This window comes from Dendropsophus ebraccatus, chromosome 8, assembly GCF_027789765.1.
Source record: "Dendropsophus ebraccatus isolate aDenEbr1 chromosome 8, aDenEbr1.pat, whole genome shotgun sequence".
In the NCBI taxonomy this organism is placed as follows: Eukaryota; Metazoa; Chordata; class Amphibia; order Anura; family Hylidae; genus Dendropsophus; species Dendropsophus ebraccatus.
In genome coordinates, this window is record NC_091461.1 from 15053244 (window position 1) to 15125332 (window position 72089).

General features: G+C 45.0%; 2 protein-coding genes across 2 annotated transcripts; one reads left to right on the top strand and one right to left on the bottom strand.

The window, feature by feature from the left end:
* Positions 1-3328: 3328 nt before the first annotated feature.
* On the top strand, positions 3329-13092 carry LOC138799973 (single-stranded DNA cytosine deaminase-like). The gene is made up of 4 exons (XM_069981779.1): positions 3329-3468; positions 11771-12192; positions 12654-12769; positions 13039-13092. The coding sequence occupies exons 1-4, from the start codon at positions 3329-3331 to the stop codon at positions 13090-13092; spliced, it is 732 nt and encodes a 243-aa protein (XP_069837880.1).
* A 16187-nt stretch (positions 13093-29279) lies between these two features.
* Positions 29280-42768, bottom strand: LOC138799091 (solute carrier family 2, facilitated glucose transporter member 3-like). Its single transcript, XM_069979860.1, has 10 exons — positions 42599-42768; positions 37097-37195; positions 35146-35306; positions 34565-34805; positions 34088-34250; positions 32387-32574; positions 32187-32291; positions 31630-31731; positions 31024-31227; positions 29280-30395 (listed from the first exon to the last, which is right to left on the bottom strand). The coding sequence occupies exons 1-10, from the start codon at positions 42611-42613 to the stop codon at positions 30195-30197; spliced, it is 1479 nt and encodes a 492-aa protein (XP_069835961.1). The 5' UTR covers positions 42614-42768; the 3' UTR covers positions 29280-30194.
* Between the last annotated feature and the right edge of the window lie 29321 nt (positions 42769-72089).

Here is a 72089-nt window from a genome sequence, read left to right on the forward strand (position 1 = left end):
TTGAGTTGTGCTGAGTGATATAAGAAGCAGAGTAGCAGAGAGGAGGATGCCGTGAGAGTCTCAACCCATGTAGTACTGTGCTCTGCCGGGATGTCGGAGGACGAGGTAGAATACTTAGAAAAAGAAGAACACCTGTGCCCGTGTATTGACCTTGACTTTCGTCTTCACACCACCTTATGCCCACTAGACTCGGCTCAACCTTCCTAATGGGTGACACAGGCCCCAGACCTTGTTACCTGGGATGAGCTGAATGCTGAGGGTTCCCTGCTGACAACTGCGCTGCGAGACAGAGTTCATAGGCTTACTGCAACTTTGCTCTGTCCGAATCAGTTCCTGGCTCTTTGGCTCTGTTGTGGATACTGTCCTGCACTGTGACTTCTCCTAGTCCTCAGCGTGGGTTGAGGTTGTCTCTGGCTTGTCCTCTCCTAAGAGGGTTTAACAGTGCATAGGGCTTTGAAGTGTTACTTGTAAGAAAGTTGTGTGAGATGTGCTGTCTTGCGTCTTTTCCATGCAGGGTTCTGACTAAGACTGGCTTTGGGGTACTGGGACCTGGCAGAGGGCCAGGGCCCAAATAGGATCACTGTGGAGAGCTATCTGGCTTGTGTCCTTCCTCCACAATGTCCAGAATAAAAAAGCTCGCTCTTCCTGTCTCCAGTGTGACTCACTTCCTCTCTAGCATGTAAGGTGCGCTGTGAAGGGGTGAAAGAGTGCAACAGAAGAAGAAAGGAGGGAGATGATAGGAAAGAAGAAAACAAGAATCCTACTGGTCTACAGATTCTGGTGACACATAAAAACAATAACCCTTTGCAATCCTTCAGCGGTGCAGCTTCCATATACATATACATAATATAGCGACATCTAGTGGCGAACTTTAGTACTACTTTCATGACCAAAATAACACAAGTACAGACTTTTGCGAAAGGTGTATTCAACTGCAACACGCGTGGTAAGACACCACACTTGGAATATACACCACTACCACCCACCTTCTGATATTTATCTTTCACCAACCACAAATCCTCTGAACCATCCAGGGATTAATCCTCAGTAAGTTCTCTATCAGCTCTGTATATGGATCTATATCACAGTCTTTGCTGAATTCCAGATATCCCTGGCACAATCTTCATCCAGCACTGGCATTTTCAACGCCATTAAAGGCCTGAATAATGTTTATAACAGGATTCCGATAGCACTGTCATACAGAATCTACATAATAGTTTCAGACAGTCAACTATAAAAAGCACTGCTATATAGTTTATGAACAATATCGCCATATAGTGTCATGTTATACTGCCACTCACTGGTACATGTGGTGGGGACAGAGGAGATGACGCGGCCCATGGTACAATGTTGCGCCACTGCTGAAAGATTATCAATTTCTCCCTGCTTTTGGTGCAGGATCCTTTATTCTTTTGGAATCAATCACGGGTGTCGTCTAACAATGACTTGCTAGTTTCTCAATTTCTGAATGCTCCCCCCCCCCCATCATTTTCACATCCCCCAGTCCTTGCACACAGCAAAGTGTAATACACACATCCGCACACCTGCAGCATGTTTGTATGTGCAACTCACACCATCCACCCCCGCACAGCTGCTTGTGCACCACTAGCAGAGCATTGCACCACCGCTCAGCCCGTGCACCAGATATCACTGATCCTGACAAAGAGGCAAGGTAGCACTTCCTACATCTCCATAGGGTTATGTTATGTACTTTGTATATTTCTGGAAAAAAAGTCATTTTTCATACCCCAACATGAGCTGTATAGCATCAAACATGGAACTGAATTGCTTCATGGGATTTTACCAACTGGGACCCAAAACATCGGAAGCCACGTTGCCTAAATACCTACAGAGCCCAGTACATCCAAGCCCTAACAGGGGTTCAGCAGATGAGAATGATACATCTACATCCATAGGAACGTGGAGGAGGCAAAATCCTGTGCATCTGTGCTTGTAAAATTACATGTCTGTGAACAGCATCTCACAAGTCAGCTTCCTGGACCACCAGGCCCCCTTCTGCCATGAGGCGGAATGAGTATTCCGCCTCAGGCGGCAGATTCTGCGCTCCTGCAGGGGGCGGCAGACAGCAGCCCTGCAGCCGCTTGCCTGTCCTGTCATCAGCGCTCACCACTGTACCCCGCCGGGCTCCTGCGCCGTCAGCCAGCATCTCCCTTTGCCCTTCAGCCTGTGGTGAGTGTCGGCGAGGGCTGCAGTCGGATCGGTGCGCGCGGGAGCGCCGGGGGGGGGGGGGGGGGGGGGTATTCCTATAAGGGCTGCATTCCCATGTCGAGGAATGCCTGTAACCGGAGTCTCCCCCGCCCGGACAGTATCTGATAAGATGCTGAGAGCGGGGGAGAACTGTACTGATACGTGCGATGCTGTAATGAATCAGCCGCGCGTGGTGCTGTCATTACAGCGCGGCACATATCAATAGAGTTCTCCCCCGCTCTCAGCATCTTATCAGATGCTGTCCGGGCGGGGGAGACTCCGGTTACAGGCATTCCTCGACATGGGAATGCAGCCCTTATAGGAATACCCCCCCCCCCCCCCCCGGCGCTCCCGCGCGCACCGATCCGACTGCAGCCCTCGCCGACACTCACCACAGGCTGAAGGGCAAAGGGAGATGCTGGCTGACGGGAGCCCGGCGGGGTACAGTGGTGAATGAGTGGTGGTGGTGGGGGGGGGGGGGGGGGGGGGCAGGGGGGGTCGCTAGTGTGGGGCGGCCGCCTGAGGTTTGCCTCAGGCGGCAGAGACCACAGAAACAGCCCTGTGGACCACCATGATAGTCTGAAGGGGTCGACGACACCTGAAATTCATCCTAATCCTTAGTTACACCCTGTATTCAGGGGCACTTCTGCCATGAGGCCACTTGAAGAGGTGGCCTCAGGCGTACCTCCTGCTGAGAAAATGGGGGCAACAAGGCCAGCGTTATCAGCTGATGGGTTGGAGCCCAGCTGGCCACTGGGTGCGGCACCTGGCCATTTAACTGTGAGGGCTCGTAATAAGCGCTCACAGTTAAATGCTGCAGCAATGTGATTGATAGAACAAGATTATTATTCACTGAGGTGGCAACTGCCAAGAAAAGTACTTACATGGGGGGCTACCTACAGAGAGATTGGGGCACCTACTGTGGTGTCGAGCCTGGTACTTCAAGAGTAAAGTGGTGATGAAGTCATGTATAAGTTTTGCCACTAGATGTCAGTATTTTGTATATTCATGTAAATATGTTGCACAACTGTAGTCATGTCCAGGACAGACAGGCTGTAGTGTATAGACATGTAGCGAGAAAACAACGACTTTCTTTCTTGAAGCAACACTTCCACTAAAGATGCAATGCGAAACACTAAAGTCTAAAGTCAAAGAAGACCCCAACCCACGCCATGAACATATCAACACAGTGCAGGACAGTATCCTAGACAGAGGAACTGATCCGGATAGAGCAAAGCAGCCAAGAGCCTACGTACTCTGGTAACCAAGACTGGGGCTTGTGTCACCCTGGCAGGACAAGTAACTTGACACTACAGGGCAAAAGGTGGTATAGCGACAAAGGTCAAAACACGGGCACAAGAATTCTTCTTTCAAGTATTCTTTCAGGTATTCTTCTTCTTTTTATAAAGTTCCAGCAGAGCACAGTACTACATTGAGTTGGGACTCTCAAGACAAACTCCTCTCCACTTCTCTGAACTCTCTACTCTTCTCAGCACGGAACACCACAACACCACTAATCTACTCACTACCTCAGTATCTCTCAGCACAGATATAGTGAACACAAGTGTGTACCTCTACAGTCACTATTTATCCTGTATTACCAGAGACTTGCTAGTAAAGGAAATTTATTTATTCTACCGGGACTCAGTGATCATTGCACCAGCACCTACACAGCAGCTACACCGTCCTTGGGTCATCAGCTGATCGTTGTCTTCAATAAGTCATAAATCAGCAGCAGCCGTCTGCACATCAGTTGTTAAACATGATGGCTGACTAAAGAAAGGGCTGCAAGGACATGGCTAATGATCGCTGCCTGCCCCTTTATCAAGCTGTGTAATTACAGATCCGCTCTCGCTTACCCTGAGTGCCGAGCTGTCTAATATGCCCTTCAGATGAAACAACATATGTGGAAGCCCTGCGACCGGTCACTTGCTAGATGGTGATGTGTGACGCTACTTCTATGGTGGATGGTCGGTGGAATATTGCTCAGCCGATTAGGAGGTTGTCAGCACACAGGTGTGTTGGTATACCTGCTGTTAGTGTGTGTCTGGCTATACCTTTCCCCAATGGTTGGTGACCTGCCAGGTTGTGATGGGTCCTTTGGGTGGTCCAGAGTGGAGAGATGACCCACCCGGACTGTCGGTACCGCCACCCACAGAAGGGGGAAATGACCCAAGGATGGTGTAGCTGGTGCGTCCCAGTAGAATAAATAAACTTTTCTCTACTGGCAAGTCTCTGGTAATACAGGTGAATAATACTTGGCTGATACAGACTTGCTTTCACTAGATCTGTACTGAGAGATACTGAGGTAGAAAGTAAGATAGCAGTGCGGACTTGGTTACATGCTGAAAAGAGTACAGAGTTCAGAGGAGTGGAGAGGAGTTTGTCTTGAGAGTCCCAACCCAATGTAGTAATGTGCTCTGCCGGAACTTTTAGAAGAAGAAGAATACTTAAAGTGACACTGTCACCACAGTTTTCATTTTTTCATAATTTTTAAGGTTTAATTTACTGATATTGCTGTGTTCATAGCTTACTTCAGACAAATGATCAAGTTGCTTGTTCAAGAGAAAAATGAACTTTTATCACCTTGTTATTGCGCCACCAGGGCGGGGCTAGTCCACGAAGCGCCACATCGCTCCGCCCACTCCACCGCCGTTTACTACGCCCCCTTTGCTACGTCATTTCTTCAGGCCGCTCTGCTGCAGCGGCCTCCGTCTTTTTTGGCCCTCCCAGCCTGTGCAGGGACGTTGGGAAGTGCGCGTTCACATCACCCAGAGCGTGATCTTCTCCTGCACCAACCAGCCTGGCTGTGCTTGCGTTCGCATAGCCCGCGGCTGTCAGGTGCAGGCATGGTGGGGCTGTGTGCATTCCATCTGTGCCCTGTTGTCCCCCGGACCTCTCGCTGCTGGCTGTGCTGACGTCCGCACCGCCAGCAGCAATCTGATGCAGTAGTGCACAGGCGCAGTCCGAACAGCTAGTAAAATTGTTGGCCGCCCGCAGCTTTCTTCTCTGTCACACACTGGCCACCACCGGCACAGTGCAAGCAGGACGGCCGCACTGCGCCTCTACCGCATCAGATCGCTGCTGGCTGTGCAGACGCCGGCACAGCCAGCAGCGAGAGGTCCGGGGGACAACAGGGCACAGATGGACTGCACACAGCCCCACCATGCCTGCACCTGACAGCCGCGGGCTATGCGAACGCAAGCACAGCCAGGCTGGTTGGTGCAGGAGAAGATCACTTACCCAGTGAGCCTGTGCGGTAAATGAAGGGGACGCACGCGCATGACGCTCTGGGTGATGTGAACACGCACGTCCCGACGTCCCTGCACAGGCTGGGAGGGCCAAAAAAGACGGAGGCCGCTGCAGCAGAGCGGCCTGAAGAAATGACGTAGCAAAGGGGGCGGGGTCAATTGCGGTGGAGTGGGCGGAGCGATGTGGCGCTTCGTGGACTAGCCCCGCCCAGGTGGCGCAATAACAAGGTGATAAAAGTTAATTTTTCTCTTGAACAATCAACTTGATAATTTGTCTGAAATTAGCTATGGACACAGCAATATTAGTAAATTAAACCTTAAAAATTATGAAAAAATGAAAACTGTGGTGACAGTGTCACTTTAAGAGAAGAAGAATACTTGTGCCCATGTTTCGACCTTTGTCGTTATACCACCTTTTGCCCTGTAGTGTCGAGTTACCCGTCCTACAAGGGTGACACAAGCCCCAGTCCTAGTTACCTGAGTTGAGCTAGTTGAGTTAGTGTTTGAGTGTGTCCCGGTATCACCTGCGCTGAAGATAGAGTACGTAGGCTCTTAGCTGCTTTGCTCTATTCAGATCAGTTCCTCTATCTAGGATACTGTCCTGCACTGTGTAGATATGTCCACGGCGTGGGTTGGGGTGTCCTCTGACTTGTCCCCTATTTAGTGTTTAGCACTGCATCCTGAGTAAAAGAGTTGCTTTAAAAAAAAAAAAAAAGAGTCTCTGTGTTCTCCATACGTTTTTGTCTACTACCACACTCCAGACTATATTGAACGGACTTGCACTCTTGTCTCTGACAGGGGACCTGGCATACAGAAGTCACAGCTGGGGAGAACATCTGTGGGACGGCTCGGACCTGTGGTTCTACTCTAGTCATGGTTTCTGTTACACAGTTCACACTGGCACAAGGGCCTCCACAGTGTTATTTCACATGCTTTACGCTGGTGCACTGATGAGTGGGCTGCCATGCTTTATATTTAGGACCCCACCATACTTTGCCTCTAATTTATAGTTAGGCCCCAACATACTTTGTCTGCACCTTGTAGTCAGACCACCTAATCCCCAACAATCCCACCTAAACCAACCCCTTCCCATATGTTTGTACTGGATGTGAGCTGCACCTATGAGACTTCACTGACATGGCAAAGAGGAGTGCAAATGTAGGGCCCATCATAGGATCCTCCGGTCCTAAAGTGAGCGAGTCTGATTCCCTGATTTACAGTGGCTCCGCCAGCAGAATAATGAGTGCAGCTCTGGTGTATAATACAGGATGTAACTCAGGGTTAGTACAGGATCAGTAATGTAATGTATGTACACAGTGACCTCACCAGCAGAATAGTGAGTGCAGCTCTGGAGTATAATGCAGGCTGTAATTCTAATTTCATATTATTGTATGAATTATATATATTATATATATATTATCTGTAAAATAGGACATTGATTCACTGCACATCTATCTGTATGCCGCAGCTTGCACAACAACCTGTCTGTTATTCTGTGGGTTCCTATTTTTAGTCTATAGAGAAAGTGAGTTTAGCTCTGTGACGAATAGGGGGTAGTGTAGGGGATGGTGTGGTGTGGGGGGGGGGGGGGAGGCATGTTCGACCTATGAGAACACATGGCGCCAGATACAAACTTTGTGATGGGAAATCAGACCCGCAAGCCAAGATCTTTCTGCACTGTAACCTCACACTAACCACTAGAATATCTTATAGCCATCTGCTGTCAGAATTTACATAAACCTATTATATATAGATCTATTAAAAAGCAGCGCTGCTCACAGCTGATATAAAAAGCAATAATGAGGTAAAAAAAATATTCATGTAAAAGAAAAACAAGTTTTGTGAAATGAATTGAAAAGTGGAAAATAACTACTATAATAATGCCCTCTGTATACAATAATATAACTACTATAATATTGCTCCTATATACAAGAATATAACTACTATAATACTGCTCCTATATACAAGAATATAACTACTATAATACTGCTCCTATATACAAGAATATAACTACTATAATACTGCCTCCTATATACAGGAATATAACTACTATAATACTGCTCCTATATACAAGAATATAACTACTATAATACTGCTCCTATATACAAGAATATAACTACTATAATACTGCTCCTATATACAAGAATATAACTACTATAATACTGCTCCTATATACAAGAATATAACTACTATAATACTGCCACCTATATACAAGAATATAACTACTATAATGCTGCTCCTATATACAAGAATATAACTACTATAATACTGCTCCTATATACAAGAATATAACTACTATAATACTGCTCCTATATACAAGAATATAACTACTATAATACTGCTCCTATATACAAGAATATAACTACTATAATACTGCTCCTATATACAATAATATAACTACTATAATACTGCTCCTATATACAAGAATATAACTACTATAATACTGCTCCTATATACAGGAATATAACTACTATAATACTGCTCCTATATACAAGAATATAACTACTATAATACTGCTCCCTATATACAGGAATATAACTACTATAATACTGCCCCTATATACAAGAATATAACTACTATAATATTGCTCCGATATACAAGAATATAACTACTATAATATTGCTCCGATATACAAGACTATAACTACTATAATACTACCCCTATATACAGGAATATAACTACTATAATACTGCCCCCTATATACAAGAATATAACTACTATAATACTGCTCCTATATACAAGAATATAACTACTATAATACTGCTCCTATATACAGGAATATAACTACTATAATACTGCTCCTATATACAAGAATATAACTACTATAATACTGCCCTTTATACAGGAATATAACTAGTATAATACTGCTCCTATATACAAGAATATAACTACTATAATACTGCTCCTATATACAAGAATATAACTACTATAATACTGCTCCTATATACAAGAATATAACTACTATAATACTGCTCCTATATACAAGAATATAACTACTATAATACTGCTCCTATATACAAGAATATCATGTAGATCCTCTCCCATCCATCCTCTGTAGAGATACAGTATATACAGTATATAGGTGAGTAGACTGGATAGAGTCATCCCTCCACTTCTTACAGAATGTGACTAGCTGTCCCCTATACTAGCTGTCCCCGGGGTGCTGACCACACGTTTGGGTCGGTGTAATTGGGCTGAGGTGGAGGATCTGTTCACATCATTATTCAGATTTACATTTAGAGGAGGAAGCTGTCGGGGTATAAACAGTTCTTAGGACACTTTGTAGATTTTTGAATCCTGACCGTTGACTACGACAGAAATGGAGGGGGGTGGTCGGGAAGGGGGGGGGGGTGACGTCATGTAGAGTATTTTAAGGATGCTGCGAGTACTAGAGTGACTCAGAGATACAGAGAAGCTCCAGAAATGGACAGGTAAGACCCCCCCCCGCATCCCTCCCAGTATCACTATGAGTCTCCAGCCACCAGCCCAGGCTTCTGTTCTTACTCATTGTATACAACACAAAAACTTTTATCTTCAGTAATATGCAAAAAGATTTAGGACTTTTTTGATAAATCTGATGAAGTAATCCTAGTCCTGACTGAGAGTCGGCATCACTGCTCACGGCTGGGATGAGGCGGGAGATTACATAGTCATTCTGTGTTTTATGTGTTATTACAGTTACCTGTCATTACAGCTGCAGATTGTCCGCTTTCTTTATTTAGATGTTTCTGTATTTAAAATTTTCATTAAAAAGTTTTTGTTTGTTTGTTTTAGTTTATTTTGCTCTTTTACAAATCTTCTTGTTCCTTTTTAATCTTTTACAAATTTACAAAAAAAAAAATTCTTTCAAATCAACTGGTCCCAACAAGTGCCAAAGATTTGTAATTTACTTCTATTAAAAAATCTCAAGTCTTCCCATACTTATCAGCTGCTGTATGTCCCGCAGGAAGTGGTGTATTCTTTCCAGTCTGACACACTGCTCTCTGCTGCCACCTCTGTCCATGTCAGGAATTGTCCAGATCAGTAGCAAATCCCCATAGAAATCATCTCCTGCTCTGGACAGTTCCTGACATGGACAGAGGTGGCAGCAGAGAGCAGTGTGTCAGACTGGAAACAATACACCACTTTATGCAGGACATACAGCAGCTGATAAGTACTGGAAGCATGGAGATTTATTTTGTACAAGTTGCAAATCTATATAGCTTTCTTTTTTGACAATTTGGTACTTCGAGTTCTAGATAAAATATAAATGATCAATGAGGTAGAACATTTCTTCCCTGAGACAGAGGTGGCAGCAGAGAGCAGTGTGTCAGACTAGGGAGAATACACCTCTTCCTTCAAGACATACAGCAGCTGATACATACTGGAAAACTGGAAAACTTTCTAACGCCAGATGATTTGAAATTTTTTTTATTTTTACCCCTTTGTTTTTATGTTTTTTTTCCTTTTTTACAAATTTTATGTCTTTTTAATATATATATATATATATATATATATATATATATATAATGTATGGTATGTGTGACACATTCTGTTAGCTGTATTCTATGTTCCCCTCCCGTATACCTCTTACACACCCGTCTTGTTCCATATTATACAGTGAGACCAGACCTGTAGACCAGAGACGGCCGCTGATTTCCATATCACACGACATTTCATTCATACTTTCAGAATTACTGAATTGCCCACAGACCGCATCTCTGTCACCGTTCTGGATTCCATCAAAATGTTTTCATTGTTATTCTACTAGCATCCAAATTGGTTGGTCTAGAACCCCAGTGCCAATTAGTCGTGGTCTAGAACCTAAAATTTCAATGTTATTTATCTAGAACCTTAGAAAGTTGTGGCTTTGTTCTAGATGCCTACGACTGAATATAATGTTCTTCTAGAACCCCAGGTGTCCAAATTTTATTCACCTAGAACCCTAAATGTCTGTGATATTTCTTTAGGTTCTAGGTGTTGTACTTGGACCCCAATTGTTAGTATATCGTTATTCTAATCCATGGGTCTCCAAACTGCCACCCTCCAGCTGTTGCAAAACTACAACTCCCATCATGCCTGGACAGCTAAAGCTTTGGATTCGGCTGTCCAGGCATGATGGGAAATGTAGTTTTGCAACAGCTGGAGGGTGGCAGTTTGGAGTTAAAATCTAATCCAATGTCAAAGTGTTCTAGAACCTCTAATATCAAAATGTGATTCTGGAATTCTTATTCTTATCCCATTTGTCTGTGTTCTAGATCTCTTCATGTCAGTATATAATTGTTATTGACCCCCCCCCCCCCCCCCCCCCCCCGGGGGTTTTAGTCATCAAGAAATCTATATTGATGTCTCACTGTTCTAGATCCCCAAGTCTCAGGGAAGAAATGTTCTACCTCATTGATCATTTATATTTTATCTAGAACTCCAAGTACCAAATTGTCAAAAAAGAAAGCTATATAGATTTGCAACTTGTACAAAATAAATCTCCATGCTTCCAGTACTTATCAGCTGCTGTATGTCCTGCAGGAAGTGGTGTATTCTTTCCAGTCTGGCACAGTGCTCTCTGCTGCCACCTCTGTCCATGTCAGGAACTGTCCAGAGCAGGAGAGGTTTTCTATTGGGATTTGCTGCTGCTCTGGACAGTTCCTGACATGGACAGAGGTGGCAGCAGAGAGCACTGTGTCAGGACGTACAGCAGCTGATAAGTACTGGAAGACTTGAGATTTTTAAATATAAGAAATTTAAAAATCTATATAACTGTATGACACCACTTGATTTGGAAAAAAATAGCTGAAGTACAGGAGAAAATGATTAAGAGTCCTGTACCCCAAGTGTCATTAACCTTTACCCCAAGTGTCCTTATCCTGTACCCCAAGTGTCCTTATCCTGTACCCCAAGTGTCAGTGTGTCATTATGTGTCATATTATTTTAAAATCTCCAGTCTTCCAGTACTTATCAGCTGCTGTATGTCGTGACACAATGCTCTCTGCAGCCACCTCTGTCCATGTCAGGAACTGTCCAGAGTAGGAGCAAATCCCCATAGAAAACCTCTTCTGCTCTGGACAGTTTCGGACATGGACAGAGGTGGCAGCAGAGAGCACTGTGTCAGGACATACAGCAACTGATAAGTACTGAAAGACCAGAGATTTTTTAATTTACAAATCTATACACACCAGTTCTCACACCAGTTGATTTGAAAGAATTTTTATTTTTTTTGCCAGAGTTCCCCTTTAACCTGCACTGATACACTGTAAGGAACTCTCAGGTATATAAGCTGTAACACTGTATATAGTCGCTCCCATCTTACTTCATAACCTTCCTTGACCCTCTAGTCTATTACTGAAGCGTAACAAGTTCCTGTACCACTACAAGAACCTGCGCTGGGCCCGGGGCCGCCATGAGACTTACCTCTGCTACATAGTGAAGCGCCGCTACAGCTCCGTTTCCTGCGCCATGGATTTCGGCTACCTGCGCAACCGAAGTAACTGCCATGCGGAGATCCTGTTCCTGCGCTACCTGGCCTTGTGGTTGGGGCACGATCCTAACAGGGCCTTCCGGGTCACCTGGTTCAGCTCGTGGAGCCCATGCTGGGACTGTGCCCGCCGCACGGCTGAGTTTCTGCTCAATCACCCCAACCTGACCCTCCGCATCTTTAGCGCCAGACTGTACTTCTGTGAGGAGCGCAATGCGGAGCCTGAGGGTCTACGGAGACTGAAGAAGGCCGGGGTAAGGCTGGCGGTGATGAGCTACAAAGGTAAGATATCAGGAATCCAGTAAATGACTCAAGATTTTTGAAAAACATGGCCGCTTTTGTTCCAGAAAGAGCGCCCCTCTTGGCCTCAGTCTGGGTACGGTATTGCGGCTTGCTACTATTGAAGTAAATGGAGCTGAATTGTAATACCGCACACAACCTGAAGACACTGGTGGCGCTATATTTGCAAGAAAGTAGCTGTGCTTTTTCTAATACTTAAGATCGAGTGCCCCCAACCCTTCCATAGAGGCTTACACCTTCCTGACTACCTCAGGTGGTCCCATTTAGGCTGGAGAGGACCAATGGGGTCCTGAGACGAGGTGGAATACCCCTTTAGTAAAACCATTGGCCTCTATGGTGTCTGCTGGTTCTGATTCCGGCTTGCTACATGTTCAGCTCTGCTACACCTGCGCAGTACTGTGTTAATGGACTAATCTTACCTATTGTGCCACTCCCTTTCTCAGACTACTTTTACTGTTGGAACACCTTCGTGGAGACTCGGGAGAGAAGATTCGAGGCCTGGGATGGACTTCACGAGAACTCGGTGAGACTCTCGAGAAAACTGAGGCGTATCTTAGAGGTAAGCGTGATGGTGTAATGCAAAGGTGTCAGACTCAGGCCCTCCAGCTGCTGCAAAACTACAACTCCCATCATGACAGCTTTAGCTCTCCAGGCATGATGGCAATTGTAGTTTTGCAACAGCTGGAGGGCCTGAGTTTGACACATGTGACAAAAAATAGAATGATGCACCTGCAGTACCACTGACGACCATTAGGTGGTGCAAAGACCTTTCACATTTCCAGTGTCCCATCTCTATACAACTAACGCATTATTCTTCCTCCCATACAGCCACCGTATGACATGGAAGACTTACATGAAGCATTCGAACTTCTCGGCCTTTAAGGTGAAATCAGCTCTAGCCAAGTATATATATATATATATATATATATATATATATATATATATATATATATCCAGGCCAGGAACAAAGAGAAGTAGCCACCTTAAAGTCATCAGAACACCTTCATACGGATAAAATCCCAGGGGATAATTTATTACATTCAGATCCCACCTGAGAATCCACCTAACAGCAATGATACAAAGACAACATGCAATACCTCTGATAACCACTATGAGGAGCACTCAGACCTTTAGTTATTTAACTAGATTCCACTACAATGTGTCAAGATGGAGAGTTATGTCATTGTATATAGGATGAGTTATTATGGAGAGAACATCAGGACACATATCCAAATGCACCTACTATATAGGAGCAGTATTATAGTTGTATATTCTTGTATATAGGGAGCAGTATTATAGTAGTTATATTCTTGTATATAGGAGCAGTATTATAGTAGTTATATTCTTGTATATAGGAGCAGTATTATAGTAGTTATATTCTTGTACATAGGAGGCAGTATTATAGTAGTTATATTCCTGTATATAGGTGGCAGTATTATAGTAGTTATATTCCTGTATATAGGAGCAGTATTATAGTAGTTATATTCTTGTATATAGGAGCAGTATTATAGTAGTTATATTCTTGTATATAGGAGCAGTATTATAGTAGTTATATTCTTGTATATAGGAGCAGTATTATAGTAGTTATATTCTTGTATATAGGAGCAGTATTATAGTAGTTATAGTCTTGTATATAGGAGCAGTATTATAGTGGTTATATTCCTGTATATAGGGAGCAGTATTATAGTAGTTATATTCCTGTATATAGGGAGCAGTATTATAGTAGTTATATTCTTGTATATAGGAGCAGTATTATGGTAGTTATATTCCTGTATATAGGGGCAGTATTATAGTAGTTATATTCTTGTATATAGGAGCAGTATTATAGTAGTTATATTCCTGTATATAGGGGGCAGTATTATAGTAGTTATATTCTTGTATATAGGAGCAGTATTATAGCAGTTATATTCTTGTATATAGGGGGCAGTATTATAGTAGTTATATTCCTGTATATAGGAGCAGTATTATAGTAGTTATATCCCTGTATATAGGGGCAGTATTATAGTATTTATATTCTTGTTTATAGGGGCAGTATTATAGTAGTTATATTCTTGTATTTAGGAGCAGGATTATAGTAATATTTATATTTGTTATACTTTTAGCAGCTTGTTCTCATCGTGTAGTTTAGGAATGTTTCCTGTACCATTTCTATTAGTATTAGTCATTAGTTTCTCTTTTATTCATTGTTTCTTATTCCATCCTTTCAGTCCTGATATAATATATAATATATATAATATGTATGAATAAATATTACATTCAAAAGTCCAAATTCAGGTTCTGGGTTGATTTTTTTTTTTTGCTGATTTTTATTCTGCATGGAGCGGGCAGACAGCGGGAATCATAGATCCCTTTCTGTTGTATTAGTTTATTCCAGTGGTTTCTAACAGGGGTGCCGCGTCTTTCCAGTGGCCATGCTCCCTCTAAGCATCACTAGAAGCTGTAGATACACAGGGATGCCACTTACTGTAATGTTCTGCCTTTGTAGCTTTGCAGGGTGAGAGGGCCTCAAAAAGAACAGAATGGAGAGCGGGAACTGTCAGGGTCCCACTCCTTCATTCATTCTTATAGACTGCAGGTACTTCATGCCCACAGCCAATGCAATGCCGCAAGGCTCAAAGACAGAAGATGGAGGGACCAGATCCATGCCTGGGTAAGGTAAGGATTATTGTTTTATTTCTTGCAGTATTATCGTTGAGCCATTATCATATGGGGGGAAGGGGGTGCAATATTATTTTATGGAGGCACAGCAGAAGGTATTATTACTATATGGAGGCACAGCAGGAGACATTATTACTATATGGAGGCACAGCAGGAGGACATTATTATATGGAGGGCACAGCAGAGGACATTATCACTATATGGAGGGCACAGCAGGGGGCATTAGCACTATATGGAGGGCACAGCAGGAGGCATTACTATATGGAGGGCACAGAAGGGGGCGTTAATACTATATAGGGGCACAGCAGGAGGCATTATTACTATGAGGGCACAGCAGGAGGCATTATTACTATATGGGGGCACAGCAGGAGGCATTATTACTATATGGGGGCACACCAGGGGGCATTATTACTATACAGGGGCACAGAAGGAGACATTATTACTATATGGAGGCACAGCAGGAGGCATTATTACTATAAGGAGGGCACAGCAGGAGGACATTATTATATGAAGGGCACAGCAGGGGGCATTAGCACTATATGGAGGGCACACCAGGAGGCATTATTACTATATGGAGGGCACAGAAGGGGGCATTAATACTATATGGGGGCACAGCAGGAGGCATTATTACTATAGGGGGGGCACAGCAGTAGGCATTATTACTATATGGGGGCACACCAGGGGGCATTTTTACTATAAAGGGGCACAGCAGGAGACATTATTACTATATGGAGGAACAGCAGGAGGCATTATTACTATAAGGAGGGCACAGCAGGAGGACATTATTATATGAATGTCACAGAAGGGGACATTGTCACTATATGGAGGGCACAGCAGGGGGCATTAACACTATATGGAGGGCACAGCAGGAGGCATTATTACTATATGAGGGGCACAGCAGGAGGCATTATTACTATATGGGGGCACACCAGGGGGCATTATTATTATATGGGACATAGTAGGGGACATTATTACTATATGGAGGGTGTGGTGGGCTGCCTGTGGCAGATGAGACTGGTCACTTGCTAGATGGTACAGTGTGACTCCACTACTGTGGTGGTTGGTCTGTGGAGTATAGCTCAGCCAGGTGGTATGTTGTCTTGACGCCAGTGCTAACTCAGCACACAGGTATAGAGACACACCTGCTTTTAGTTTTTGGTGGCTGGCTATACTTTTCCTGCATGGTCGGTGACCTGCTGGGTTGTGATGGGTCCCTTGCGCGCTTATCAAGGTGGTCCGGAGTGCAGATGTGACTCACCCGGACTGTCGGTACCGCCACCCACAGAAAGGGGAGATAACCCAAGGACGGTGTGTAGGTGCTAGTGCAATGATCACTGAGTCCAAGAAGAATAAATAAACTCTTTCTTTTACTGATAAATCTTTTGCAATACAGATGAATAATACTTGACTGATACAGACTTGACTTTCACTGGATCTTTACTGAGAGCTGATGAGGGAGAGAGAAGAGTAGCGTAGCAGTGCTGACTTGGTTACGTGCTAAGAAGGGTAGAGAGAGTTCAGAGGAGTGGAAAGGAGTAGGTCGTGAGAGTCCCAACCCAATTTAGTAATGTGCTCTGCCGGAACTTTAGAAGAAGAAGAATACTTGTGCCTGTGTTTCGACCTTTGTTGCTATACCACCTTTTGCCCTGCAGATGCTGTCCTGCACTGTGTTTAAGATGCGTGGGTTGGGGTGATCCCTGACTTGTCCTCTCTGTAGGTGCTTAGCACTGCATCTTGAGGATAAGTGTAGCTTTAGAGAAAGTCTCTGTGTTTTCCATACATGTCTGTACCCTACAGCTGGTCTGCCCCGGACGGGGAACCTGGCAGAGCCAGGTCCGGGCTAACTCAGCAGGGATGCCTGATCTGTTTGTCTTGCTTCACTGAGAAACAGAAGAGAGCTAAACTAAATGTGGATCTACACTTCCTCTCTCCATGTGACAACTTCCTACAGGGTGTATGTTACAACTCCTGTGAGTGGTGGAGAAGAGAGCGCAAGAAGAAAGGAGGATAGAGATAGGTGGAAGAGAGTAGCTCTCATTGGTGTGCAGATCACAAACAAAACAATAATCCTTACATGACTACAGCTGTGCGACATATATACACGAATATACATACTACTGACATCTAGTGGCAAAACTTATACATGATTTTATTACCACTTCACTTTTGAGTCACCAGGATTTTGCGAGGGGTGTTCAAAGTAGCAACACCCGTAGTGGGACACAGCAGGAGACATTATTACTATATGAGGGGCAAAGTAGGAGGTATTATTACTATTTGAAGGGCACAGCAAGGGGCAGTATTACTATAAAGGGGCACAGCTGGGGGCATTATTATTATATGGAGGGCACAGCAGGGGGCAATATTACATTATGGAGGCACAGCAGGAGGCATTAATAAATGGAGACACAGCAGGGCACATTATTACTATATGGAGGGAACAGCAGGAGGCATTATTACTATATGGGGGGACAGCAGGAGGCATTACTATATGGACGGAACAGCAGGGGACATTATTACAATATTGGGGCTAAGCAGGGATCAGTATTACTATATGGGGGCACAGCAGGGAGCATTATTACTATATGAGAGAACAGCAGGGAGCAATATTAGTATATAGAAGGCACAGTAGGAGACATTATTACTATATGGGGGTAACACCAGGGGGCATTGTTACTATATGGAGGGCACAGCAGGGGGGATTATTGCTATATATGGAGGGCACAGCAGGGGGCATTATTACTATATATTGAAGCACAGCAGGGATAATTATTACTATATGGAGGCACAGCAGGAGGCATTATTACTATATGGAGGGAACAGCAGGGGCATTGTTACTATATGGAGGGAACAGTGTGGTGAGTCCCTGGATGATGTTGTAGCGGTGGGACGGCCAGTCACTTGCTAGACGGAAGTGTCATGCCACTCCTGTAGTGGATGGCTGAGATACAGCCGGACCTTAAGGGTTTGTCACGTGACGCCAGTGCCAGGTGGGCACACCTGGCAGGCCTGCTTTCAAGGTGTAAGGCTGGTTGTACCCTTTTCCCCTGTAGTCTGTTTCCTGTCGGGTTGCTACCAGGTCCCTTGGGATAGTGTTGTCACAGGTGTTGTTATCACAGGTGACCAGAGCGATGTAATGACCCTCTCGAATAGTAGGACCCGCCACCCACAGAAAGGGGAGATGTCCCAAGGTTGCGGTGTATATGCTGTGCAGGTGTATGATGTTGACTTGGTTTACTATTGGAAAATGTGCAACAGGTAATACAGATGAGAGGTACACTTGACAAAGTTCCAATAAATAACAAAGAACCACCAGATCTGCATGATAAGTGCTGAGTAGGATGTAGTAGAGTTGGTAGAATTGTACTGAGGTAGCGTAGTAGAGAGGAGGATGCTGTGAGAGTCTTAACCCAAGTAGTAATGTGCTCTGCTGGGATGTTGGAGTGTAAAGAAGAATACTTTTAGAAGAAGAAGAAGAATGAGAAAACTGTGAACCTGTGAACCGTACTAATAGGTAACACAGGCCCCAGACCTAATTACCTTGGCTGAGCAGAGTGATGAGGGCTTCCTGCTGACACTCGCGCTGCGAGATGGAGTTCACAGACTTTCTAGCAACCTTGCTCCACCCAGATCAGTTCCTAGCTCTTTGGCTTTTGTAGGGGAGACTGCCCTGCACGGTTGTAACTCCTTGTCCACGGCATGGGTTGAGATGATCTGTAGGCTGGTCCTCTCCTAAGAGGCTTTAGCACTGCAAAGTGCTGCGTGTACTTGCTAAGTGAGAAGTTTAAAGCGGAGCACTTTCCTGCGTCCTACCCATGCGAGGCATTGACTAAGATTATTCTCTACCTGGGGACCTGGCAGAAGGCCCAAGTAGAACCACTGTGGAGAGTTCTGGTCTGCGTCCTTCTTCCACAGAATCCTGACTAAGCCTCCTCCTTTACCCAAGGGACTAACTTCCAATCCAGCGTGTAAGATGCGCTGTGGTTGGATGGAAAGAGTGCAACAGAAGAGCAGAGAGAGAAGAGGTGATAGGACAGAAGAAAACAAGGGTCCTACTGGCTAGCAGATCTGGTGCAAAAACACAATAACCCTTTGAGACACTTCAGCTGTGCAGCTTTCATGCTTAAACACATAATATAGCGACATCTAGTGGTCATCTTTAAATACTACTTTGACCTCAATAAGACCACAAAAAGTACAGACTTTTACTAAGGCTCTGAAAAGCAGCAACACCCCTAGTGGGACACCACAACAGCAGGGGGCATTTTTACTATATATGGAGGGAACAGCAGGAGACATTGTTCCTATAAAATTGCCATTAAATAAAAATGTACATTGATGCCTGTGCAGTGGTGTGAATCTGCTGTGCCAAACACAATGGAGGCTGGAATGCTGATCTAATAGACTAGTATTCCGCTGATTCCTATGAGCAGTCAAGCATACGATCATAGAAGTCCACTATGGAGACTTTTAAAATAAAAAAAAGTATTTAAATAAAAGTTTAACAAATCCTTTACCGTATAATAATTTTAATCTCCCCATTTTTCCATTTTCAACAAAAATTAATTTGTATCGCTACATGTGAATGTAACATTATTAATTTAATAATATAACAAATACCAGAATTGGGGGGAAGGGGGGGGGGAGGGGCTGGTCACATCACATCCTAGAAAAAAAAAGAAAGAAAGAAAAGTGATCAAATGATCCCACCTGCATTTATATTCACCAATGAAAATGACAAAAAATGATCCCCATGCAGGTCCCAGCTAAGAACAGGGGCAATTTTAAGCATATTAAAAAAAAAATGAATTTTTTTTTTTCTTTTTAAAAACTAGTAGATTATAAAACATTAAACAAATATTGACATGAAGAAACAAGATAATGGAGGCCGCACAGTGAACGGTGAACCCGACCCCCAAATTAGCAAAATTGCTTTCATCACATATTTTAGGGCAAAATTAAGGCAAAAAAAACCAATCATAAAGCTGTAGAGAAATTGTGAAGTTACGGCCTTTAGAAGGTTAGGAATAAAAAGTCCAGGAGCCTGGTAGGTGACCATTATCTATGGGGCTGAATGGCGCCATGATTTGGGGGGGGGGGGGTCAGTAATTGCCCCCATTAACCTCACCTAACCCTTAATCTGGCCCTGAATCATCTATCAGTAAGCTGCCATCATATCAATAAGGCTGTACTGCTGGTACTACTATTACTACTACAACCAGCAATCCATTAGGAAGGTCTATAAATCACTAGTTCACATTTAGCGCAGCGTGGACCCCTTCACCCACTTTTAGTTCTATAAATCTTATTGGTCTATGGGGATCTATGGTGTTGTTTGGGTCTTCACAGTGTAGATCTGATCCCTCTGTTATAGTACATGGTCGGTGGGGGCCCAGTCACTGTATCGGGCCGGGGAGGGAGCGTCACATTATTCAGGGCTTTCAGTATCACACAGTGATGTATTAGCTTTATTATTGATGAGGCTGCGGTGTAGGAGGGAACATGTGTACATTCCCACTTTCATACTATATATAGTTGTTTACTCATATAGGGTTTATGGTTTTTGTGTTGGCTTCGGTTGCATTAGACCAAACCCTGTCCTCTAGTTTCACCTTCTGCTTAGATTCGAGCCCTAACCTGCACAAAGAGGGAATTGAAACAACGCCCTGGCGTGCCCACTCCTTCCTATGTACACGTCCATCATACTGATACTTACCATGGTCAGATACCAAGGGGAATAACACCGTCGACTTCAATAGAAGGAACCACATGCCGGCATCTCCACCTTTTCTAGAGTGGATAATATTTCCAAATTAGAGGACCCCTATTATACTGAGTGGTGGGAGTCCTGGTGGTGAGCAGCGTATACACTACCCATATAGTCTTCTTCCAGCTACCAATCACTCAGACAGTGGTGTGTCACTTTTGCAGCACATCATCACCCACCCTTCCCAATTCTGCTGCCCCCAGATAGTTGCCATGCTGCCGCTCCCGGTGACCATAGTACAATGGTTTGCTCTTCATAGTCATATATACTGCCATGTTGTTCTGATAAATAATAGTGCCAGAAAAGTAGTATCCCACAAAATATTGCCATATGCATAGTGCTCTATTACTACTACACCATAGGAAGCCCCCAATAACAGTGCCACAACGTGTAGGTGATGAAGGCCTCCTGAACCCCACAATGGTGGAGGTCCTGGGTTCCATGCCCCTGTCGTGTACAGGAACAGATGGGCTGCTGCTATGTATCTGTATATGTTCAGCACTGAGGTATTTTCTAAAAGATTCCTATACTCCCCTGTATTCTATGTCTCAGACCTGTAGAATTCATTTTTGGGTATTTTCCCTATTCTTTTACAGCACATTAAAGGTCTGTGGGGGTTAAGGTACATTGAGTTGCCTCACAGATCCTCCACCACTGGGGGATTAGTCCAATTTAGTCAGAGTGTACCCACATGGTATTTCTGCACAAGAGAGAGTTGTGGTGTCCCACCACGGGTGTTGCTAGTCTGTACACCCCTCGCAAAAGTCTGTACTCAAAGTAAAAGTGGTAATGAAGTTATGCCTAAATTTTGCCACTAGATGTCACTAGTATGTATATTCGTACCTGTATATTGCACAGCTGTAGTAAGCAAGGGGTCACTGTTTATTTGTGATCTGTGCACTAATGAGATTGCTTCCTTTTCTCCACCTATCTCTATCCTCTTCTTTTTCTATACTCTCTTCTCCACCACTCACAGGAGTTATTACATACCCTGTAGGAAGTTGTCACATAGGGAGAGGAAGTGCACATACACGTTCAGTCAGTCCAGTGTAGTCTCGTCTCGAGTGTGGTAGTAGACAGACGCACATGGGAAACACAGAGACTCTTTCTTCTCAAGCAACACTTCTTCTAACTATGCAGTGCTAAACACCAACAGAGAGGACAAGTCAGGGATCATCCCAACCCACGCCGTTGAACATCTCTAAAGGTGCAGGACAGTATCCTAAAGGTAGAGGAACTCAAACGATAGAGCAAAGTTGCTAGAAGCCTACGTACTCTATCTCACAGCGCAGGTGTAACCAGGTAATTTTGGCCACCTTGCTCAACTCAGGTAACACCTTGCCACCTTGTTAGGGCGGGTCACCCAACACTGCAGGACAATAGGTGGTATGACGACAGAGGTCAAAACACGGACACACGTATACTTCTACTCTCAACTATTCTACTTCTTCTAAAGTTCCGGCAGAACACAGTACTACATTGGGTTGGGACTCTCATGGCAAACTCTTCTACTTTGAAATTACTCTACTTCTCAGCAGGCAACCAAGTCAGAACTACTATTTTACCTCTAAATCTCTCAGATCTTGTCTAGTTAAGTCAGAAGTCTATTATCAGTTGGTGTACTAAAGTGTTCCTTCAGTAAGATAGATTTTATGTATGATAACAGGATAACAGTGGTTATTGCTCAAGCACCTCCACAGTGGTTACACCGTCCTTAGGTCATCTCCCCTTTCTGTGGGTGGCTGTACCGACAGTCCGGCTGGGTAATAACTGTGATAAGTACCCAAGGGACCCCCTCACAGCCCTGCAGGTCACCGACCACAGGGGAAAGGGTATATTCAGCCATCTTAAACTAAACGCAGGGGTGCCCCCTTACCTGTGTGTCACTTCAATCTACCATCTGGCTAAGCTATACTCTGACCATCCGCCACAGTAGTGGCGTCACACAGCACCATCTGGAAAGTGACCGGTCGAGCACGTGGCACAGAGTTACCTCAGGGTCTGGCCCTTGTAGCCAGGGGCCTTCTCCTGCCAGAGACTATTTCCTCCTTTGACAGTAGGGGCAACTAACGTCCAGGGGACCTTTACCTGGGGTGATTGAACGTTCTCTTCAAGTATTTTCTCAGGAAGTCCTTCATCTGCCCAGGACAATCCCCAGCGTGTTGGTTAAGCTGCAGCTAAAGCCGACGTACCCCACTGATACTGCTTGATCACATTGGGTAATCTTGAGGGATTAGCTTCTCTATTTTGTACAAGCCTGGGTTCCTGGATCTGGCACTCCGTGATCTCTTCTGGCAATAGGCGGTATTCCCCAAACTGTGAGGTTGGGTATTATTCTATCAAGAGTTCTAAACTGCCTGAACAGATCCCCGTAGTAACCCCCTATCATGTATACAAGTCTTCTATCTAAAACCTACTAAAGAGACTCTTGCAACTTAAGTATCTCCAATCCAAAACTCTCTTCATACATTCAAAGGGATTTTGCAACCATACTCCAGCCAAATTGCCGTGTCTAAACTTGCTCCAAAATGTTATTCTGTACTGTCACTTTAAGAACTGTTCAGTAAAGCAAGTGGTTAAGGTATCCTTGTCTTCTGTGGTTCAGCTGCACTACTACACACTACAGGGACTATACCTACAATCCTTTAACCTCTTAACGACGTATGACAGGTACACCGGTAATGTGGCCGTTAAAGGTAAGCAGAGAGGGCTCCCAGCTTGAGCCCTCTCTGCAGCCTGCGGTCCCTGGTTGCTATGACCCAATCCTGGTTAATTAACTATTTAAATGCAGCTGTCAAAGCTGACAGCTACATTTAAATAGTGTTTGGCCCCCTGTCCCTGGTGTCTAGTGGGGGGATCTCTCCCTTGCGATGCGATCACGGAGGGGAGATCCCTTGGACTGAGCCGGCCGGGGCTCAGCGTCGGAATGACGCTGATCCTTGCTTGGCAATCAGTGTATCTGGTCTGCTGCAGACCAGAATAATACAGCACTGATCTGATGGATCAGTGCTCTGTTATATACACAGCATTGATCTCAAAGGTAGATCAGTGCTGTTTATATAGAAGTCCCCCAGGGGGATCAGTGCTGTGTATATAGAAGTCCCCCAGGGGGCTTCTAATTACTGTAAGTAAAAAAAAAAATATAAACAGTTTTTATTAATAGAAAAAAAACCTCCCTAAACCCTAAATTAATTAATTAAAAAATAAACATATTTGGTATCGCCGCATGCATAATTGCCCGAACTATTAACATTATATCACATTCCTGATCTCGCACGGTAAACAGCGTAAGCGCAAAAACCTGCTAAAGTGCAAAATTGCGCATTTTTGTTTACATTAAATCTAGAAAATTTTTTAATAAAAAGTGATTAAAAGTCGCATATACTCAAAGAAGGTACCGAAAGAAAGAACAGATCATGGCGCAAAAATGACACCTCACACAGCCCCATAGACCAAACAATAAAAGCGTTATGGGGATAGATGCGAATAGAGCAATTTTAAACACATTCAGGTTTTTTTTTTAAAAGGGTTTTAATTTTTTAAAAGCCATCAAATAATGTAAAAGTTACACAAGTTACATGACGTTGTAATTGTACTGACTTGAGGAACATAGATAACATGTCAGTTTTACTAACGGCATAAACATGAAAGCCCTCAAAATAAAAGGTCTAGTGACCCTCCTGGACTATTAGAACGGCCACCCACAGAAGGGGAAATGTCGCAAGGATGTGGTGAACACGGCGTTCGTGTGAGGCGAAGAATCACTGAGTTTCTTTATCATAAATAATCTTGTTTTTACTTGAAAAGTACATGTGTGCAGCAAGTTATACAGCTCTGCCAGGAGTAGTACCGACTCAGACTGAACTACTTAAAAGTAGGGGGACCTGGCAGAGGGCCAGGGCCCAGAGGAGACCACTGTAAAGAGCTGTCTAGCTTGCGTCCTTCCTCTACAATGTCCAATACGAAAGACTCAAGCACTTCTTCTACCCCCGTGACTTCCTTCCTCAGTGTATCTAAAGTGCGCTGTGAGTGGGTGAAGAGTGCAGTAGAAGTAAAGAGAGAGGGGATAGGATAGTAGAAGAAAAGATTCCAACAGGTTCACAGATCCAAGTGACACACAAATAAACAATAACCCTTTACATACGTCAGCCATGCAGCAGCTGTGTACATACCTCTATAACAGCGACATCTAGTGGCGAAACTTTATGACTACCTTCATCACCACTTAAAATAAGTACAGGCCTTTATGAAGGGTGTAACCAATAGCAACAACCATGGTGGGAACCACAATGGCCTCAAGATTGGGTCAATAGGGAGGGATAAAGAGCTTGGTTGCCAAAGGGCTTGGTTTCTTCACCATCTGCCACCACTGGAGGTTAATAACCAACATGTTGGGATTACAGTCTCATACCCCTCACTATCCGTGATCAGAGGTTTGAGCACATTGTAATAGGATTAGCGAACAACCATAAGACATCATAAGGGATGAGATATTGATCCATATTGCCAGCACAGTCTATGTAATGGCATTGTCAATGTCTCTGGTAGTATTATAGAAAACGAATAGTAATAGTACTTACTCCTTACCTCAGAAAAAAACAGCTCCTAATTCTTGGCCACTAGGTGTCTCCCTTCTATCTGTACTAACAGTTTGAGCAAGACAGATTACTGGAGGTGGGGGTGGGGCTTAGCATGTGCTATGTGCAGGAGAGAGAGACAGGCTGAATAGGAAACCGACTTTAGCATTGTCAGGAGAGTCAGTCTCCCTGGTAAAGATGATCTGTGCTGTTTCTCAATGGTAAATCAAGGCTTAACTTTCATTTCTGATCACCCATAAAGCTCAGGGCAGCTGCCCCTTGTGTAATACCAGGATACCTGCCGCTGAGTGTAATCTCCCCTACTCTCTTTAGGTTGTCAGCAGCAGATTAGAGCTTAGTGTGACCACTTCCTTGTTGTAATGATGGTGTTTTTTTTCCTTTCTCACATAACACTTTGCAAACATGGTACATCAGTACACCTTTCAGGTCAGCACAGTGTCCGCCTTCTCCAGCATGTGGTATAGCAGTATGTGCTTTAATTGCCCAGAGAAGTAAGGGAAAGAAAGTCCTGTGTGAGTGCTGCTGGCAAACAGTGAAGCTTTGGTCCCAAACCCTGAAAAAGAGAGAAAAAGGATCTGCTTTCTTTTCAGAAATAGTGCCATATCTTTCTATAGGCTGCGCCTGGTATTACAGCTCATGCCTTTTTAGGTGAATTAGGTTTAGATTAAATCATATGGCTCTGGTGGAGCTCTTCCTGTTTTTTCTTAATTTCTGGACAAAACTCTTCAAAGAGGTTGTTCACCAAAAAAAAAAAATCTTTCAAATCAACTGGTGCCAGAAAGTGCCAGAGATTTGTAATTTACTTCTATTAAAAAAGGAGAGGTTTTCTATGGGGATTTGCTGCTGCTCTGGACAGTTCCTGACATGGACAGAGGTGGCAGCAGAGAGCACTGTGTCAGACTGGAGAGAATACACCACTTCCTGCAGGACATACAGCAGCTGATAAGTACTGGAAGACAGGAGATTTTTCAATAGAAGTAAATGACAAATCTCTAGCACTTTCTGGCACCAGCTGATTTGAAAAAAGAAAAAAAAATGTGGTTAACAACCCCTTTTAAATGAGCATTATATGATTTCTATGTAGAGTTATTATATGGTGCCTGTATATCGTAGTATAATTTGACACTATATGGCAGCATTAAATGGGCTGACTAGGGAATAACTAGTAAATACAGGCTGGTTTTCGATAAAAACCCGCCTCACTCTTAGGGCCCTATTCCACTGGACGATTATCGTTCAGATTATCGTTAAATCGTTCAAATCTAAACGATAATCGTTCGGTTGAAATGCAGTTAACGATTAATGACCGAACGAGAAATCGTTGATCGCTTTATAAGACCTTGACCTTTATCGTTGCTCGTTCGCAAAACGTTCGCATTGAATAAGACATCGTTTGGTAGTTCGCAGTAGATACAAATGCAATAGCAAAGAAAAAACTATCGCAAATACGATCAGAAGTAACGATTATCGCTCCATGGAAATGAGTGAACGTTTTCAGGTCTTTAGCAATAGCAGTCGTTTGAGATCGTTAATCGTTAACAATTATGCGAACAATAATGGTCCGGTGGAATAGGGCCCTTAGGTCACATAACCTGAGGACTACATAGAGAAGTGAAGTACGAGATCATGTGATTAACTGGATCCCTTATGTGCTACTCACTGGCACCATCTTGTGTTCATACTGAAGCACTACAAGAACTTAGTCGGTTCTGCACAGGTGCCTGAAAAACTCAATACTTTTCTTTTCTCCTATTTAGTTCCAGTACAATTGTAGTAAAACTGCTTGGAATAGCAGAACAAGGTGGCGTCGTACTTCTGACGACACAGAATACATCTCTAAGGGTGCCTTTACACACACAGATTTATCTGACAGTTTATTTATGCTGAAGTCAGGAATGGATTTGAAAAGAGGAGAAACCTTAGTCTTTCCTTTATGTCCTGTTCCCTGTTTACAGTCTGTTCCTGGCTTTGGTTTCAAAAATCAGATAAATCTCTCTGTGTAAACGCAACATAACATGTTTAAGGGAATCTATAGGCAGGTTAGACGATCCTAACCTCAGATCTCTCAGCTCAGAAATCTTGTGGGTATAGGACAGGGGTGGGGAACCTACGGCCCTCCAGCTGTTGCAAGACAGCCAAAGCCCAGGCATGATGGGAATTGTAGTTTTGCAACAGCCGGAGGGCCGAAGGTTCCCTATCCCTGGTATAGGATAACGTCATAAGATGGATGTATCCAGCGTTAGAAAAACGCTTTATTCCAGAGACAGCTCCGCTCTTGTCTCCAGCTTGGGTGTTGGTTTTGCAACTCAGCTCCATTGAAGTGAATGGAGCTTAATTGCAAACTTCACCTAAGCTGAAGACAAGAGTGGTGCTGTCTCTTGAAGAAAGTGTCCAGGTTTTCTAACCCTTTAAATTTTTATATGTCATGCCATATAAAACACAGCAATGCTGGATTGATGGAGGAAGCTTGTAATGTGTAGAAACACCAGAAGGGGGCGCCCATTACTATTATTATTTATTTATTTATTTCTATTTCTGCTGTGGACAAATTCTCTACCGCTCTATGGAATACTGACAGTATGGAGGTCACAAAGTATCAGGAAGCCATTGTGTTAAAATAACAAAAACATTTTATTCATAAAAAAATATTTTCAGCAATAGTTTTTACTCTTTGGCATTGTGGGTTCTTAACGCCACATGTGACTTCTCTAGAATAGTGCACTCATTTATTTCCTCGAAGAATCATTTGTGTAGTTAGAGCGGAGGGTATGTACAATATCAGAACCTTATATACATCACGCAGAGTCCTGTAGTCACTTACAACCATCCAGAAACGCATTCTCTCTCTCTCTTGAATCAGCGACACAGAATATGATACAAAATAAGTGGACAGAATCATTAAAAACATATCAAAATTTACAATTTCTTTTTCTTGGGATCTTTACCCGTTATTATGAAAGAAAAAAAACTGTCCTTAAAGGGAATGAACGATCAGAAAACGACCTATTGTTTAAATTTTTATGTTAAATATATTTTTAAGAATTTTTGGTGATTTTTTTTTCTAATTTTCTTACTTCCAGTTTACATTATAAAATAATCCTGAAATATTGTATTTTTCTTTCTGGCCACAAGTTTAAGGCTATGTTCACCCTACGTATATTTGAGGCTGTATGTTTGAGGCTGTATAGCAACCAAAACCAGGAGTGGATTGAAAACACAGAAAGGATCTGTTCACATAATGTTGAAATTGAGTGGATGGCGCCATATAATGGCAAATATTTCCTGTTATTTTAAAACAACGGCTGTTATATTGAAATAATGGCAGTTATTTACCGTTATATGGCGGCCATCCACTCAATTACAACATTGTGTGAACAGAGCCTTTCTGTGTTTTCAATCCACTCCTGGTTTTGGTTGCTATGAGGACCTGACATGAGGACCAAATACAGCCTCAAATATACATAGTGTGAACCCAGCCTAAACTGTACTGTACACTTTTCAGCAGTGTCCATCTTTTAATTATAGATAGGAGTCCAGCAAGGCTCCCTGCATACATCAGGAAAATCTATCCCTATTGGGAGCATCCGGAATTCCGGAAACTTTCTGGAATTCCAGATCTGCTGCCAGACAGCCCAGACCAGCGTCAGCACCTAGGCAAATGCCACTGGGAATTGACCCTTGCTTCTGTAACTGATCTTGAAGCTTCCTGAAAAGCTTCCTGATCAGGGTTTCCTGACCATAAAAACAGCCTGGAGGCCTAAGAGATGACACCAGGATATAGATTAGGGCCACACAATAGCTGTTGCTCGCAACCAAGCACCCCCTTCCTGTAGAATGACCTCCATAAAGGTCACTGAGCACGCCCAGAAGCCTTTTTCTCATTCATCTGAATGGGACAGCTCCTGTCAATTGTGCCTATGGTCCTTGGGGTTGGCTGTAAACCATACCTTTAAATGCTGTTAAAATATCTGAGGCAAAATGGCCACCTCCATAATAATGTACAAACAGTTCAATAAAAAAAACTACAGTCAGAAAATAGAAACAGATTAGGAAAAAAACATGTTTTAGTATCTGGTTCTGATCAGTAAAAAAAAAAAAAAATCACAGCGATATATTATCTTTAATATTTACAAAGCAGCAGGTGTAACATAGCCCATATCTCCAGACTGTTTTTACTCCATTCATGGTGGCCAGACGGACCCTGGAGAATCAAGTTTAATTATTGGGTGCCCAGTGTGTTAACTAATGGTTATGAAAAAGTTAAAGATAATCCAATAGTACCATGACTATCAAGCTAGATAGTACCATCTTCCATAAAAGTTAAAAGGGATTGTGTAATTTACAAATGAAAGTTCTTTGACTTTATTAGCTAGAGTGGACACCAGCTTCAAAAAGTATCTGTCATTTTGGAGGACCCAGCATGTTTATGTATTACATAAATAGACCATTGATTTTAAAGGGAAACGTGTAATACTTCTCTTTACCTGCGGAGGTGCTGCAGAAAATTGACCACTAACTGCAGATCACCCAAACAGCAGCTAGGTGTATATACAGAGTCTATGATCATTTCAATACTGGCCATAATTCTGTGATTTAGAGAAGGGAAGGTGGAGATATGTATATATATAGATCTTCTCAAATACCTTTAATAAATAAACTTGACCTAGTTCCTGTTAATATCTTAAACTCTCGAAGATCCTGGTCTTCCTCATTGATACCACGTGCAACAAGGTTCTCCATACTTTATATACAGTGAATCAAAGATTTCAGTATCTTTCCAACAGTCTGTAGGATGATGTGACCTCTTCAAGGTTTCCAACAAGAAATATTCCATTATTGAAAGTCTTTGGCATAAGAAAACTCTCCTGAGATGTCCCAACCACTAATGTTCACTGGTCTCTTAGTATATGGAGTAGAGGAGGTAGAGCATGGTGGGTGTTGACCATCGACCCCCGTTTTCTTTACTCCGGGGGCACCTTCACTCCGGTTAGTTCTACACTGTTGCGCTTGCTTGAAGGTTCTATGGGATTCTTTCTCTTAAAGTCTTGAGCGATCTCTTCAAATGTCCGACCCTTCGTCTCTGGGACTTTGAAGAACGTGAAGATGAAGAAGATGATCAACAGACCCATGAAAATGAGGAAGACATAGGGGCCACATCCCGCCTGTAGTAATGATAGGAAATATATTTAGTTCAACAAACACAAGTAGGGAGCTACGTCTTTAAATCTTGGAACCTCGTCTTTAACCGCTTTGCAACATTTGACGTACATGAACATCAAAGTGTAGGTTAGGGGATACGCCAAGTGTAGGTTAGGGGATAAGCCAAGGGCCAGCAGTGGTCGGGATTGGAGATAAGTCTGGTCCCAGTTGTTTAACCTGCTAGATACTGTGGTCAATAGCAACATCTATCACTTCATAGCCCCACCCCTGGTGTGGTATCACATGGTGCTAGGTGGTTAAGATGGCAACCAGAGGCCTCCTAAAAGTCCCAAGAAGTGGACTCTTAGTACTCCTGGTGAGGGTAGCTCTTATAGGACATGGTTGTGTCCTCCAAGAAAAATATATTATTAAGTTATCAAAAGTTGCGTATGCCCAAAATGGTTTCAATGACTAAAAAATAGGTCTTGTCTCACACAGATCAAAGGAACAATAAAAATAAAAAGCCAACAAGACCCTACCCCAATCCCCATGCAATGTCCTTAAATGCTACCTAGTTCTTTAGTGTGAACAGGGTAGTACCCATTGTACATCCACTTCTTGCTCACTAGCCCCTTCCCCCGTACAACTTACCGCTGCGTAGGGGAACAACATGCCCACTAGGAAGTTGGCCGTCCAGTTGGAACATGCAGATACAGCCATGGCTGCTGGTCGAGGACCTTGACTGAAGAGCTCAGCTACGATGAACCAAGGGATAGGTCCGGGGCCAATCTCGAACAAGGCCACAAACCCAAAGATTGCCACAATGCTGACGTAACTCCATCCCATGGCGTAGTCCTGAAAAAGAATATAAACCAAACATGTTATCACTGTTCTTATATACAGGGCTGTTATCTTGACACTGTGAAGTACTATGTGGTGGTATTAGATGAGTAGTGGTTTTCTGTAAGACTGTATGGTCATATTGGCACTGTATGATGATGTTATGTAAGTATTGTATGGTAGTGTTAGTTGCGTACGGTATACTGGTGTTCTCTTAGACTGTAAGGTGGTATGAGTTTTGCACTGTATGGAAATGTTATGAAGCCATTGTATGGTGGTATTAGTTAAGCATTGTATGGCAGTGTTATGTTAGCACTATATGGTGGTATTAGATGAGCGCTTTATGGTGGTATGATCATGATTGTAGTATAGTCCCTTGAAGCCAGGAGGAAGGACAATAGCTGAGCCATGCCTTACCTTTAATTTTAGGGCAATTGTCATAATCAGTGCAAACACTGCCATTCCTCCAAGACCGGTGAGGTGCAAGGTCCGACGTCCGGCTCGCTCTACAATCAGGAGCTTAAAAAGAGACAAGAATATGAGTGCATATGCTATTAAGAAAAAAACAGAAGTGCGAAATAGGTGGGCACCAATATAATAACCAAAATGAATAGGAAGAAAAAGGAGAAGGGTGGGGGGACTTCTCCTTTAAGGGTTTTTTTGAGGGATTGCACCTGTCCCGGTGCCCACGCAGCACCAGATCCCACTCCTGGACCCTGACGGCTGTCTTCTTAGCTCCCCTCCGGCTACTGACTGCTCAGCCAGTCAGTGACTGGGGCGGGACATTACTGCAGTCACTGATTGGATGAGCAGGCTAAATCCCACCCGCTTGGGATGTTCAACCCAGATCGTGACGTACCCGGGTCCCACCCCTACCGAACTTCTCCTTTAATTCAAACAACAAAGAAAAAGATGGCCAATTGAGAGGTTGGAGACATATTGTAGTGCCCTAAAGTATCAACACAGATGCTTACCGATACTACTGTGAAGACAACATTTATAATTCCGGCTCCAATGGTCGCATAAATCGGGTTAGGGACATTGGCGTCTCTGAAGATACTAGTAGAATAGTAAAAGACCTGCAGGAAACCAAAAGAAAAATTTATCAAAACATTGGTATTAAAAACATTAAAAAATATAACGGAGGAGGAAGGTAGAAGATGAGGCTGCTTACTGCATTGATGCCAGAGAGCTGCTGAGAAAGCTGCAGAACGATGGAGATTATGATGGGCTGCCGATACTGCCTGGAGCGGAAGAGTTCTAAAAAGGACACGGGTTTCTCCTGTGCCATGCGCTGACCTTCTTCTCTCATCTCCTCCATGTCAGAGGACACATCCTGAGTTCCTCGAAGTTTCTTCAGAACTAAATTCACATAGTGAGAGTTAAGTAAGTCGCTATAAAAAGAAAATTATTGACTATTCTGTCCAAGTCAAGTAAATGGAAGGAGGGTTGTCTTTAGCAAACATCTCTAAAAAGCCGGAGCGATGGTTGCTTCTCGACATGAAGCCACCACACGTATAACCTGGTTTACTATTAGAATTTATTGTTTGCTCAGTGACGTAGGGTCACAATCAACCTGCTGCTGTATACACGCCAAGCCTTCATTTACTGCTAATAAAGGGGCGCCTTCTCGTAGCAGACATCTGCTGCCCTGCTTATCTGTCCAGATCAGAACCTTCTTCTCTTTTATAGACAGATCTAATAAATTCAATACATCAGGCCATTCATTAATCCATTTTCCAAATGTTATTTGGAAGAGAACTCTGTCAGACACTAGAATTCAGCCAAATCTGCCTCCCTCTCAATTTATCTGGGAGAATTGGCTGAGTTCCTGACTTGAGTGTCAAGTTCATATAAAAAGGAAGCTCACTGCATGATGTATAAAAGACAACAGACCAGTTTTTTTTTAAAGCAGAGGGAAACCATGAAAGACCAAAGGAAGGTGGTAAAACAACTGTATTTACTAATATGTTCTTTTAGTAGACAGTTAAGGAAAGTTCCATTGTTGGACAACGCCTTTCTGTAAGGTTTTTGCACTTAGAGAGCTTTATGGGTCATGTCAATGTCAGGTTGGAGACCACTGGGTAGGTTAACCACTTATATGTGTCTATTGTATCTAGTCTTTCTAGGCCTTAGAATAACACCAGTATAATCAAAGGACTTTGAATTCTGTTTCTTGAGAAAATGGACTTCAGAGGACTTTTCAGACCTTCATTTAATAAGGAACGTAGCCAACTATCAATCCTTGGACCCCAAAGAACAAAAGAATAGGGCAGTTGGACCCGCTGACATGGCCTACTTCTTAGCTCAGCTCATATGACGTTCTTGAGTTCTTGGCCGGCTATAATCCTCATTCTACTAATGTGAGCAGCACAGATTACAAGAGGTGCATGATCTACAAATGTTAAAGTGGTATTCCAGTGATGTGGGTCTGATGGCAAGAACTCCAACAATTAAGATCTCATGATCTCGAGAGTGGAGTGTCAACTCTATTGGCAGAGTGGAAAAACGGATGAGCAGGGGCACACAACCCTCTAAATGCTATAAACTCCCATTTCTCAAGGATGTGGGGAGGTCCCAGGGGTTGGTTTCCTCACAACCTTGAGAGTGGGGCCCCAACTTTTCTGGCTGAGTGGAGCAGTGGGTCAGCAGGTCCACCCAACATTTCCATTCACTCTCTTTGAAGCCACTGGAAATAGCCAAGTGCTGTAGGGAACGATTTCTCAAGAGTTTGGGGAACCAGAGGTCAGACCCCCACAATTGGACATTATCCCCTACCCTGTGCATAGCTGTGTTTTTTGTTGCTGAAATTTCATGTTGATCATTCACCCAAAGCAAGTACCAATATGACCACCGGTAATCTCATGATACTCACTGGCCTCAGCTTCCTCTTGCTGGTTCTTTATAATAAGTAGATATCGGGGGCTTTCTGGACAGAACGGCAGCAGTCCACACTGGATGATTGACAGGAAGACCGTGATCCCCAACAGGAGAGGCCAGTATGTAGAAGACCCCAGGATCACTTCCAGACCAAATACCTAAAGGAAGACAAGGAACGGTTAGGAGCTACATTAGTTTTCAGATAACGTCCATTGCCCAAATCCTGGTACAAGTCCCCTCTTTTTGGAGTACAAAGGGCCGTCCTTAGAGGAGCCCGATCTTTGTGGCCCCATTAGTCTTTTCTGTTCTACCCAATGAGACTCTTTACTGCTATTAATCTTATTATTACTATTATATCATTCTTATTGGATTACAGTATATACAATAGTCATTATTTTAGCATTCGACTCCCACTTTTGGACTGTACAATATATTTTGCTATTTATGTCAGTGTTATTGTCCATCCACTAACCTGTGCTATCAGTATTCCTATTACGATGCCAAGCTGGTTCAAGGTGCCCAGAGCCCCTCGGTAAGCAGTAGGTGCCAGCTCCCCAATATACATGGGCACGAGACCAGTGCAGAATCCAGAGAAAATTCCAATAACAAATCTTCCAATGATCAGCATCTCAAAGGACCAAGCGACCTTCGAAAGAGCCATTAACGCTCCTCCCACCAGGGCGGCGACATTGACCAGCAGCATTGAGTTCCTCCTGGCAAAGAGAATTGATGAGATTGGTTATATTAGCAGTAGGTTGTCTACTGATACTGGACTTAGACGTGTTATAAAGAGGGAGGTCTAATGGCTCTGAAATGTTTTTGTCATTTAGTTGTACTGGAGTTCCTCATGTTATTGTGTCGGAGAAACCAAAATACATTGTAATTCCATAGATAAGCAATAAATTTAAAGGGTTTCGGTAGCATAGAATTATTTGATTATTCAGAGCACAATGGCGTACATATACATAAAGTGGCATCCATCCTCGGACAATCCATAAGCACAGATCCTTTACACTCCTCATGACCCTCATAGTAACAGTGTCACGCTCTTACCTGCCAAAGCGGTTTGCAAAGAACCCAACAGAGAGAGATCCAAACATTCCACCGACAGAGAAGATAGCCACGGAGAGCGACCATAGCGAGGTGAGCATGCCGGGAGTCATCGGCGTCTGGTAGCGGTGGATGTACGTGTCATTGTAGAAGGATCGGATGACCTGAAAAGAACCAAACCAATATGAAAATGGAATATGTAGACACTGAACCCTTTCTGGTATATACAGTAGGAGCGTTGCATCTCCTAACATTCCACAGAACTGCAAACAATTATCTGCCCGGGGACAAAGCAATAAACCGAGTTCTCAGAATACGAGAGAATCCGTCCTGATCATAAAGAGAACCTGCAAGTGCTGAAAATGTCTGGAGATCACACATCCACATGTCACGGCCGCGCCGGCGTCCCGTGCTCCGGACCTCTCCATGCAGCTGCCGGGGTCCATGTACAGGGACCCGGCGCTGCTACTAGTTCGGCCCCGGAAGGCGCCTTACCTCGCCCCGCTCCTGTCACCCGCTGTGCCGGCCGGCGCGCGCGTCCCCGCCTCCTAGGGCGCGCGCTCCGGCTGTCTCAGATTTAAAGGGCCAGTCCGCCCCTTATTGGAAGGTGCACTAATCACTTCCTATAAATTCCAGCCCTGCCCCACTACAGGTGTTGGAGCCTCTACATGCTTCCCATAGCGTTTGGCCCAGCTCCCTGTTGTTCCTGATTCCTGTCCGCTACCTGGTCCCTAGTCCTTGTTCCTGATTCCTGTCCGCTACCTGGTCCCTAGTCCTTGTTCCTGGTTCCTGCTCCTCTGTTACACTATTGCTCCTGTGTTCAGCCTGTCACCTGCGGTTACGCCTACAGACCTCTGCCAGCACCATCTCCTGCCTACTGCTCCTGCCACGCCTCACCTGCCGTCACTAGCAACCAAGCCAGGGGTAGCGACCTGGGGGTCGCCTGCCGCAGCAAGTCCATCCCGCCTTGCGGCGGGCTCTGGTGAAGACCAGCGGCCCCTTAGACTCCGCTCCCTGGTGAGGTTAGTGCCATCGCTAGTGACGGTCCAGTGGATCCACTACTCCAGGCGTTACACCGCATCACTAGTCACCCTCTATTACTGCCCAGTCACCCACTATAACTGCCCGGTAACTCTCTGTTACTGCCCAGTCACCCTCTATTACTGCCCAGTCACCCACTATAACTGCCCGGTAACCCTCTGTTACTGCCCAGTCACCCTCTATTACTGCCCAGTCACCCACTATAACTGCCCGGTAACCCTCTGTTACTGCCCAGTCACCCTCTATTACTGCCCAGTCACCCTCTATTACTGCCCAGTCACCCTCTATTACTGCCCGGTAACCCACTGTCACTGCCCAGTCAACCTTTGTTACTGCCCGGTCACCCTCTAATACTGACCGGTCTACCACAATTACTGCCCGGTCACTCTCTATTACTGCCCAGTCTACCACTATTACTGCCCGGTCACCCACTATTACTGCCCAGTCACTCTCTACTACTGCCCAGTCTACCACTATTACTGCCCGGTCACCCTCTACTACTGCCCAGTCTACCACTATTACTGCCCGGTCACCCACTATTACTGCCCAGTCTACCACTATTACTGCCCAACACAAAGGTTTTCTGTTTTGGCTTGGTGTCAGCTGCTTTTTTTTCTTTTTTCCCCTCTGTATATTCTGGAACATTCTGGAATTCTGGGACAGGAACGTTCATGTCTCTGAGCAAATAAGTGAATATTGGAACGTGTTGAAGCACGCAACCAACAAGTGTAGCTAAGGTTCATGGTTCCTGGTGCCAAAGTATAGTAATACTATTGTAAGTACCCCAGTCCTAATAAATGTCCATCATGGAATATTATATTAAATCTTTTCTCCATTATGAAACATGATAGTTGAACAATTTTGATAAAAATATTTATTGAAATGTTTGTGTCAACTACAATATTCACTTTACCTCTTCAGGGGCGTTGATCACTCCTGTGTTGTATCCAAATTGCAGGGAACCAATTGCCGCCACCGATACAGCAAAGGCCAGAGAACCTGTAAGTCGCCCCTGCAGAGACATATAAACCAAAGATATTAAATAGACTGTACTTCCTCATTTAGTAGTTTAGACATTTGATTGAATGTGACTACCACACTAGTGGACCAGCGGCAGAATACCTCATCCCAGGTGGCTTTCTTTTGCTATAGTGTAATACCTTGTTTTCTCACTAGGTGTGCTATAGGCGATATCAGCGATCAGTTGATTAGAGCTCAATTTTTCAGCTGTCCTATTAGCTCCTCATTTATTCCTGTTTCTACATCATACCAGGCCCAATATACAGTATATGACAGGAGCAATTACTTTTAGTCTTAATTGCTTTCTTCCACATCATTTTTGCAGGTATGAACAAGCTTAGACAGCTAATTTCATAAACGTCAGAGAATAATGGTTGGCCTAGTGGTTTGCCGAATACAGGATACAGTACAGGGTGATCCAAAAGTAGGTGGACAGTATGTGTAATAGGATTATTCGTGGGAGATTTATCAAACATGGTCTAAAGTGAAACTGGCTCAGTTGCCCCTAGCAACCAATCAGATTCCACCTTTCATTCCTCACAGACTCTTTTGAAAATGAAAGGTGGAATCTGATTGGTTGCTAGGGGCAACTGAGCCAGTTTCACTTTACACCATGTTTGATAAATCTCCCCCATTTTATAACCCTATTACAAACTGTCCACCTACTTTTGGACCACCCTGTATATATATATATATATATATATATATATATATATACTTTTTACATCTCCATCTACTTGTCCCTGCCTGTAGATGGTTCTGTGACTGTATTATTAAATAGGCTTTTGGCTCTCAGTAAGATTTCCACATACAGTATATAATTAATATAATATATCATATAATCCCTGTAATCTGTATGTCAATAAAATATTTAAAGGGCCAGGGGGGGAATTTTAAAGAGCTCATAAAAAGATATTCTCAATGAAGATAATCCATTCTGGCCAAAGTTATAGGAAGCTGAGATATTAGGAGCTGTTTGCAGGAGCTGCACACCACTCAGCTCCGGTGGTCCGTGCATTTAAAGGGGTTATCCAGCACTACAAAAACATGGCCCCTTTCCCCCTACTGTTGTCTCCAGTTTGGGTGGGGTTTTGAAACTCCGTTCCATAGAAGTAAATGGAGCTTAATTGCAAACTGCACCTGAACTGGAGACAACAATAGGGGGCAAAGTGGCCATGTTTTTGTAGCGCTGGATAACCCCTTTAAAGACCTATCAGTCCTCTCTGCTGGTAGGTACCTTGCACAATGCATGAGTCATGGTGCACATACTGGCCAAGGAATTAGGGTGGAATGACTGTTTTAGTTGCAGGTATTGATATGTTGTACATGTTCTGCAGAGATAGATGTTGTATACTTACAGGCATGGCTGGGAAACAATATGGTAAGTCATACAGATGGAGAAGAACGCTCCTTGCTGACAGAAGCTGAACTTGCCGAAACAAGACTTTGTATATAGGGCAATGTTGAATAGTTCTAGTGAAGCTTCACATTTCAGTCACATGGTCGCAAAGTCGAAAATTTTACGTCTTTATGATTTATTTTATTTTTCAACCTTTAGTTCAGATTTAAAAAAAAACCTGCTGTTTTACGTGGAAACCATCAACAAGCAGGGTCATTGCTTCAGATAGTCTCTTATATTCCATCTACTCTCTCAGAATGTCTGAAAGACGACTGAAAAGACTGGAAAAAGATCTCCTGAAACTGGAAAAGAGATCTCCTGAAACTCCCAGAGACATGAAAAGCATTGGAGCCATCAACATACTCATCCCTGCTCATTCCTGCTCTTCCCTCCGCACCCAAGCACTGCAACAAGCAATGTCCTGGATGTTGTCTGCAGTGGGGTCCTGGAGTAGGAGAAGTGGAGGAATGAATAAAGGGGAATGGCTGAACATGTGGTCTAAGCTTTATGGTCTGTAAGCAAAAGGGTCTGGCTTAGGGTCTGTACTCATGAGCGGTCTGGTCTGGAGTCTGTACTCATCACCGGTCTGGTCTAGGGTCTGTACTCATGAGCGGTCTGGTCTGGGGTCTGTACTCATGAGCGGTCCAGTCCAGGGTCTGTACTCATGAGCGGTCCAGTCGGGGATCTATACTCATGAGCGGTCTGGTCCGGGGTCTGAACTCATAAGCGGTCTGGTCTGGGGTCTGTACTCATGAGTGGTCTAGTCTAGGGTTTGTACTCATGAGTGGTCTGGTCTAGGGTCTGTACTCATGAGTGGTCTGGTCTAGGGTCTGTACTCATGAGTGGTCTGGTCTTGAGTCTGTACTCACAAGCGGTCCGGTCTGGAGTCTGTACTCATGACCGGTCTGGTCTAGGGTCTGTACTCATGACCGGTCTGGTCTGGGGTCTGTACTCATGAGCGGTCCAGTCGGGGATCTATACTCATGAGCGGTCTGGTCCGGGGTCTGAACTCATAAGCGGTCCGGTCTGGGGTCTGTACTCATGAGTGGTCTAGTCTAGGGTTTGTACTCATGAGTGGTCTAGTCTGGGGTCTGTACTCATGAGTGGTCTGGTCTAGGGTCTGTACTCATAAGTGGTCTGGTCTTGAGTCTGTACTCACAAGCAGTCCGGTCTAGGGTCTGTACACATGAGCGGTCTGGTCTAGGATCTGTACTCATGAGCAGTCTAGGGTCTGTACTCATGAGCGGTCTGGTCTGGAGTCTGTACTCATGACCGGTCTGGTCTAGGGTCTGTACTCATGAGCGGTCTGGTCTGGGGTCTGTACTCATGAGCGGTCCAGTCCAGGGTCTGTACTCATGAGCGGTCCAGTCGGGGATCTATACTCATGAGCGGTCTGGTCCGGGGTCTGAACTCATAAGCGGTCCGGTCTGGGGTCTGTACTCATGAGTGGTCTAGTCTAGGGTTTGTACTCATGAGTGGTCTGGTCTGGGGTCTGTACTCATGAATGGTCTGGTCTAGGGTCTGTACTCATGAGTGGTCTGGTCTTGAGTCTGTACTCACAAGCGGTCCGGTCTAGGGTCTGTACACATGAGCGGTCTGGTCTAGGATCTGTACTCATGAGCAGTCTGGGGTCTGTACTCATGAGAGTTCTGGTCTAGGGTCTATACTCATGAGCGGTCCGGGGTCTGTACTCATGAGCAGTCGGGTCCAGGGTCTGTACTCATGAGTGGTCCGGTCGGGGGTCTGTGTGGGGAAAGGAGGGCTTGGCCTGGGATCTATATACAAGCAGGTCTAGGAGAGGTTTTCTATGGGGATTTGCTGCTGCTCTGGACAGTTACTGACATGGACATAGGAGGCAACAGGGAGCACTGTGTCAGACTGGAGAGAATACACCACTTCCTGCAGGACACACAGCAGCTGATAAGTACTGAAAGACTTAAGATTTTTTAATAGAAGTGAATTACAAATCTCTGGCACTTTATGGCACCAGTTGATTTGAAAGAAAAAACAATTTGGCGAACAACCCCTTTAAGACCGGTGAGGGTGCTTTTGTAGTTTTTTTTTCTTAGAGTTTGGCAATACAAAAGATCTAAATAAAATTAGAACTATGGATATTGGGAATTTTTCCAATTGTGCATGGTTCACATTCCAGGACTGGTGCAACACAAGAGAAGTCTTGGAGCTGAGAGTAGTAGTTTTGGGTTATAGTGGAGTTCAGGTGATGTCAGTGGAAGAGGTATATAGCTGGGTGTCATAGAGATAGTAATGAAAGCCACATCTGATCATAGTTTATGCAATAGAGTGAGAGGAGAAGAGCCAGAACTCATCCATATCAGAGGGTAGAGGAGAAGAAACATCGTAGGAGAGGTTAGATAGGTAGGAAGAGTCGTTTAGGCCAATATAGCGGAGTATACTGAGGAGGAGCAGGTTGTCTAGAGAGTCAGATGCTGCAGAGAGATCCAGGAGGATCAGTAGAGAGTAGTCGCTATGCAATTTAGCCATCGGTAGATCACTGGAGACTTAAGTAAGGGCATTGTCTATGAAGACTATGAAGGGCAGAAACCAACATAGACGGGACAAGAGGAGAGATGGTGGGTTAGGCAGGAGCAGACCGAATGTTCTAGGAGTGTGAAGATGAAGAGGAGACTACACGTCAATAGCTGCATGTGAGGGGTCTGGAGAATAATCAAATAAGTGACCAGGTTTTCATCCCAAAGATCAGTGATCAGCACCTACATGTTAGGCCAGATATGTCAAATCAGTGTCAGCCAAAGCTACTGATTTGGGCCGCATCAGATGATCATCAAATGGGTATGGGCAGTAACTTCCCTGAAAAGCAGAAGGATCAGGCAGATAATCTTAACTGCCTGATCCCTTTCTCTACGAGATACGTTTGGTAGCAGCTTATCCCCCTTTCTGCAATCCGAAAACATGTACCCTCAGCTAAGCCAATTGTACATGTGTATGGGGAGCATTTGGCCAACGTATATGGCCAGCATTCACCATTCTGGATAATCAGACAGTGAGGGAGTCTAGGAGGCGGGATATTGTAGCTCACTTAGGGAAAGGGCAAAAATGTATGTTTTTATAGTGAAGTTGGGGGAGATTTGCCAACGTTATTTTCTCGACAGACTTTCAGCACACCTAGAGCAGTGCTGGGAAAAAATGTGTTTGAGGCTCGTGCCAAGAAAGTCTTGTACAATGGTGCAGTCTCTGAACTCCATAAAAAGAGACAGAGGAAAAAAAAGCAAGAGGAAGAAGAGAAAAAGAGACATCTACAAAAAAGAGTAAGAAAAAGAGACAGTGAAACCTAAAGGGATATCAGAAACTAAGAGAACGAGAGAGAATAGAAGAAGCCAAGATGAGCACAAGAATGACACATAAGGCGAATGAGAGGAAACTAGAGAAAGACTAAGAAAGAAAGATGAGAGAAAATGAAAGAAAGTGCAAGAAAGAGAACCAGAGAAAGGAAAGAGAGAGTAAGAGAATGAGAATATATAAAACACAGAAAGAGAGAAGAACAGAAGGAACGAGACTGATCAGAAAAGAAAAGACCGGTGAAAAATAAAAGAAGACTCACGAGATCAGAGACTGAGACCCCAAGAGAGATGGAGGAAGATTAATACAGGAAACCATCAGCAACAACAAGATAACAGAACCACAATGACACCCACACTATAGATCTGTGTCTGTAGCTACATGTAAAGAGATCTTGTATATATATATATATATATATATATATATATATATATATATGCACACACACATACACACACACTAGTAATTGCCCTACTGGCGCACTCTATACTCCACATGCACATTGTACTATTCTTCACATGGTTTAGTAATGTCCGTCACATCCAGCTGCATCTACAATCCTTTGCATATCAGTATATCAATGATTATATACAGGCAGTGCCAGCAACTGTATCCTCTGCTGCCAGTAGCTGCCCCTCCATTCTTTTCATTTATGCAGAAAATAAGGTAGGAACTCACCCTCTTAGGCTCCATCTCACAGCTTCTCTGCACAGCGTAGGGTTAAATCCTAAGGTGACTGCAGCAGCAGAACCCAGAGCAAGTTGCGTCCTGTCCTTCAGCGCTGTGTGATGTGAACAGCTTCCTCTAGGGCTCCTCTATAAGTCTGTACGACTTCCTCACTGCCTGCATCATTAAGTCTGCCTGCATCATTAAGGAGAACAACACCATCCACACGTGGACCACGTGGACAATATGAGGTGCAGATAGTGATCTTCATGTCAGCACTGTCAGGGCACCGCCATGGGTACTCTCATTACCCCACAATGGGTATGCTCAACATAATAGTATCAGATAGGGCTATCTTAGACCCCCATAATGAAATTCTGTAGGTCCCCATCCAGCTATAGGGAGTTCTTTTGCTTGTTATCATATCCTACATAGGCTCAAAGGGTTATTTATTGGGGGGTGGGGGGTATAACCTTCTCCAGTAACAGGAGAAGCAAAACTTTATTTCATTTCTACTTTTCATTATGTCATGTCAGATATACACCAAAAACACCATGCACATGATACTGTATATAGGGGCAATAGCTACAACATGGTGATGTATAAAGTAATCCCCCAATCCTGATGTCACTTGTGTGACTATGACGAGCAGATTCAGACAAAGTAACTGGGACCATTCATTGAGCGATCAAAGGACTCGTTATATTTCGTAGAAGACAAAAGGAAAAAGAACATATATTCTCATAGGACAACCAGAAAGAATAGGCGCCCTGGCTGTATACAGTCTCATATTAGTGAGTCTTTTGACCAGATCAGACAGAGTAGGTCATACATTGAAGAAGTGGAAATGATAGTAGGGATTTGGAGGGTTTTTGTTTTTACGCCGCTCGCCCTGGGGTAAAACTGACTTGTTATATATATTCCTCAAGTCGTTACGATTAAGACGATATATAACATGTATAACTTTTATATTATCTGATGGTCTGTAAAAAATTCAAACCATTGTTAACAAATATATGTTCCTTAAAATCGCTCTATTCCCAGGCTTATAGCGCTTTTATCCTTTGGTCTATGTGTCAGGTGTCATTTTTTGTGCCAGGATCTGTACTTTCTATTGGTACCTTGATTACGCATCTGCGACTTTTTGATCGATTTTTATTATAATTTTTCTGGATTTTATGCGACCAAAAATGTGCAATTTTTCACTTTGTTTTTTTTTTTTTTGCGCTTACGCCGTTTACCGTGCGAGATCAGGAATGTAATTAATTAATAGTTCGGGCGATTACGCACGCGGCGATAAACATGTTTATTTTTTTATTTATAACATAGGGAAACAGGGGTAATTCAAACTTTTATTAGGGGAGGAGGCTTTTTATTAATAATAACACTTTTTTTTTACTTTTACACTTATACTAGAAGCCCCCCTGGGGTTAGGGTTATTCCCCCCTGGGGTTAGGGTCATTCCCCCCTGGGGTTAGGGTTATTCCCCCTGGGGTTAGGGTTATTCCCCCCTGGGGTTAGGGTTATTCCCCCCTGGGGTTAGGGTTATTCCCCCCTGGGGTTAGGGTTATTCCCCCTGGGGTTAGGGTTATTCCCCCTGGGGTTAGGATTATTCCCCCTGGGGTTAGGGTTAATCCCCCAGGGGTTAGGGTTAATCCCCCTGGGCTTAGGGTTATTCCCCCTGGGGTTAGGGTTATTCCCCCCCTGGGGTTAGGGTTATTCCCCCCTGGGGTTAGGGTTATTCCCCCCTGGGGTTAGGGTCATTCCCCCCTGGGGTTAGGGTTATTCCCCCTGGGTTTAGGGTTATTCCCCCTGGGGGACTTCTAGTATAAGCACATTGATCTCTCATTGAGATCTATCCTGTATACTTATACAGCATAGATCAATGAGATAGGCATTGGATTGCTTCCGGCTGCTGAAGCTGGAAGCAATCGAGTGCCGAGCCGGGATCAGCGCCATTACGGCGCAGACCCCGGCCTAAGCTGGATGTGTGGATCGCTCCTCTGGGACAAGGTCCCGGGGGGCGATCCACCCCACTAGACACCAGGGATGGGCTGCAGTAAGTAATCGGATCAACTTTGACAGCTGCATCCGATTACTTAATTAGCGGGCACCGCGATCGGACCGCGCCCCCTAATAGCCTCTGTCCAGGGCTACGAGCGAGACCCGGGACCGCGGCACCGTTCTGAACATCCCTAGGCGGCCCAGGACGTACAGATACGCCCAGGGTCGCCTAGGGGTTAAAGGGGTTGGCCACTTTATAGTAAAATTGTCTTGTGTGTAGTATTAGTAAGTGTATTCACATTACTTACTGACAGTAGCTCCCTGTGTACCTCTTGGAGCTAACAGACTCCCCTCCTCCAGGCTGTGCTGCCCTACTCTGTGGTGAGTCTGTCCATAAGATGGCCGACCATGACCATGCCCCGCCCCCCAGTGTCCACCATAGGCATATACAAGCTCAGTTGTGGCCACAGGGGGGCGAGGCATGGTCACATGCTGCTCCATGTCAGCCGTCTTATGTACAGAGTTACCACAGAGCAGGGAAGCAGAACCTGAAGGAGGGGAGCCTGATATTAGCTCTATGGGGTACACAGGGAGCTGCTGCCAGTAAGTGCAGTGAATACACTAAATGCTACTAGGGGTTTATTTTTAGCAGCTTCATTCAGTATAGGGTCCACGTCCAGCATATACCAAACTTTCTGCATAGCCATATTTAAGAACAGCATTATATGGAGTATTACTAAATGAGATTTCCACGTATCACTCCATGTAATAGGGCCCTTAATCTGGTGTTACAGGGTTCCCTCGACCTCCTAATATTTTTGCGCATTGGGAAATTTGCAGTGACGCGGACGGCTGATTTTGTCATCTAACTGCAGGCTTCCTCTTAGCTCATCACTCTTCCTGCCGTGTCCCCATATACCAGAAGATGTGTGTTGCAGCACAGCGCTATATTTCCACATTACCCTTCTAAGAGGGATGATCTGTATACTCTCCATTGCAGGAGCTGTATTCTTTGTCGTCATTTGTTAATGAATGTATGAAACCTGATAGACTGCTTAGGGATAATATTGATAATTTTTACTTTGCACTTGTTTGCATGTAGATATTTTTGGTGTTGGCGCACACCTGAGGCGGGGAGATTCACACCAGTTGGCTCCCAGTGGTGCAAGAGTGTCCGAACCTGACCAGAGGTCCACCAAGTGTTCAGAGAGCTAAGATGTCCTGGACTAAATGTTACCCTCTCAGGCTAGAGGAAGTGACACAAGACTTAGGCTGCACTTACACGTCCTGTAAAATTGTCCGTGGTCGCGGATCCGCTAATACCAGAACCGCATGCTCATGCATCACCCTCCTACTAGAAAAAAAAAGTTTTAGCTATCCCAAATGGCTTCCAATAAAAACTACAGCTCACCCCACAAAAAAACAAGCCCACAGCGGCAAGAGAGGAGGGGGGCCATATTGTAGGTCACTGAAGTACAGTAGGCCGCTAGGCACGGGGGGGGGGGGGGATAATGCTTGAAGAGGCGCTCAGCCCAGCCACTGTATCTATTCGGGGGGAGGGGGCGGAGAGAACCCCCCTATAGTTTCTAGTGCTAGCAAATACTCCGTAGTTTATGCACCCCGGGTCTAAAGTTTGGTGACATGATGTGCACCCCGGTCTAAGGACTGGTGACGTAATGTGTACCTGTGCAGTTATTTACTTTGCTGGGAATTGGCTTATTGTTTGATATCATATGACTGGGGATTTCCAAAGCTCTTCAATACAGAACCTTTCCGGGTATCCAGGAGTTTCAAGAAATTGGAACTTGGCTGCGATACCAGCACAACTCACAGAGAAGAGTGGCACTGTCCCCGAGAAGACCAGTCCCTCTTCATATGCACAAGAGTATGTCAGTGATAATAACAGGACTTGTATGCAGGGCTGTATTACCAGCTGCTGCTGCCCTAGGCACTAAACCTGATGACGCCCCATCTTCATGCACCTATTGGTGATACCAGACCTGACCAATACCACCATACCTCCCACCCCCCTGGAAAAGACACCAAATTTACTGGCAAGTCTGAACGGGAGCAGGGAAACTGAAAAAATACCAACAACAGCACCCTGCTCCCTGGTGCTGCCCCCCTGCAAGGTGCTGCCCTAGGCACCGGACCACGGATGCCTAATGGTAAATACGGCCCTGCTTGTATGACTATGGACAGTCTGTCATGCTTTATTGTTCCTGCAGGGGCGCTGCTGAGTATATTGCTATCAGCCAGTAGGGGCATTATTGGCTGTTCATGGTTATGAAGACAGGTAAACTGATTTCTAATGTTTAAGGGGACAAATTTAGGATTACATGCAACTTACTCTTGGCTCCCTTTGGTCTAGTGACTGGGCTCATTGCCAAAAGCTTTCTCTACGTGATCATGTTCATTAAGGTGGCTGTCAATCACTGTCTCCTAGACTTCTAAGCCCAACAGGATAACAGACTAAAGACCACCCTCCCGAATCCTGACTCCCAAGTCCAAAAGAATCAGACTAAGGACTACCCCATGGACTTACAAGACCAAACAAATTATAATAAGGACCACCCCCTGGACTCTTAAGCATAACAGAATAAGACTGAGGATTACCCCCTGGACTCCCAAGCCAAAAAGAATCAGACTGCGGACCACCCTCTGGACTCCTAAGCCCAATGAAACAGGAATATAAATAACTATATTAGCAGTTGTACAGAATTGTTTATGATATAACTATATATCAATCTGCTCAGCCCCTCCTCCTCTATAACATACTGCCTACAGACTAGTTTATTTCTGGGGCACATACTTTTACATAGCACTGTCACGACACGAGAATTCACTGATGAAGTTTTCACAATTCATTGACACTTCTATGTTACCGTGCACGATTCGTCTTGCTTCATGGATTGCGATAGTGTACACAGGGCGTCATGTGTACGTATGAACGGAAGATAAGATTGGGTTATTGTTGCCTGAGATGGGCACGCATTCAGATGGCAAACGTTCCTGGGAATACGTGAGGACAAGGAGAGTGAAGTGAAAGTATGTGGCGGAAAAAAAGACAACTTTCAACACTTCAAATATTGCGAGTCTGCCATCGAGATCCCAAAATGATTCTTTACTGTTTTCATGTGTTTTGTAGTTGATAGGTCCGGCCCATAGATTCCTGGATAAACATGGTGGCCCTACTCCTCAATAATTACTATTGGATACTCCAAGTCTTTCTTTCTGTGCATCTGGAAAGCTTTGCACTATATAACTTGCAGGAAACAGAGCTGACCATACATGACCTAACAAGACCACATAGGAAGACACCTTATAAAGCCTCAGATCACTGATCACATTGGCAGATCTTCAGGTGCCGAATCAGACCACCCTTGAGGTCTTAGAAAAAAAAGGCTTAGGAGAATGACTATGTCCTGGTCCACCTTAACTAATACAAAAAAATTCCAGAAAATCCTGAAAAAGTTGTATAGTTTACCCACAGGAACCAGTCTGCCCACTGTGACTTGCAGCAACTGCAGTACGTATGGTCTTCTACCAGTTTTCGAAGGAGTAGAACACGAGGCAGGGAACTGTTTACCAAGTATCTAGAGCAAATAAGAGTAGTCATCTAATCCCTTACCTGGTAATTTCTCCAAAGTGAATTAGTCACAACCTTTATTACTTTGCCAGAGGGCAAAGCTACCAGAGCATCCTTATCTGCCAACTCTACATTCCTTCCAATCCAATGCCATCACATGTGTACAACCATGCAGAGATGAAGGATGTGGACATATCCTTGGGAGCCAGTAAACTTGAAGAGCTAAAAAAAGAACTCTCCATATTTGTGCCTGTTGGGGGAGTGTGTGTGTTTTTATATTTACCTCTTGGGCTCATAGGTAGACCGTGTTTGCTGTGTTTGCATCCAGTCAGCGGCTATAGTGGTGTCCCACCTCAATCATCAATTGGCTGAGCGGAGACTGTGTCTACTGGGTTTGGAGCTGGTGACTGCAGGTGGTGGTGTGAGCCAAATATAAATACCCCACCTCCCAACAGGCACCAATATAGAGAGATTTTTTTTAGCTCGGAAAACCTCCTTTATTGGTTCTGAGACACCATCAAATGGGTGGAGATTGGTGGAGCCTGAACTGGGAACTTGGTGGACTTTGATGGATATGGATCTAGGATAGTGATTTCCTTCTCTGGAGGGATATCTGGCTATTCCCGTGCTTTGAGACTGGTAACTGAGGCTCCACAGACGCTTTCTTGCATATTTAAATTTATATGGAGCAGTGTATCGGTGGAGACTCTTGAGTGAGTACTCCTTTGTTTTTTGTTGCTGATCTCCTTGAGCTCAGTGATTGCTGTGTTTTGTTGGTTTAAATATCCCACCTCCCAACAGGCACCAATATAGAGACATTTTTTAGCTCGGAAAACCCCCTTTATTGGTTCTGAGACACCATAAAATGGATGGAGATTGGTGGAGCCTGAACTGGGAACTTAGTGGACTTTGATGGATATGGATCTAGGATAGTGCTTAGAGCTGAAATTGGACATGAGAAATCTGAAGGTTGCCTAAAGGTGGTCATACATTTCCTTCTATTTCTTATGTACATGAAAGTTTAGCAGGGCTGAATGTTCATTTGTGCCCTATGGGTAAGGGTAAGCGGCAGCCAGAAAGCTCTGCAGCCAGTTTATCCCTCTAAAAATAAGTTGTTGGAAATCCAACACCCCTGACCCTTCTCTTCACCAACAGATGATGTTGGGGGCAGGGCCGATTCTGGGGTTTCTGCCGCCTGAGGCAAACCTCAGGCGGCCGCCCCCTGACAACCCCCCCCCCCCCCGCCGCCGCCGCCGTAACCGAATCACCCGCGCCTGCACCCCCCGCACCCCCCCCCCCCGCCGTAACCGAATCACCCGCGCCTGGACGCCCCGCACTCACCTGTCCTGCAGCAGCCGTCCCGTCCCGCTCACCGCTGTCTCCCGACCCTGCAGCCGCTCACCTGTCCTGCCGCAGCCGTCCCGTCCCACTGCTGTTCCTTTCCGCGCTCCAGTGCCGTCAGTCAGCAGCTGTCATCGCCCTCCAGAGAGTCTTGAGTGCCTGGGGTCAGCGGGGGCATCGCGGCCCCCGCTGACCACGGGCACTCACGACTCGCTGGAGGGCGATGACAGCTGCTGACTGACGGCGCGGGACAGCGGTAAGCGTTGGCGGCAGGACCGGATGGCTGCGGCAGGACAGGGGAGTGGCTGCAGGCGCAGGGCTGCTGTCTGCCGCCCCCTGCAGGGGCGCAGAATCTGCCGCCTGAGGCGGAATACTCATTCCGCCTCATGGCAGAAACGGCCCTGGTTGGGGGGCTTCTACACACCTTAGAAAGTCAGCCAAACCCACCAGTGGTGGCCGGTTCAGCCAACTTCTGTATAACATGTCTAGACAGTGTCGGACTGGGATACCTGGGGCGCACCAGAGGAAATGATCCTTGGGGCCCACCAATATAGAACCAGCAAGACACAACATGCTGACCCTGTCCATTCCTGGTTTCATCTGTAGCTGTGACAAATCTCAGAACCCCCTACATTTATACAGCTGTCAGGGTATTCTGGGAGTTGCAGTTCCTGAGAGGACAACCCTTTAATAAATCTCTGTGTGCAGAGTCTTCTGGTGGGTGACAACCATCAGCCCTGAAGGTCCAGCAATACATTTGTCTACACTGTACTACAACTCCCAGCATATCCTGAAGGCTGCAGACTGTCAGTACATGCTGGGAGTTGTAGTTCCTGCAGCTGTTGTAGTTGGGTCCTAGGTGCATTATACACTGGAGGCGTTGTGGAAGATCAGAATATATAGACAGTGTAGGGAAGTGACCCCAGAACATCACTAATAGGGGATAGGACAAAAACATCTACCCCTACCACATTATCACCACACCGTCACACTGTTACCATAATATCACCATACTGTCACTGTTCTGCGGACTGGACCTGGGAGCTCCCAGCATCAGGATTAATTATGATGGCTTTAATGTACTATAGTGACTGCGGGGCTGTGTCAGTACACTAGGGCAAACCATACACTGACCCATTTAGACCCCAATGGTACACAGGCTCTGCACACTATATAAGTGATTACAGTGCAGTTACTAATGACCAAGCAATGCTATTGATATATATATATATATATATATATATATATATATATATATATATATATATACCAAGACCGATATTACCAATAATACCAGTATATAGGAAGGAAATATTATCACCATACATATTACTGCCATACCTGTTTCTGACCAAATCCTGACCAAACCAATAAATCACAGTACCAGATAACAAATAACACCATCACATACAGACTAACACCACCGTTGCTACTAAATAAAATCCTCTGTACAAAGACCAATATCACCTTATACAATCACAGCCAGGTCTACAAGGCTCTATACACCATATACATTACAGTGAAGTTATATCCAGTGACTCACAGGGGGCGTCTTCTCTGATCAGAGTTCTTCCCTTTCCATTCTTTCTTTCCATCTGCCCTGGCATCCTCTGTTACCCCCCACCCCTTATAGATGGCTCCTCTGTTATCCCCCCTTATAGATGGCTCCTCTGTTATTCCCCACCCCACCCCTTATAGATGGCTCCTCTGTTATCCCCCCTTATAGATGGCTCCTCTGTTATTCCCCACCCCACCCCTTATAGATGGCTCCTCTGTTATCCCCCCTTATAGATGGCTCCTCTGTTACCCCCCCACCCTTATAGATGGCTCCTCTGTTATCCCCCCTTATAGATGGCTCCTCTGTTATCCCCCCTTATAGATGGCTCCTCTGTTATTCCCCACCCCACCCCTTATAGATGGCTCCTCTGTTATCCCCCATTATAGATGGCTCCTCTGTTATTCCCCACCCACCCCTTATAGATGGCTCCTCTGTTATTCCCCCTTATAGATGGCTCCTCTGTTATTCCCCACCCCACCCCTTATAGATGGCTCCTCTGTTATCCCCCCTTATAGATGGCTCCTCTGTTATTCCCCACCCACCCCTTATAGATGGCTCCTCTGTTATTCCATGTCATTCCACGGGATCCGTTTGAAGTCCGCTCGGATCCCGCCTCCTTCAATAAGTGGCTGAGCGGCCCTGAGACGTAGCGTCTCGGGCGGCGTCAGACACCAGGAAGAGGCCGGGAACCGGGCACCGGAGCGCCGTGATGCGGGACCCACCGCTGGAACCGGGGAGGTAAGTGGACGTATTTATTTCAGCCACCTCCTCCCGGTCCCCCCAAAAAATTGCCCCGACGCTGGAGCACCCCTTTATTGGGTGAAAAGCATTACACAAAAAAAGTCTCAATGTTCATAGACCCTAGGGGGTCTATACGTTTTATCCCTGGTGATCTAACGTTAAGAACACTATCTTTAATGATCTAGGGGTTGACAGACAATCTTACTGTCCCCATATGCTTTATATTTATGCTGCTCAAGGGGGGTCCATACACTATGCGGGATATGTATGAAAAGGTGTAAATACCTTTTTTAGGCGCAGATGGGGCAAATTGGCGTAAAAATACTCAAATCATATTTTTGCTAATATTTTTTTCACATCTGCCTCATCTGTGCCACCTTCGCCAGTGGGGCGGAGAGGGGGTGTAATGGGGGGGAGGTACAGGAGCACGCAGAGGGGGTGCGGCCTCTGCGCGCCACATTTATCATTTTTCCGGTGGAAAAATTATACGGAAACCTAGGTTTCGAAATTTTTGCACGGACAAGCTCCGTGCGCTCAGGATTTAGGTAGAGGCAATGCACCTCTACATAAATCCCCTGAGCTCCGGAGATGTAGGGGCATTTGTAAGCCCGGCGTAAAAAGCGCCGAACTTCATAAATGTCCCCCAGTATGTGTCTGGAGGTCTCTTTTGATTCTGGGTTTGGGCATGATGGAATTTTACTGCCTGACCCCTTTGTTCTCAGCAAGACAAGCCACCTCCACATCTTTACTCCAATACTTCAGTGAAGGGAACAATTAGAAATAACTCTTACCCTGCCTGTACTGGATATAGAGCTCAGTACCATCACTTAGCAGGTGCCTGGCTATTTCTGACTTAGTAAAGTGCCTGACGCACCTGAACTCTCATCTAACCTGTTCAATATCCTCAAGAAAAACATAATGTACAATTATTATAACAGACATTTATAATTCCTGATTTACATTTTCTTATTGCCAACATTTCTACAGCGACAAAACCACGAATGTGAACGATGTAGCGAACGCGGAGCAGTCTACACCTAATGAGTTATTCCAAGAGAGAGAAAGAGATAAAAGATACTGAGATATAGGAAACAAGATCTAAAAATACCGCAAACATGCGAGTAATGGAGCTTAGGTTTTATATATAGCAAAGACGATAAGTGGCATCTATCAGCCTCCAAGCAATTAGCACAATTATCTAATAAAGACGACAAACATCCAACCATAACCAACAAGCAGAAATCTGTGCAGAGAAAAACAACTCAATAAAGATTTCCTGATGGGTAAATCCACTGGACGGAGAAATATCCTTGCACATGGAGTAGTACAGCACTTATATTCCTGTATATAGGAGGCAGTATTATAGTAGTTATATTCTTGTATATAGGAGCAGTATTATAGTAGTTATATTCTTGTATATAGGATCAGTATTTTAGTAGTTATATTCCTGTATATAGGGGGCAGTATTATAGTAGTTATATTCCTGTATATAGGAGCAGTATTATAGTAGTTATATTCCTTTATATAGGAGCAGTATTATAGTAGTTATATTTTTTTTAGATAGGGGCAGTATTATAGTAGTTATATTCTTGTATATAGGAGGCAGTATTATAGTAGTTATATTCTTGTATATAGGAGCAGTATTATAGTAGTTATATTCCTGTATATAGGAGCAGTATTATAGTAGTTATATTCCTGTATATAGGAGCAGTATTATAGCAGTTATATTCCTGTATATAGGAGCAGTATTATAGTAGTTATATTCCTGTATATAGGAGCAGTATTATAGTAGTTATATTCTTGTATATAGGAGCAGTATTATAGTAGTTATATTCTTGTACATAGGGAGCAGTATTATAGTAGTTATATTCTTGTATATAGGGGCATTCTTGTATATAGGGGCAGTATTATAGTATTTATATTCTTGTATATAGGAGCAGTATTATAGTAGTTATATTCTTGTACATAGGGAGCAGTATTATAGTAGTTATATTCTTGTATATAGGAGCAGTATAATAGTAGTTATATTCTTGTATATAGGAGCAGTATTATAGTAGTTATATTCCTGTATATAGGGGGCAGTATTATAGCAGTTATCGTTAGCGTAGGGACCCGTGTGAACCAGGATACCTACACGTGGTACACGGGGCATATTGGTTTGATCAAATTGTATACCAAATTCCTGGTGTTTGTTTTTAAAGTAGCTTAGCGGCTTTAGTATCAGCCATAGGTGTGAGGTGCAGCTGCACTCTTCTCTCCATTTCACATTTTGAAACTCTCCCTCTCTCAGCAGTTGGCACTCCCCTTCATAAGACCCACGTGACCCAAATTAGCAGAACACACCTGTGCTCACACGTCAGTATCTCCATGTTTTCCCATTCGGTCTGCAGCAGTATGGTGAGTGTAATACCATATTCATACTTTGGGGGCAGCGTTCTCCGCCGGCGGTGCCGGCAGGGCTTGTGTGGGGCATTTTGGGCTTGGTCCTGTGACAGTGGGGTTGCAGGGCCATTCCATGGCCTCACTTCCCAGCATGTGCACGCCTTGCAGGGGTGGCGGTCACTGACTGACACGGTACAGAGTTAGCGTAGGGACCCGTGTGAACCAGGATACCTGCACGTGGTACACGGGGCGTATTGGTTTGATCAAATTGTATACCAAATTCCCGGTGTTTGTTTTTAAAGTAGCTTAGCGGCTTTAATATCAACCATAGGTGTGAGGTGCAGCTGCACTCTTCTCTCCATTTCACATTACAGCAGTTATATTCTTGTATATAGGAGCAGTATTATAGTAGTTATATTCCTGTATATAGGAGGTAGTATTGTAGTAGTTATATTCCTGTATATAGGAGCAGTATTATAGTAGTTATATTCCTGTATATAGGAGCAGTATTATAGTAGTTATATTCTTCTATATAGAAGCAGTATTATAGCAGTTATACGGACAAAAAGAGAAAATAGAGCTGCACCTCAAACCTATGGCTGATACTAATGCTTCTCAGCTACATTTAAAAAACAGCTCCAGGATGTTGGTATATAATTTGATCAAACCATATTGCCCCATGTACCAGCGTGCAGGTGCCTGCTGGGATTTTCGGGGGCCTCTGGGTATTGGTCCTGTGACAGTGGGGTTGCAGGGCCGTTCTATGGCCTCCCTTCCCGGGTTGTGCACGCCTTGCGGGGATGGCGGTCGCTGACTGACACGGTGGTGAGTTAGTGTAGGGACTCATATGAGCCAGGAGACCTGCACGCTGGTACATGGGGCAATATGGTTTGATCAAATTATATACCAACATCCTGGAGTTGTTTTTTAAATGTAGCTGAGAAGCATTAGTATCAGCCATAGGTGTGAGGTGCAGTGCTATTTTCTCTTCTTGTCCGTATTATAGTAGTTATATTCTTGTATATAGGAGCAGTATTATAGTAGTTATATTCCTGTATATAGGATCAGTATTATAGTAGGTATATTCTTGTATATAGGAGCAGTATTATAGTAGTTATATTCCTGTATATAGGAGCAGTATTATAGTAGTTATATTCCTGTATATAGGAGCAGTATTATAGTAGGTATATTCTTGTATATAGGAGCAGTATTATAGTAGTTATATTCCTGTATATAGGAGCAGTATTATAGTAGTTATATTCTTGTATATAGGAGCAGTATTATAGTAGTTATATTCTGACTTTTTGGCTTGTGCATACTTTATGTATTCTGTCCCTTTTTTCATTGTGGCTAGCACTCGTGCTTTGTAAGACCCATGTGATCCAAATCAGGAGCATATCAGGATCCATATAGGAGCAGTATTATAGTAGTTATATTCTTGTATATAGGAGCAGTATTATAGTAGTTATATTCTTGTATATAGGAGCAGTATTATAGTAGTTCTATTCTTGTAGGTAGTGGGAAGTTTTATACATATATAAATACTTGCTTAAATTAGGGTATACACTAGGGGGAGAGTTATCAAACATGGTGTAAAGTGAAACTGGCTCAGTTGCCCCTAGCAACCAATCAGATTCCACCTTTCATTCCTCACAGACTCTTTGTAAAATGAAAGGTGGAATCTGATTGGTTACTAGGGGCAACTGAGCCAGTTTCACTTTACACCTTGTTTGATTAATCTCCACCTAGATCTTCTCCAGATTTTTTAGGTTTTAGGGCTGTTGATGGGCAACATAGAGTTTCAGCTCCCTCCAAAGATTTTCTGTTGGGTTCAGGTGTGAAGACTAGGTATGCACCTCCAGGACCTTGAAATGTTCCTTACGGAGCCGCTCCTTAGTTGTCCTGGCTGTGTGTTTCAGGTCATTGGCAGCTAAAAGACCCAGCCACGACCCATCTTTAATGCTCTTTCTAAGGGAAGGAGGTTGTTGGGCAAAATCTTCCTATTCATGGTTCCATGGTTCAATATGGTGCAGTTGTCCTGTAATCTTGCAGAAAAGCCCCCAAAGTATGATGTTTACATCCCCGAGCTTCATGGAGGGGACTGTGTTCTTAGGATTGTACTCATCCTTGTTGTTCCTCCAAACACGACAAGTGGAGTTGATACCAAAAAGTTCCATTTTAGTCTCATTTGGCCACACATCTTTCTTGGATAATCCAGATCTTGTTGGTGGACTTCCAACAGGCCTGGACATATGGTGGCGAGAGCATGGGAACCTTGTGTGCCCTGTAGGATTTTTATCTGTGACGTCCTAGTGTGTTACTAACGGTAATCTTTAGGACTGTGGTCCCAGCTCTCTTTAATTCATTGACCAGGTCTTCCCATGTAGTTCTAGGCTGATTTTTCATAATCATACTTACCCCACAAGGTAAAATCTTGCATGGAGCCCCAGACTAACAAACATTAACCGTCATTTTGTGTTTCTTCCATTTTATAATAATTGCACCAATAGTTTCCACAAGTTGCTTGCCGATTGTCCTGTAGCCCATGCCAGCCTTGTGCAGGTCTGCAATTCTGTCTCTTACGTCCTTTTGGCAACCTTTGGCAAAGTAGGAGGCGCTCCTTAACAGGTCTGTGAGAGTCAGAATTCTTGCCGGTTGGTTGGAGGTCGAATACTTATTTCATACAATAAAATGAAAATAATTATTTAAAAATCATGAAATGTGTTTTTTTAAAAGATTCTGTCTCACAGGTGAAATGTACCTACCTCTCCATCCTTTGTAGGTGGGCAAACCAGCAAAAATCGGCAGTGTATCAAACAGTTATTACCCCCACTGTATGGTTGTGGTCATGTAGACGACTAAACTACTGTCATTCTGAACCATGTGTCACACGTTTCCTTTTGTGGTTGAAAGGACCGATTATAGAAAACGATAAGGAGGCACAAAAAACGTGTCATCCATGTGATTAGTAATGTGTTCCTGGCATAGGATGTGCAATATAATCGAGGACGTGCGAAACTGAACACTCCCCCCCCCCCCCCCATTCTGGTAATTAATAAAATACCCATATTATCCACAGCAATATAATTCTTCTGACAGGGACTCATTTGTATAAGTCTCATTACAATGAATGCAAGATCAAAAAAAATAAAATATAAGGGATGGACTTACTGTTACTGGTGACTAGTGATGAGCGAATTTACAGTTTGCACCAGTCTAAATTTTACACCCTTTGATAAATCTCCCCCAATGTGTTTCATCTATTCTTCTATTAAATTGGAATGGTCACAGTAGTTTTAACAAAATTTGTATAAATCAGTAAAGTGAGAGTAAGATCTCACTGCAGTGCTGCATTTAGCATTGAACACTGCTCGGCACTGCTGTATAATGTCCTCCACTCTGCTGCTATTGCTTCTGATAGTGTGCCATAGAGGTAAAGGGAAGCAAAATCTACCCTGTGTATACAGTGTATGGAGACATCATAGCAGCTAGTCTTCTCCTTCTGAGGCTGTGCTATAGAGATATAGGGGAGCAGGATCCCCTCTTCTGTGTGTATACAGTGTATGGAGACATCATAGCAGCTAGACTCCTCCTTCTGAGGGTGTGATATAGAGATAATGGGGAGCAGGATCTCCTCTTCTGTGTATACAGTGTATGGAGACATCATAGCAGCTAGTCTTCTCCTTCTAAGGGTGTGCTATAGAGATATAGGGGAGTCAGATCCTCCTCTTCTGTGTATATATAGTGTATGGAGACATCATAGCAGCTAGTCTCCTCTTTCTAAGGGTGTGCTATAAAGATATAGGGGCGCAGGATCTCCTCTTCTGTGTATACAGTGTATGGAGACATCATAGCAGCTAGTCTCCTCCTTCTGAGGGTGTACTATAGAGATATAGGGGAGTAGGATCCCCTCTTCTGTGTATACAGTGTATGGAGACATCATAGCAGCTAGTCTCCTCCTTTCTGAGGGTGTGATATAGAGATGTAGGGGAGCAGAAGGGATTGCACTCTCTGCAACTGCTCAGAATCTCTGCACTCATTGAAAATTAACAGTAATAAGATGACACAGAACAGAGGTACCATGAGAGGCAGGAGAGAAGGTTTGATTCTGGGGGAAGGAATGTGGAAAACGTTTCTCATGGAGATTCACAGGATGCGGGGTTGGGAAAACACAGGGAACTTGTCCGGGAGGCTCTGCTGGTTCATTACCAACAATCACAGAATTGCAGGGTGGGGAGAGATCAGTGCTCCTGAGCATGGAAGTAAATCATATCACCTAGTGCACACATTTTTTGGAGCTCAGTACAATCAATACACCAATACATCAATAATCAATACATCAATACACCAGAGGCAACCCCTTCCAGAATTGAGTCACTTTGGCGATCAGCTGATCAGCACAGGTCAGAATGACCCTTGCATGGACAGTGTTGTATTGCATGGGGTCATTTCAGATTGAGGACTAAGGGCCCTATTCCACCGGACGATTATCGTTCAGATAATCGTTAAATCGTTCAAATCTAAACGATGATCGTTCGTTTGAAATGCAGTCAACGATTAATGACCGAACGAGAAATTGTTGATCGCTTTATAAGACCTGGACCTATTTTTATCGTTGCTCGTTTGCAAAACGTTCGCAAATCGTTCGCATTGAATAAGACATCGTTCGGTCGTTCTCAGTAGATACGAACGCAATAGCGAAGAAAAAACTATCGCAAGTACGATCATAAGTAACGATTATTGTTCCATGGAAATAAGTGAACGTTTTCAGGTCTTTCGCAATAGCGGTCGTTTGACAGCGTTAATCGTTAACGATTATGCAAACGATAATTTTCCAGTGGAATAGGGCCCTTACAGAGGAAGTGCTGAGCTGGTGAATCCCCTTTTATGCCTCTTTAACCCCAGCTCCTTACCGGCACTCGCTCCTTATCCTCTTTTCGGAGGTTATATGCATAGCCCCATTAACATTTCTGCTGTCACAGACAGTTTCCTAAGCTGGGTTACTGGAAGCTTCACTGTAAGCCGTGATGGGAATCATTATTGGGTTTGCCCGCAGTAAATTTAGATTGCTTCATCAGCTCAGCTACATGAGGAAATTGTAAGACTTATCATTAGTTATGTAATGAATGCAGCTCATATGCATAATATGTAGCTACGTCCTCTGCTGGGCCCAATGGAGGATGGTTCCATTCATGTCAAAGACAATAGGCTAAAGCACATGCGGCAGATTTTTGGTCTGGTGCCCGAGACCTAGAACCCCACCATGTTGAGATGTCCTGTGGATATGGAAATAGTTAAATGCTATGGCGGCTCACTGCCCCACCATTCTCTCTAGAAGGCCACACAGGGCCGGCTCCAGGTTTTGGCGGGCCCTTGGGTGACAGAGCCTCAGTGGGTTCCACATCCATCCATCCACTATGCACAATCACTTGAGACACCACTAACATACACACTACTGACTGACACACACACAGCACTTACAGTTAAGTCATCTCCCTCTTCTTCTCTGTCTGGCGATCACTACACTGTAGTATTGAGGACCTGCAGGTCATGTGATCAGGTCCTTCATCTCTCTCACTCTCTCTCTCTCCACTGCTGTGGTGGTTGGTCAAAATGTAGCTCAACCAGATGGTAAAGTGTTGTGACGCCAGTGCCAAAAGCAGATAGCTAGGAACTGATGGGGATAGAGCAAAGTTGATAGAAGCCTATGACATCTATCTCGCAGCGCGGGTGTCAGCAGGGAACCCTCAGCATTCCGCTCATCCCAGGTAACAAGGTCTGGGGCTTGTGTTACCCTCTAGGACGGGTCCCCCGACACTGGTAGGGCTAAAGGTGGTTCATTCTGACAAGAGCCGATGCACGGGCACAAGTATTCTCTCAAGTATTCTTCTAATTCTACCTCATCCTCCAACATTCAGGCACAGCACAGTACTAATTGGGTTAGGACTCTGATGACATCCTCCTCTCTACTCTTCTGACTCTATATTCTCAGCACGCAACTCAGTCCACACGACTGTACTACTTCTCTTCTGCTCACTACAGATCTGGATCCTAACTTATCAAGTGTCTTATCAAGTATACAGTGTCGTTTCAAGGTAAAGCTGTATGAGCTGCTGTACATACACATTGTCCAAGTAAAGCAAACCTTATTTATGATAAAAAAAGACTCTGATTTCTCGCTCCACATTAACACAATATACGAACATTCCTTGGGTTATCTCCCCTTTTTGTGGGTGGCAGTGGCAATAGTCCGGGAAGGTCATTTCTCCACTCCGGACCCCTGTGACTACAACAGCCCCAAGAGACCCAGCAACAGCACGGCAGGTCACTGACCACAGGGGGACAAGGTATAACTGGCCCTTTAAAATAAAAGCAGGTGTGCCCCCATACAAGTGACTGGCCGCACCTCCGCCATAACACCGCAGGAGGTGTACTCCACAGACTTGGCGTCACAAACAGGATTCTAACCTCGTTGTTGCCTATAATCTCTACCCTAAAGAACTGTGTATGATGTGTGATTTACTGTGCAAAGATTGCTAAAAACTGCATGTTCTTTATTGTGGAAACAAGTTGCAAAATACTGAACACCAAAACACCTATTGCCCCCTGTGCTTCACCGGAAGTGATGACTCCGCCCTCAGTTGCTATAAGATGGCGAGCAGAGAGCAACAAGTTATGGATGCTGCGACACATGCAATCTCCGAGATTGTGGGAGCCCTGGCCCGCTGGTCAGCGGCGGCTGCAGGCAAGCAAGCACATAATGCAGCCCCAGTTCCTGCCATCACCGGTCCGGCACAGTCGCTGAGATCTCCTGCTACTCAGCCGACCCCTTGGGAGGAGTCCCAAGGAGGAGAAAACCACTTCTTCAGGATCTGGGACCCCGATCAAGACAGTCAAGGCCACATTCGATCCTGGTGCCACCGCCCAGATCCGAGACTCCGGCTCCAGCAGAGCCGCTGGGCCACAACCCTTCTGAAGCAGGACCGCCTCCACTACCTCCGCTGCCGCAGAGAGTCCGCCGAAGCAGGACCCCGTAGCTCCTGGACATTCTAAAAGACATTGTCCCGGCTAAGCAGCCACCCTTCTGTCATCCGGCGACAAAGCGGGATGATGCTCAGAACAAGACAGCACTGGCAGTGACAGCTCCACCACAGCCAGGTGACACAGCTACCCGGCGGGTAACCGCATTAGAGCTGGAGTTCATCAGACGACTAGACCAGCCGCGCCCAGGGGAGAAACCCTTAGAGAGGCGGAGAGTCACAGTCATTTCCTCCGACAAGGAGAGAGGATTCGCGGTCATCCAAGACTCCTATACAGGTGAGCATGTTCATGTAAGCCGCAGAGCCGTCAAAAGGTCCTATATTCCTGCAACCAGACACAATCTGAAAGAGGGGGAGATCAATGAGTACACCCCTTACACCTTTGAGGGAGAGAGATGGGCCGCAGCCGTCACCAGACCCCGGCATTACATCCAAGAGCCGTTCAAGCCCACTACATCACAGGACTGGAATGAAACCTGGGAAGCTTACCATAGAAGAGAGGCTATGGAGGAACAGATTGTTGTGGCTACTACCACGGGTTAGAAAGCTCCACCAGTACCTTAGAAAGTTGTCAGACAGAAAGTCGCTGCTTCAGCTACTACAGCCCCTCCTGCTGCAGCAGTAACAGAGGTATGCACAGTGTCCCAGGTACAGCCCCAAGTCACCTACAACATAGCTGTAACCACTACTCCAACGCCAGCAACAACAACAGCAACTGCATCCGCCATGACAGAGGACTGTCTATGCTGGAGGTTCGGACCCAGGAGACTTCATCCAGCACAACCTAGGAAGAGAGCCACAGCTGCATCTCTCACCTACCAAAGCACTAAAGAGTGTCCCCCAAGACACTGAAAAGGACGCTATGCTGTCCCTTGAGCAGTTCGACGTCCCAGTTTAAGCTCCTGCACTCGGCCTACCCGTGATCCCCTTTCCCTTTTACCCCCCTTTCTTGTGAGGAACAAGCCTCACCATTTTAAAACAAGGAACTGACGCATCATAGCACCAACCAGGTTGCATATGGACAGATGCATCCAGCACTACTGATTTTTTTTTTTTTTTTTTTGGACAATTGTATTATTACCTGAAAATCAACCAAGTTTTATCTGCACTTAAGTTTTATAATACATGTTTGCATTATATAACCCATGCTGTGCCTTAACAAACGTCCAGTCTTTCTCTCAAGGTTTTACGCCGTGGAAGGCTTTTCTCGAGTATGCGGTGTCCCACCATGGGTGTTGCTAGTAGTTACACCTTTCGCAAAAACCAGTACTTATTGTAAGTGAGTGGTGATGAAGTACTGTTAAAGCTTTGCCACAAAGTGCCGCTATTGAAAGTGTATATACCTAGTTGATGCACCGCTGCAGAACTGTAAGGGTTATTGTTTATTGATATGTCACATGGATTTGTAGACCAATGAGCGTGTTCTCTTATAGGGAGCTGGAGACAGGAAGTCACATGGGTAGAGGATGTGTAGAGGTCTTTTGTCACTGGACTTTGTAGAGGAAGGACACAAGCCAGAACGCTCCTTACAGCAGTCTAGTTGGGCCCCGGACCTCTGCCAGGTCCCCAGTCTCAGTGTGCAGTCCAGAAGCAGACACAGGCACATGAAGTTAACCGTTTTTTCTTCAGTAACTCCACTCGACACGATGCAGTGTTAGACCCTTCCTTAGAGAGGACAAGTCAGAGATCATCTCAACCCATGCCATGGACTAGGAGAGTCACAGTGCAGGACAGTATCCACAAAGCAGAAGGCTAGGAACTGATCCGGATAGAGCAAAGTTGCTAGAAGCCTATTAACTATCTCACAGCATGGGTGTGAGCAGGGAGCCCTCAGCATTCCGCTCATCCCAGGTAACAAGGTCTGGGGCTTGTGTCACCCTCTAGGAGGGGTCCCCCGACACTGGTAGAGCAATAGGTGGTTCATTCCGACAAGTATTCTCTCTCAAGTATTCTTCTATTTCTACCTCATCCTCCAACATCCCGGCAGGGCACAGTACTAACTGGGTTCAGACTCTCACGACATCCTCCTCTCTACTCTTCTGACTCTATATTCTCAGCACGCAACTCATTCCACACGACTGTACTACTTCTCTTCTGCTCACTACAGATCTGGATCCTAACTTATCAAGTGTCTTATCAAGTATACAGTGTCGTTTCAAGGTAAAGCTGTATGACCTGCTGTGCATACACATTCTCCAAGTAAAGCAAACCTTATTTATGATAAAAAGACTCTGATTCCTCGCTCCACATTAACACAGCACACGAACATTCCTTGGGTTATCTCCCCTTTCTGTGGGTGGCAGTGGCAATAGTCCAGGTGGGTCTTTACTCCACTCCGGACCACCATGACTACAACAGCCCCAAGAGACCCAGCAACAGCCCGGCAGGTCACTGACCACAGGGGGACAAGGTATAACCGGCCCTTTAAAATAAAAGCAGGTGTGACCCCATACCTGTGTGCCCAGCACTGGCGTCACAACATAAAATCACTGGGCCCGGCTATATCTCAGCCAACCACCATAAAGCTGGCGTCACACTTCACCATCTGGCAAGTGAGTCCTGTTACCATAAATATATCTCCTTTACTGAGGGGATACTTTGTACAATAGCTGATGGCAGACTGTAGACTTGACAAGACAGAAGCTGTACTAAGAACCTTTAGAGTAGAAGAGCTGTGAACAAAAGAGAGGAGTTTGTGAAGAGGAGTTTGTGCTTCAAGTTCAGAGTAGTGGAGAGTAGGTTTGTTGTGAGAGTCCCAACCCAGGGTAGAAGTGTGCTCTGCTGGAACTTTAGAAGAAAAAGAAGTAGAATACTGAAGACTTGAAAGTAGACGTTTACTTGTGCCCGTGTTTTGACCTTATCTGTTGTGTACCACATGTTTGCCCACCAGTGTCGGGTGACCCGTCCTATGAGGGTGAAACAAGCCCCAGACCTTGTTACCTGAGTTGAGCATGGCGGCCAATGGTTACACCTGCGCTGCGAGATAAGAGTACCTAGGCTTCTAGCAACTTTGCTCTATATGGATCAGTTCCTCTTGTTTCAGGATACTGTCCTTCACTTTTACACTTGTTCTAGGCGTGGGTTGGGGTTTCTCTGACTTGTCCTCTCTCTTGAGTAGCTTAACACTGCATAGTGTATAGAAGTGCCGCTTTCAAGAAACTGGTGCATATCCCATGTGTGTCTGCTCTACACAGGAACCTGAGTAAGACTAAGGGTGTGTCAGGACAGGCAAGAACAGACAGGACAGAGACAGTGGGCCCTGAATCTGAACCCACCACTGACCCTGCCTAATTGCCTCGGCCGACCCTAAACGGTCGCGGACAACCACGAAGGCGTTCCCTACGCTGCGTAAGTGAAACACAGAACAGTATGGACAGACAAACACAATAAAGAATAGTAGAACAAGCCAGGTCAAACCACACAGGCAACGCAGTACAAAGTCGGAACACAAGGGATAGTCGGAGGTCAGGCGGAGGTCAGAACAGTCAGGCAGAAGGGATTAGGACGGGATACGCAGGAGAAGGACAAGGGGAACTGGGATCAGAATAACTAATAGCCAGCATTTACCAGCTGGCTTTCACTTTACTTTATACTGGACCAGGAGCCCGGACCAGACACTGATTGGTCCGGTCTCCTGATCCAGCAATCCAGCAATCCTGATCCAGCAATCACTGCAGCTGCGGTGCTGCAGACCAAGTGGCAGAGCGATCTGCCACTCAGCCTGCACGACGCCGCATCAGCTGTGCCGGCCGGCTGACTGACTGTCACGTGAGACCGCGGCGTCCCCGGTTACTAGGGACGCCGTCGGGTCTCCGTGACGTCACTCCGCTCCGGCGGGCGGAGCTCCGGCGCGTTCTCGAGCCGGCCGCCGGAGCAGAGGCCGGGGAAGACGCCGCAGGAGCCAGGTCAGGTGAGTTCCTGACATTACCCCCCCTCTTATGTGGGGCCTCAGGACCCTTATCCACTGGACCGGGTTTAGACGGATTCTGGGTATGATATCGTCGGATTAACTGAGGAGCGTGTATATCTCTAACTGCCACCCATGTACGCTCTTCTGGACCAAAACCCTTCCAGTGGACTAGGTATTGTAATGAACCCTGTACCCACCTGGAGTTTAAAATTCTCTCTACCTCATACTCCAGTTCACCCTGGACGACTAGTGGAGCAGGAGGAGGTGACGGAAACACTGGTGGCACATATTTTTTCAGCAAGGCTTTATGAAAAACAGAATGAATCTTTAGGGACGACGGTAGTTTAAGCCTGAAAGTTACTGGGTTAATAACCTCTACGATAGTGTATGGCCCAATGTATTTGGGTGCCAGTTTTCCTGATTGGACTCTCAATTTCAGGTTTTTTGTTGAGAGCCAGACTTTTTCACCTACAACATATTGATGGCCAGATATGCGTCTTCTGTTGGCATACTTTTGATAGGTTTCTTGGGCTTTCACCAAGCTCTGATGAGCTTGGGCCCAAACTGTGCACAGTTTCGAGAATATATCTTCAGCTGAAGGGTTTACAGATTCGGCAGAGTGGACGGACGAGTATCTGGGATTAAACCCATAATTACAAAAAAACGGCGACATACTAGTAGAGCGCTGCTCATGGTTGTTTAGGGCAAACTCAGCGAGTGAAATGAAGTCACGCCATTTGTCCTGGGTATTAGACACAAAACATCTTAGAAACTGCTCCAAAGACTGATTGACCCTCTCGGTCTGTCCCTTCGTTTGAGGGTGGAACGCAGAAGAGAAAGACAATGAGACCCCCAGTTTACTACAAAACTCTCTCCAAAATTTAGCAACAAATTGAACACCCCTGTCAGAAACAATGTTCTCCGGGATCCCATGCAAGCGTAACACATGATTGACAAACAGCGTGGCTAATAAGCGAGCACTGAGTAGTTTACGTAGTGGAATAAGATGACATATCTTAGAAAAACGATCCACCACCACCCAAATGACAGTTTTACCCCTAGATAGTGGTAGGTCCGTGATAAAATCCATGGATAAGTGCGTCCAAGGTCTCATAGGGACCGGCAGAGGGTGTAACAACCCCTCCGGTAGGCTACGGGGAACCTTGGATCGAGCACAGACCTCACAGGCTTCCACAAACGATTTAACATCTCGGCTCCATGTTGGCCACCAGAAATGACGTGACAGCAGATATTTAGTTCCAGCAATACCAGGATGTCCTGCCAACACAGAACCATGAATCTCTTCCAATACTCGTAGACGGAGATTCGGCGGTACAAACAAGAGAGACTCAGGAGTGTTATGGGGGGCCATACTCTGAGACTGCGTGACTAGAGTCACTAAGTCTGGTTGCAAAACAGATATTACAACGCCAGGTTTTAGTATCGTATCGACACAGTTTTCGGGCATGACTTCAAACCAATTAGCTCCTATGATTTGGTTAAACAGATCAGGAATTAATGGCAAGGGATGCTGATTCTTGACCGTAATCTTATTCAACTCCCGGTAATCAATACAGGGACGGAGACCCCCGTCCTTCTTCCCAACGAAAAAGAACCCCGCCCCCATGGGAGAAGAAGATGGGCGTATATGACCTTTACGCAGGCTATCCTTTATATATTCCCTCATAGCTTCCCTCTCAGGACAGGACAGATTGAAAATCCGACCTCGAGGGTATTTGACACCAGGAAGTAGCTCAATAGCACAATCATATGGTCTGTGTGGTGGTAATTCTTCTACTGCTTTTTCGTCTAACACATCAACATAGTCTGATAAAAATTCCGGAACCTCCCCTTCTCCGGAGGAGCATTCCGCAAGAGACACAGCATTACAGTGGGAGGCACATCCAGGCCCCCATCGTACCAGCTCCCTGTTGGGCCAGTCAAAGACAGGGTTGTGAGTCTCCAACCAGGGCAACCCCAGAATCACGTCAGATGACAAGTTATGCATAAGTAAGAAGTCGAGTCTTTCCACATGGACAGACCCCACCTTGACCTCAAGACAAGGTGTCACATAACGTACACTTCCCTGGGCAAAAGGGGCAGAATCTGCTCCAGTGACATTAATAGGACGCTGGAGCAGCAGGGGACATACCTCCAAACCAGAAAAAAACATAGGATTAACAAAGTTGGTTGAGGATCCAGAATCAACCTGGGCGTACCCATTAATACTTTTATTCCCCACAGACAAAGAGATTGGCAACAATAACTTATTTTTGAAGGTTACCTGTGCGCCTGAGAGACCCCTTCGACAATCTCTCAGGCGCTGAAGTTTTCCGGCGGTGGCCCTGGCCTGGAAGGGCATTGCCGAACTTGGTGTCCTGCTTTTCCGCAATAAAGACATAAATTATTCTGCAGGCGATGGGCGCGTCGGGCTTTAGCATCGGTGGCATCCACCTGCATCGGCTCTTCGGGTGGTGGTGAGACTGGGAGAGAGGATTTGGGGTGTGAGAGCGGTGATACAGGGGTTCTAGGGTGGTCAGGGGTACCCTTCTCTCTCTGTCGGTCCCTGAGTCGTCGGTCAACCCTGATGGCTAGTGTCATGCTGTCCTCCAGCGAGTCAGGAGTAGGATATGCCACCAACATATCCTTCAATCTGTCACAGAGACCCACTCGAAACTGATATCTGAGGGCCGAATCGTTCCACGTGGAGAGACCGCTCCACTGCCGGAATTCTGAGCAGTACTCCTCCACTGGACGTCGGCCCTGTCTCAACCCAGTCAGCTGTCGTTCAGCGTTAGCTGCACAGTCAGGGTCATCATACAATAGACCTAAGGCGGAAAAGAACTGGTCGGGGCTCTGTAGGTGAGGGGAGTCAGATGGTAGAGAAAATGCCCACTCCTGTGGTGGTCCTTGGAGGAGGGACATGATGATGCCTACCCTCTGAACCTCATCCCCAGACAAAGTAGGGCGTAACCTAAAATACAGTTTACACCCCTCCCTGAAGGCACGGAATTTCCTCCTGTCCCCCGAGAACTTATCAGGAAGTTGAACAGGTGGTTCAGGAGGTGTGGAGGAGGTCACCGTGAGCTGTCGGGGTGCCGTCTCCTGTTCTTGGACCCTTACAGCGAGCTCCTGAACCATCGTGTTGAGTTGCTGCATTTGGTCCACAATATTAGTCAGGGCTGTCCGGTTGTCCATGAGGCAAATGGCGGTAAAGGGCTGGCTATTCTGTCAGGACAGGCAAGAACAGACAGGACAGAGACAGTGGGCCCTGAATCTGAACCCACCACTGACCCTGCCTAATTGCCTCGGCCGACCCTAAACGGTCGCGGACAACCACGAAGGCGTTCCCTACGCTGCGTAAGTAAAACACAGAACAGTACGGACAGACAAACACAATAAAGAATAGTAGAACAAGCCGGGTCAAACCACACAGGCAACGCAGTACAAAGTCGGAACACAAGGGATAGTCGGAGGTCAGGCGGAGGTCAGAACACGAGCAGTCAGGCAGAAGGGATTAGGACGGGATACGCAGGAGAAGGACAAGGGGAGCTGGGATCAGAATAACTAATAGCCAGCAATTACCAGCTGGCTTTCACTTTACTTTATACTGGACCAGGAGCCCGGACCAGACACTGATTGGTCCGGTCTCCTGATCCAGCAATCACTGCAGCTGCGGTGCTGCAGACCAAGTGGCAGAGCGATCTGCCACTCAGCCTGCACGACGCCGCATCAGCTGTGCCGGCCGGCTGACTGACTGTCACGTGAGACCGCGGCGTCCCCGGTTACTAGGGACGCCGTCGGGTCTCCGTGACGTCACTCCGCTCCGGCGGGCGGAGCTCCGGCACGTTCTCGAGCCGGCCGCCGGAGCAGAGGCCGGGGAAGACGCCGCAGGAGCCAGGTCAGGTGAGTTCCTGACAGGGTGCCTTTTCACATAGACATTTATCTCACAGATTTTTGAAGCCAAAGCCAGGAATGGTTTTGAGAAGAGGAAAAAAACTCAGTCTTTCCTTTCTGACCTGTTCCTTGTTTATAGTCTGTTCCTGACTTTGGCTTAAAAAATCTGTCAAATAAATCTCTTTGTGTAAAGGCACTCTAAGACTAGTTCTGGAGTGGGGACCTGGCAAGGCCAGGGCCTAACTGGACCACAGCAGGGACCCACTTGTCTTGCGTATTCTCTGCACAAAATCCAGACTAAGACTGACTAAAAGTGGGTATATACTTCCTTTCCCCATGTGACAACTTCCTACAGAAGGTGTAATGTCCCCTGTGAGTGATGGAGAAGAAAACATAGAAAGAAAGGAGCTTTGAGATAGGGAGAGAAGAGGAGAAGGTCCTCATTGGTGTACAGATTCCAACAAACAAAAACTCTTTAGTTACCTGCAGTTGTGCAAAATACAAGTACAGTTACGAACAATAGCTGCATTTTGTGGCAAAACTTAGGTACTACTTCATCACCACAGTCACTTGGAGTACAGACTTTTGCGAGGGGTGTAACATACCAGTAACACCCGTGGTGGGACACCACATATACATATGTTCCTATGTCAAAAGATGAGGCACGGGGGCAATGTACAAGCCAGTGCAGGTCAATTACAGGAAACGCAATACATTGATGTCACTATGCCGACTGCACCACGACCTATTGCATTCTGAGCCACTTTATTCAATAAGTGAGTAGTAGCATTTTTGCACAGATTTTTTATGCTGTTTTTTTAGTCGCTGTTGGGCACTTACTCCATATCTTTTCAGCTTTCCTTGCAGAGACTTACGGCCATATTACACCAAGTGATTATTGACCGTATTCGGCTGATTATTGGCAGTTACGACCGATAATCGCTAGATGTAATAGGCAGTGTTAAAATGATCAGCCAACATGAACGATGATGTTAGATATATGTCTTTTAACATGTTGGCCTGCTGGTTGTCGCTCTAATAAGAGTGGCGGCAGCAGATCACCGCTACCTCCTATGGGTCACCCTGATTATCTAAAGATCGTCCAGGAACCCCCCCCCCCAGTGCTCGCTTTCTCCTTAATATCTGCCCGTGCAATACGGCCTTTAAGAACAATAATAAAACAACTGCTAACATCCTTATTACTAGAGATGAGCAAGCCGAACTTCGAAAAAAAAGTTTGGTTCGTTACAGAACAAAACTTTTTGCAAAGTTGGTAAAGAGTTCTTAATATACATAGAAAACAAAAAAAAACATATGCCTACCTGTCTCTGCTCCCTGGTGTCCTCCTATGGAACTCCCATGTCCCCCTCTGATCACAGCTGCCTCCAACATGCTGCGTCAGGACAGCATAGCAGCCATTGGCTGTCTGAGCAGGCTGTCATGCCAGAGACAAGAGTGACAGCCCTCTCAGCTGATCACTGGTCTCGGTCTCCGTCAGTGTCAGTCTGTGATTGGCTGAGCGGGCTATCACTCTTGTCTCAGTCAGGAAGTGGAGACGGCTGCGATCAGTGGAGGACACTGGGGGAGCGCAGACAGGTAGGGATTAGCAAACTTGCTGAACCGCGATCCGGAAGCCAGCTGCTGGAACCGGGGAGGTAAGTCACCGGAGCCTTCTATTTCCACCCCCTCCCCGGCCAGATACGGATTATACAGCTGGCCTGGAGTACCCCTTTAAGAATATGGTTCTTCTGAGGCAAAAGAGAATACAGTGGAACCTTGGATTACGAGTAACATGGTTTGCGAAAGTTTTGCAAGACGAGCTGACATAAAAAAAAAAATTGTAACTCGGTAAACAAGCAAAGTTTTATAATAGGAGCTCCCCCTGTGCCCGCATCTTCTCTGTACCGTACGTCTCCCTCACCTTATGATCCACTTGTGCTTGGCTACTACCAGCTGTGCGGGCGGCCGGGAATCGGATGACCTGTGCAGCCGCTGCTTGTATCGGGGCCCCAGACTGTGCATATAGGAGGTAACCGAAGCTCTGCCCCAAACACATACTGGATGGCACAACAAGAATAGCTATTAATGTGGACGGGAAATGGGAATTATTACTATGGGGGACACAAAAATGGCCATTAGGAGTCTGTTAGGCCCAAAAGGGGTCACTATTACTGTATAGGGGCTCTGACAGGGGCGTTGAGGGTTGCAGCAACATAGGGAACTTGTGTTCTTAGGTGCAAAGATGAGTTGTGGCTGAAAGAAGTTGTCATAGAGGTTTTAGCATGAATAGAGAAAATGAATGACTTCAGTTAGAGAAGATGCTCCCTGTGGTCACTGGATGTAACTGCACTGTAGTCAGTATTCACTTTGTAAGGCTGCTAGTTGACAAAACATAGGCCTTGGAGCTTGTGCACCTGTTAGGACAGAGGGGAGGAGAATCAGACTAAACTGGGATTTGGGGGATTGTAGTAGATAGTTTATAATAATGGAGAAATATTGGACAACAATGGAGCTGTAGACATAGGAGATGCATCAGAGCTATAAAAAGCTTGGTTGAAATAGCATAGCTGCCCCAAAGGGACAGATGTAGCAGAGATAGATTTGTCAGGTATCAGTATTGGCCATTTTAATAGTATTTTTTTTTACCAAAGAAGACACATTGTGATATCTCTATGGGCTGGACCAAACCGTCAGATGTTTCCTTTTTTATCTGCTTCCTTTCTTCAGATTTCTTTGTAATTGTGAATTGTTCAACATTGTACGAAAAAAATTATAAGAAGGGAAGAGACTAAAAAATACATCTGTGATCTGCCCACATCCGTGTTGCAAGGTCTATGGGTTCTGAATAAGTCATCCACCGCGGCCTACGTGACTGTCAGGGCTGCCAGCCTGGTGTATGTAAAGTGAATAACATCAGCTGTAGGAACCAGATGGAATATACAGGGACAATCTGACTTAGAAAACGCATTCAAGGTACACTATAAGGCAGCGGTACTCAACAACTTTTAGTGAAGGTCCACTTACCGGGGTCTATTGTCAGG

What these genes read in the sequence shown, in the direction of transcription:
- LOC138799973 (XM_069981779.1), top strand. Translation starts at nt 3,329, where the DNA reads ATGCAATGCGAAACACTAAAGTCTAAAGTCAAAGAAGACCCCAACCCA. An exon ending in CCAAGAGCCTACGTACTCTG is followed by an intron (nt 3,469 to 11,770) that starts GTAACCAAGACT and finishes TTGACCCTCTAG; the next exon opens with TCTATTACTGAAGCGTAACA. An exon ending in GGCGGTGATGAGCTACAAAG is followed by an intron (nt 12,193 to 12,653) that starts GTAAGATATCAG and finishes TCCCTTTCTCAG; the next exon opens with ACTACTTTTACTGTTGGAAC.
- LOC138799091 (XM_069979860.1), bottom strand. An exon ending in GCAAGAGGAAGCTGAGGCCA is followed by an intron (nt 32,575 to 34,087) that starts GTGAGTATCATG and finishes ATGTGAATTTAG; the next exon opens with TTCTGAAGAAACTTCGAGGA. An exon ending in AGCTCTCTGGCATCAATGCA is followed by an intron (nt 32,292 to 32,386) that starts GTAAGCAGCCTC and finishes GGTTTCCTGCAG; the next exon opens with GTCTTTTACTATTCTACTAG.